Source organism: Lytechinus variegatus, chromosome 12, assembly GCF_018143015.1.
Source record: "Lytechinus variegatus isolate NC3 chromosome 12, Lvar_3.0, whole genome shotgun sequence".
NCBI classification, from domain to species: Eukaryota; Metazoa; Echinodermata; class Echinoidea; order Temnopleuroida; family Toxopneustidae; genus Lytechinus; species Lytechinus variegatus.
Genome location: NC_054751.1, coordinates 32,543,328 through 32,608,593, shown reverse-complemented (window position 1 = coordinate 32,608,593; position 65,266 = coordinate 32,543,328). Strand labels below are relative to the sequence as shown.

At 33.8% G+C, this 65,266-nt stretch overlaps 4 protein-coding genes across 7 annotated transcripts in view; all 4 read left to right on the top strand.

The window, feature by feature from the left end:
- LOC121425691 (probable serine/threonine-protein kinase DDB_G0278665) overlaps positions 1 to 5,786 on the top strand; it is an 18,646-nt gene extending 12,860 nt beyond the window's left edge. The window contains exons 7-10 of the mRNA XM_041621853.1: positions 131 to 254; positions 1,385 to 1,468; positions 4,275 to 4,412; positions 4,899 to 5,786. Coding sequence (XP_041477787.1) covers positions 131 to 254; positions 1,385 to 1,468; positions 4,275 to 4,412; positions 4,899 to 5,276 — 724 coding nt within the window. The 3' untranslated portion in view covers positions 5,277 to 5,786. The remainder of the gene's footprint in view (positions 1 to 130; positions 255 to 1,384; positions 1,469 to 4,274; positions 4,413 to 4,898) is intronic.
- Positions 5,787 to 11,596: 5,810 nt separating this feature from the next.
- On the top strand, positions 11,597 to 24,911 carry LOC121425261. Of its 2 annotated transcripts, none has more exons than XM_041621281.1 (10): positions 11,597 to 11,782; positions 14,121 to 14,229; positions 15,293 to 15,477; positions 19,017 to 19,188; positions 20,029 to 20,255; positions 20,501 to 20,599; positions 20,893 to 21,022; positions 21,200 to 21,283; positions 22,491 to 22,643; positions 23,704 to 24,911. In XM_041621281.1, the coding sequence occupies exons 1-10, from the start codon at positions 11,628 to 11,630 to the stop codon at positions 23,782 to 23,784; spliced, it is 1,395 nt and encodes a 464-aa protein (XP_041477215.1). In that variant the 5' UTR covers positions 11,597 to 11,627; the 3' UTR covers positions 23,785 to 24,911. The 2 variants fall into 2 exon arrangements, with proteins under 2 accessions (XP_041477215.1, XP_041477216.1); XM_041621282.1 differs by lacking the exon at positions 11,597 to 11,782 and adding an exon at positions 11,848 to 12,168.
- Positions 24,912 to 29,677: 4,766 nt separating this feature from the next.
- Positions 29,678 to 39,949, top strand: LOC121425619. Its single transcript, XM_041621742.1, has 10 exons — positions 29,678 to 29,903; positions 31,054 to 31,180; positions 31,930 to 32,147; positions 33,448 to 33,595; positions 35,046 to 35,254; positions 36,844 to 36,930; positions 37,266 to 37,401; positions 38,206 to 38,289; positions 38,642 to 38,770; positions 39,638 to 39,949. The coding sequence occupies exons 2-10, from the start codon at positions 31,067 to 31,069 to the stop codon at positions 39,839 to 39,841; spliced, it is 1,329 nt and encodes a 442-aa protein (XP_041477676.1). The 5' UTR covers positions 29,678 to 29,903; positions 31,054 to 31,066; the 3' UTR covers positions 39,842 to 39,949.
- A 5,625-nt stretch (positions 39,950 to 45,574) lies between these two features.
- LOC121425602 lies at positions 45,575 to 60,646 on the top strand. 3 transcript variants are annotated; one of them, XM_041621718.1, is made up of 10 exons: positions 45,575 to 46,043; positions 46,945 to 47,063; positions 47,618 to 47,817; positions 48,745 to 48,907; positions 49,679 to 49,908; positions 51,495 to 51,593; positions 57,252 to 57,387; positions 57,855 to 57,956; positions 59,357 to 59,488; positions 60,451 to 60,646. In XM_041621718.1, exons 2-10 carry the CDS (start codon positions 46,959 to 46,961, stop codon positions 60,559 to 60,561), a joined length of 1,278 nt encoding a protein of 425 aa, XP_041477652.1. In that variant the 5' UTR covers positions 45,575 to 46,043; positions 46,945 to 46,958; the 3' UTR covers positions 60,562 to 60,646. The 3 variants fall into 3 exon arrangements, with proteins under 3 accessions (XP_041477652.1, XP_041477651.1, XP_041477654.1); XM_041621717.1 differs by having other exon boundaries at positions 45,576 to 46,044; positions 46,951 to 47,063; XM_041621720.1 differs by lacking the exon at positions 45,575 to 46,043 and having other exon boundaries at positions 47,016 to 47,063; positions 47,679 to 47,817.
- Positions 60,647 to 65,266: the final 4,620 nt, after the last annotated feature.

Here is a 65,266-nt window from a genome sequence, read left to right as displayed (position 1 = left end):
TAGTACAGAACATAGTACGAAGCATTGTTTAACAGTACATTCGTTTACAATAATTTTCATGAAAACTGTCATTTTTTCTAAGTATTTTACAATTATTTTATTATTATATATATTATTTTCTTCCAAATAGTGTGAAATCAACGAAAGCTGGATCAAGATTACACAATGGGGATAAAATTCTTGCAATAGATGCCAAACAACGTATGACTGCCCGAGAAATGTCCAAATATATTCAAAGAAGCGACTCTGAAAAGGTTAGTTATAAAATATAGCTCATACAAGTCTAGACAGGGAAATGCGAAAGCAAAGTGATACCGAAACTAACAATCAAATTAATTATTCGAATAGAATTCTGACTGCTTGACACGCATAGGAAGTCATACAAATGAATGAGACAAATCTCATATAATAATCATTATAGCAATTGATAATTGACGTGGGAATACGGTTGTAATATGAAAACCATAAAATATATAGATTTGTAAAGTAAACTGATTAGTGGTTCAAAACAATTCTCACCCTCTTGACGCAATATCCTGTGTCTATTGAATAATGTCATGAATAATTCATTAATGATTTTTAATAGGTCATTCCTTTTAAACGATCCCCTTCAGCCCTTCTATAATGATCATGATAAACAACAATAAGTAAGGCCTAATTTGACATTTTTCAGTTCCAGGAAATAAATAAAATTAAGTAAATTCTAGTAGTAAATCTGGAGGCGTGATGGTCAAGTGGTTCTGACATTCAATTGGATTCGAATCCCTGCCATTTTCTTCTGCAAGAAATGTATACATTATTGTGCTACACTTGACCCTGGTGAAGTAATGGATACCTGCAGTGGCGTACCTAGGATTTTCCACAGGGGGGCAAAACCGTCCTCCAAAAAAATTGACAAGCAAAAAAAAGAAAGAAAAGATCTTCGATCACAAATAAAGGATTTCGTACCAGCAAAAAAAATTGACAAGCAAAAAAAAGGTCTTCAAGCTCGTCGGGGGGGGGGGGCAGGGATGCGTCCTTTACATGCGTTGTGGCTCGTCGGGGGGGGGGGGGGGGCGTAGGTACGCTAGTGGATACCTGATATGAATATTCATTTCTTGAAACGGTTGTGCGTCGTATAAGTGGCTAAATCAAAGGGTTATTATGGTCATAATGTTAATGGGCTAAAAACTTACAGAACCAAGCGAAATGCAGAGTAAATATGAGCGCCTTATATGTTTCAATACTACCTTTCATTTTTCATGTATGCTGTTGTACCTCACATGTCTTTTTTTTGCAAAGATTAAAACAAATCATTTTTTGGGTAGTTCTATTTCACATGTCATTCCATTATTTCTTATATTTTTGTATGAAATATCTGTTTTTTATTCTTGTATTCCTTTAGATTTCTCTTCGTATAAATCATGGAGTTCGATGTGCTATCTCAAAGCATGAACAGGGCTTTCATATTAATGTCAAGAGCAATGAGGTAAGAATTATTTCTATAAGTAATTTCGAACTTATTGACCCTGAAAGAGTAAGAGGGGCTTTGGGGGAGAGAGGTTGCCCTCCAGTGTGAATTTTGTCTATCTAAATGGATACTTATATCTAAATAATAAAGTAAAATTCACAAAGCAAAATGCTGAAAATCCATCAAAATAGGATAACAAATAACGAAGTTATTGAATTTTAAATTTTATTAAGATTTGTGAAAACAATTATATGCACATCGTCATGAATATTCATTAGGTGGGCTGATGATGTCACATCCCCACTTTCCTTTTCCTTATATGTTATTACATGAAATCATAAATGTTTTATTTTTTTCATACATGAAATTGTGTAAATGATGTGTCTGCAATGAATAACTAATGCACTTGATCAGATGTCAATTCAATTGTCTTAGTTCTTGGTAGAAATTTTTTGAATAAACCTGATTTCTTATGATAAAATACAAAAGAATAGGTGGGGATATGACATATTCATCATCAGCCCACCTAATGAATATTCATGAAGACATGCCTAGAACTGTATCACCGGAATAATGCAAATCTTTAAGATTCAATAACTTTGTTATCCGATTTTGAGCAAATTTTCAACATTTTGCTTTGGTGAATTTACTCTATTTATTGAGATATGAATATTTCCAGCCTGGACCATCCCTTTAATTTCTATGTTTTAACCAACACAGAAGATATTCATGATCATATTATTTTCTGGTTGTTAGAAAAAAATTGCTCCCTGCGTGTTTTACCAGGTATGAGTCTGCCTTGAAATTTGTTTACAGGCCCCAAAATACAACTTTCTTTTTGCGGATAATGCGATGGTTGGATGTGGGCTGATCATGAAAGCATCTAAACATATATTTGCTATCTCCATCACTTCCTCGCTATGGTACTTTCTTTTTTTCAAATCACAGATATCAACACAAGATGATAGTGTGTCAGAATAAAATCATACTTAGAAATACAACGTTTTTTTTCGCAGTGAACGAACTTTTGATATAGTGAACCCGTGACTGGGAAAATCCAACATGACTCATCAAATTTATCAATCAGTAATTTCAAAGTCCGGGGATTTCAAAAAAATCTACCAGGATGGTAAATCATCAGTTACAAAGAAGAGACGAAGTGCCCACTCAAGTAGAAAGTAATTTGCGGTATTTTGCTGCCAAGATGATTAACACGATATTCGCCCCTGGATGAAATTCCCTAACATATTCCATTTATTCTAAATAACTGGGAATTTTTATTTGAAGGATTTTCGATTTTTGTGAGGTACTTGGTATGAGCGAATGCTAAACTTAAGTGGGCACTGTCCATATTTGTAAAACTTGCAGAAATCTGTTTGCGCAGAATGCTCGTTTTCACGCTGTGTTGAGGGGAAAGGGCGAAATAAAACATACCCTGCGAAATATTTCTCATACATTTCCCTTGCACTTATAGTCAATTGAAATAAAATGGATACATTAAAGCATTTTGTAACAATTTTACCACTCAAATTGAAATTTCAACACTTAGTAAGCACAACCTCTACCCTTTTTGTGCCAGCTGGATCTGAGGACATAACTAAATCTAAACAAAAGTTTATATCAGACATCTCTAGCATTTTTCACTAAGTTTCTATCATTTCATTTAATACTTGTTTTTCCTCACTTTTTCCAAGCTTGACAATGATTAACAAAATAAAAATCGAGCCTAAGCCATTTCATGTAAATCACAGCTCAGTGTAAAACAAATATCGTCACGATGGCCTCGGTGTGTGGGGGAGTGGATGGGGCACAATGCACTTTTCGAGGTGTTTTGAGCAAGGAAACAAGTTTAAAAGGATAAAAAATATCTTAAAATCAATTTTAGTAGCTAAATTCCACGTTTTCCTCATGATTAAAGTCCACTTTTATTTGCATAACTATTTCAAAGTTCTGCGCAAATCATTTTTCACAAACTTTTCAAAAGTAAGTGGTGCTCACTCAAGCGGAAATATTTTTCGACAGTTTTATCGTCATTTGCTTAAATGGATCTGTACCAATGTTAAAATGTGGAAAATCATCAGGATATTACAAATGTATAATTTTACAGGATTTTTTCTAAGTGTAACTTTTTTTTGGATACGCACTGTACACCCGGAGAAGTGCGTTTTATTTGCAAAATAGCCCATTTCCCGACGTGGCACGCTGACTTCATCGCATATTAAGAAGTTGGTGATAGTGATCAAATTTTATTATAAAAAAGAGAGAAATAGTATTTATTTTATTTATTTTTCAAATGAAATTTTTATAATCATTGTGTAATAGCACTGGAGTCTGATTCTTTCCGTTCAAAATCATTATGACTATTCAATGCTTCCCACTCCATATTCACACATTTTTATGTATTGTAAAGTAAAAGTTAAAAAACATAGAAATACATAAACAATTTAGAAAACAATAAAATACATAAAAAGATAAATGTGATGTTGTAATTTTTAAAGTACATTTAATCAGATCCCTGTAAAGAGTCTGTATACCAAAAATTAGCATTTTAGGGGCATTGTTTAGTAAACTAGAGCAAACTTTTGATTTTATGCATAAATAATAAGCAATGAGATTTTACACAGAATTCGATCTTATAGTTTTGTAGATTATGCCATGGGTAATGTGCTTGCCCATTTTCGTCGCGATCGCACGATCGACGGCCGAGATCATAAGGGGGGCTAAATCAGCCCCCCCCCCCTTCTCAGTCTTCTTTGGTGTCAAAATAGCCCAGTCTATTTAGGGTTAAGAGTGGTAATAAGTCTAAACCTTTTAACCTATATAGATGATCAAAATCGATGTAGAAGATGTGATGAGAGTAATACGTCACCTACCATGCACTATATCCGGAAATCAAAGTTCAACTCTGGCTGTAACAGACGACGTGAAATTCACAGAAGAGACGGAATTTCGGCAAAATACGGTAATAATCTGTCTCATTTAGGCCTATCTGCATACTTTGGAAAAATAAAAATAATAAGATTAAAAAAAAGAAAAAGGAAAAAAAGTGAAGAAACCGGAAGTCTCGACAATCTATTGTGTTTTGTAGGGGGTGGGGTACATAATGGAACTCTTTCCCTAATTTGCACCTATAAGATAAGTGCAAACATGCAGGTTTACAAATAAAGTGTAAAGTTGCAAACTAAAGATACGCCCAGTGTAACATCTGGTCTGCCCCTTTAATGGTACAAAGTAGAACCTATTTTTCTTAGTGTGTAGGGCACTTAAGCATTCTCTAAAATGAAATTGAAGGATTTTTTTTTGCACAAAAAATGTAAATTTTCAAAATTTCGTTGGGGGGTGGCAACTGCCCTCTGCTCTTGTTTAATTATGTTGTGCACGGCAATGTTAATCACGATTATCATCTGTATGCCGACATATGCTCTTTTCTCCATTGTCTTTCTGGTAGGTTGACGATAAAGAAATGCCACTGGAAACTTGTACAATCATCCATCTCCAACCAGCTTGTCTCCTTCAATCATTATCTCAACTTGATGGGTCGGTCATCTGTGAAGAGCAAGGTCAAGAATCACTTAACGAAGTGATGTCAGACACTGACCGCTCTAGTTCGGGCAACAAGCCCGTGGCAACCCCAGCCATGCCACCGGACAGTCGAAGGAATCATAGGGACGAAGCTTCAAATCAACCTGAAAAGAGTCCCGCCGATGTTCCTGCAGATGGACAGTCTCCGAGTAGCGATCAAGTAACATTACGAAACCATGGTAACACATCGCCATCGAAAAACAGACACAGGCGAGAAGGAATGGTATTTAACGATGAAGATTGATGATACAACCGTTACGCCCCTACAAAGACAATCGAATGATTTTTGGAATATCTCACATGTAAACGCCAATGAACCTATACTTAAAATTGAGGGCAGGGGAGCGATAGAGAAATAGAAATGAACATAACAAGATAGAACCAGGGATAAGTACATTTTCATAAGAAACCTTGGGGTGGTGTTCGGAAAGTTCTTATTTCCATTCTTATCTTTTATCTTATCTCATAAAAATAGGAAGACGCTAAAATCCTCCTTTCTCCTCCCCTTCTTCCTCCTCCTCCTCTTCTTCTTCCTCCTCCTCCTGCGCCTTCCTCCCTTTCTTCTTCTTCTTTATTTTTAGTATACCATCTCTAATATCTTATTTATTTCTAATAGTAACTCCTGATTTTCAGATTTTACCTTTTAATCATTATAATTCTATACATGGATCCCCAGAAATAAGCTTTTGAGCTCTTGTGTGTTATTCTGTTCAAGCCTACTGACAAGGGCGCCGGAAGCGGGGGGGGGGGCAGGGGGGCACTTGCCCCCCCCCCCCCAGATAAAATTTTTGGGGGGCAAAACGAGATTTTGCCCCCCAATGTGCCCCCCTGAAAGATGAAAAATTATAAATTATTTAAGGACAAAAGTAAATGAAAGCACTTTTCTGCCTGAAAATTGTCATTTCCATTGTCAAAAATGAAAAAAATTTGCCCCTGACATGCCTGACGGGGCAAATACATTATCATAGTAAGCCTCGCGTCTTTTGACGAACAGTTCCTCTGTGAAACATAGCTTTGATAAGCCCCTTTTCCATCTTATTACAGTGTGATAACGTTTAACCTTTTAATGAATACATTTCAGACTAAAAGCGAATGGCAAATTGATAGTGGTCCACCAATGATTAGGTTTATAATTCTATGATGCTGGCTGTGTCGTCTAACAAACGCACGGTCGCCCAGAAACGCTCAGACCGGACCCGTACTAACGCGCGTGAACACTAGTTACTCGAGCAAGATATAATCTATGTCATAGCTATCAAGCCCAGAAATCATAACATCTCGAGAAACTTGTTTCAATTATTTCATTTTCAACTAAATTTAAATTTAGTTAATACAGTGATAACAAGAAAGCGGTGTTAGAACGCATCTGCCCGTCGAAATCGAACCAAAGATCGTAGGTTCGAGTCCACCCTGGGCGGATGACTGAAGTCAGTGCGTTGTGTGTAAACGTCTCTCCCATGTTTCATAGATGCAGGCTATGTTACAATGGAAAACACTCCGTCCCTTGGATAGGACGTTAAATGGAGGCCCCGTGTAGAGGAGAGTCACCACCTTTGCACGTTAAGATCCCACTGCACTATTCGTATAAGAGTAGGGGGAAACCCCGGTGTCGAGGTCCACCTGCACCCCCCCTCCCTCCAATCAGTTATATCGGGAGAGACCTGTGGATCATAGTGATTCAGTTCGCTTTTCGCCTCCCAGGCACAGGTGACGCCAAACAAATAATAATAACAATTCAGTGCCCTAAAGAAAATACCATGGTCATTTCAACTCAATATAGACATGTTATCAGAAAATTACACTCAGAATAATCATGTGTAGAGGATTATTTATAATTTGTAAAAATGGTGAATCCCACTCGAAAGCAACTTAGCGATAATGTTTGGACATGAACAAAATAAAATCATCTGTGAAAGTGTCTTCTTGACCAAAAGATATTATCCGAGATATGAATAAAAATGTAAATAATATAAAAGAAAAAATAAGCGTTACAGTAGTGCTCTACTATAAAAAAAAAATCTTAAGATATTTTCACAGCCCCGTATTTCCTCTATTCCTTTTCATTGGCATGATTGGAAGGCGTTTTGTCTGATACTATTTCAGCTCATATATAGCACTTATGTATTTTAGATTCCAAAACTTCTTCCCATTACCTGTTACTAGTCAGGTCGAGATGGCAGCTATGTTCTCTGGTTCATCCCAGCTTTTGTTATTCATGGACGTTTGCAAAATAAAAAAAAAACAACCCGGGAGTGGGTGGGGCTGCAAGACCTAAATTTTCTAAGAAACGTATGAGCGATGGGATTTGTGATGGGGGAGCTTTTGCATTTTCTAGAATGAAATTGAAGGATTTCGTGCACACTTTTGGTGAATTTTGTGAATTTTGCCCTCTCGATCGGCGGCCCCCGGCTGCGTACGGTCATGTTTATCATCTTAAAGTCTTTAAAAGGCCTATATTACACTGGTTTAAAACAATTTCGTTTGCAATAAGGCTCGTAATTTGCTGGAACTGCGACCCTGGTCACGAAGAAACACCAGGCTGGGTAAGAAGGGCCGGCCGGCCGGAGGAAACAGAAGGAGCAAAAAGAACTCCAAGACTGTTTAATTCTCAAGAAATTTATTTTTGAATGCACTTAGAAACGCAACTTTTATACTCCATTTTACACAAAATTCTTACCGTGGGGGGGGGGGGGTCCCATAGCCTCTCCCCCTCGATCGCTTCGGTATCTCACGTTGTCAAAAATATTGTGCCCCCTTCGGGATTTTGCCCCCCCCCCAAAACTGAAAGTGTTCCGGCGCGCCTGCCTATTGATCTAAATGTTTTTACTTTTTTTTTTACTAAAATCACAAAATCATTCAGTCAAATTCCCTTCTGTTTCATCCCTTCATCATTCTGTGTCACTGAAACTCGCCATCTTGCCAAGACAAAATCGTAGAAACAAAAAGATGATGAGACCCCTGGTCATACATGCCCCCCTTATCTCAGTGGCGTAATAAGCCAAAAGTTTTGAGGGGGCTAGATATGGCGCATTGCGAAAAAAAATATTAAAAAAGTTGCGAGCGTGCGAAGCCAGCGAGCAAAAATGTTAAGACATTTTTATAACAAGAATCAAATGTTGTGAAAGATTTTGACATAATATTAAAAAGATAATATATTTCACCCTTCTCTCTTGTTCTTCTTTTCTCTTGTTTTTCTAGGTCGAGAAGCCCCCAAGCCCCCCCCCCATCTGTACGCCATTGCCTTATTTTTCCACTTGCTTGATAGTGATTTATTACTGGATTACGAAGTGTACTCTAACAGTATTGGTCTGGTTTATTCATTTTAAAAGGTTGTCTCTTATTAAAGGTTTAATGTATAGTCACTTTCATAAATGATTATGTATTAGTCTAGATTGAGATTGCACATCCCTACTCATGTAGTTGTACATAACGAATTCATGTATTTATACACCTGTGCAATTACTTATATCTAGTGTATATAGACTGTTTATATTTTGCTGGGAGAGTTGAGTGAGAAACAGTCTTTGTAATTAGTATGGATTTGTCTATCTTGCCATAATTATCATTTATTTATTTAATTCAGTTTCAATTAAAAAGTATATATATTTGTTCTTATTTCCAACGCCTTTTTGTGGATCATACATAAGCCATAAATTTAGCCTATATATCTTGTAAATATGCATGCACTACAATATATGAATATATCAGAAATATATTTAAACTAAAATTTATCAAGTAATACTGCAATTTGAAAATGAGATGTAAATTGTAAGTGTTTAGCTGGAAACTACATAAATTCAAATTACATTAATTGTTCCCGTTGTTATTGCCTACTTGTGTTTCACTTGTCCTATTTCATTCGCATGTCATTTCTTTAATACTTTCTTAGCATTTTTATTTATATAAAGTTGTTCTTGTATATTTAACATTTCTGTACGCAATATTTTAACAGATACTGTACTGGTTTTATGGTACACCACGTATTCTTTCGTGGGCATAAACAAGGACCACACAAACTCGACAAATGTGTCCAAGTTCAGGAGAATGAGCAAAAGTTTTAATTAAGGCTAGATATGTCAGGGTGCCTGCTTTATGTTGATTTATTTCAATAAAACATAATTTTTTTTCATTATTCTCCTAAACCAAAACATATTTGTCGAAACGTCGAGTTTGTGTGGTCCTGAAACTACGAAAGAAAACATGACGAATCGTGATACTACTACACTCTTCTTATTCGACATGGAAACTTTCAGAAGTTACATTATTTTTACATAATTGTGATTATTGATATTTGTATGTCCTAAGAGTTATGCATTATAATCAAGTCATATAGGTTTCTTTATATAAACCCTATCAGTTATCACCCTTATATATTACGAAAATAACTATACATGTATTCATCTCACTTAGACTCCAAGTACCCATAAATTATAGTTTAGATCGTCTGCCTATTACACTCTATAAAATGTTGGGCAACATGTCCACTCAACAACTGGTTAAAAATTTATCAATGCTGTGTAGTTTTAAGCCAATAACGTGTCCTTCGGGTGAAAACTAAAAGTTGGATATTTTTTAACCAATTGTTGTGTGGACAGTATGTTGCCCAGCATTTTAAGAGAATACTCCCCTGCCCAATACGCATTCGTGTTCGTGATGATATGCAAACAGTAAAATGCTTTATATTAACAGGACATGTTGCATAAAAGAACAATTCTGGTATTTTTAATTTGCCAGAGGTTTTCAATGTGTTGAGTTTCAGTGGCATATTTTGTTTGTTAGAGATTTTTTTATTGCAAAAGATTTATGCAACAGGCCCCATGAGGGTGTTTCATTATGCACAACTTTACGAACAACTGAAATATGTACTTTGTTTATATTATCGAACAAGTACATGCATCAACTAAGACTGTATACATGTATACAAACCTATTCGGGTACGAAATATTCTTAATTTGTGGTTGAAAACCCTTTTTTTAATAATTTTTTTTCGGGTACAAAATATCCTCCGGAAAAATTGCATCCCCCCCTTTGGAAAATCCTGGATCCGCCCCTGAGTTGCAAGGATCAATAAGCAAAACGAAAGGTCAAACGTGCGTCACCCATTAGTAGGAGCAGCTTCATGAAACACAATAGTCAATAGTCATTTTGTAATCTATGCCATATCAATTCATTAATGACCAGGTTCTATGGAATTTATATTCTGTAATTTCAGGGATAATAAAAAAATTTTAACTGAACTATTTCGTTATCTGTGGTCCTTAATGATTGTTGTTGTTTAATTATACTCCTTTTCTTAAAAAGGCAAGTGCACCAGAGGCACAGCTTGAAATTGATTTGAATGGATTTTTTATGAGCAAATAAGTTGAAATTGAAATATTATTGAGAAAGTTTATATCTAACTATACCGTATAGTAATATTTTCTTTTTTGACATAAATCAGAATTTCTGTTGTAAATTTGATTTTGCACACCACGTGAATCAATCGATTTACCGATGGTAGTCAACATTCGACGTCATAATTAAAAATACTTGTCTCGGTGGACCCATACAGGAACCAAAATAAATTTCATAAACTTCCTTTTTTTCTTATAATGCGCACCCAACCGGTAAAAGTTATTCATAAACAATTCCAACTATTAACCGATGCAATCAGTTTGATATCTTCCTGCCCCCACCCCCCCACTCCGGGGTCGGAGGGACCGCATGCGTGTTCCCAAAATGTCTGGTAAAGGGCCCATTTTCGCGGGACAAGTCCGGCCCGCGAATTGTTAAAAAAGGGGGTGTATTTGACTTTTCACCCCGAGATTTCTTTAAAAAGTTTTTTTTTCTCTCTCTCTTAATTTTTGGACTCCTGAGAAATTTAAAAAGGGGTCTACAATATATTTTGAATATCATAGGAAAAATTGATCAAATCAGGGATCAAATTCCTGCTAGTTTTGAATGCTTGTCCTCCATCATGACATCAGGGAACCTCTATTGTAATGACAGCTTACCTGAGATGAAAGCGGGGGGGGGGGGGGGGAGGTTGTCTGTCCTAAGTGAGATAGGGGGTTGGAATGAGAGCTCACCTGAGATAGGGGGTACAGTGAGCAGTGTTCCGGATGTAGGGGGGTTACCAAGGCAGGAAAATCCCGAGAAAAGCCCGCGAAAGGGGGGTTCAGAAATTTTGGCAGACATGAGATACACTGTTAAAAAAACCCTGATTTTACAGAAAAATAAAAGAAGATTTTGCAGAAAGCAATACCAGAATCATTCTTTAAATTCATGAAACAGGAATTTTTCTGCAATTTAACAGAACAGGTCTGTTAGAAAAAGGGGAAAAGAGTGTTTTATTTAAGGAAATTTGTAAGATTACACACACCAAATACCAATTTCCTGTAAGATTACGCAATCTGGTAAGATTACAGGTGTTCTCGAGACTCTGCTGCAGGAACTTCTTTTAGTTTAAGGATAAATTTTCTAACAGTGTAGGGGGTGCTTTCTAAGGGAGGGAACGAGCATAGGGGTACCGTAAATAACAATGAGTGGGGGGCGGGGCGGGGACAGACTGTCGCCAAAAAAGAAACAGCAAATTGATTTTTATAAAAAGAAATAAATGCATTCATCGGGCTACCGTTTTCCCGCTTGGACTTCCTCATTGCATGCACGTAAACCTATGATTGTAAGCGAAATACAACCATTCCCACTGCAGCATTCGTATCAACAGATTGGTGTTAATTATCACGGAACTAACACGAACTGTACTATCAGGTGAATATTTTGTTTGTGATTTTCTCGTTAATATTTCAACATTTGTACATATTTATTACCTTTTCTCAGTTGGCCTAGTAATTCCCTTGGAAGTGAATTATGATTCGTAGACATAACTCCATTTATCTACTGTAGTTCATAACTTACTGGTCGTCTCATCCGAGATTCGAATGCATTCATTAGTAAATTAGTCTGTCTACCGGTATTTTGTTGGGCCTAACTAAACCATGAAGGCTTATATATCTTCCCGGCTAGGATCATGACTGCGGTCTCCTCCCAGCGAAACTCGCATTCACTCCCCGCATGCCGTGGGTGATGTTTGGAAAGGTCTTTATATCTATTTCGCAAATTTGAGTTTTATCACCACGGAATTGTATAAGTCACAGGTGAATATGTTTGTCTGTTATGGTAGTGTTATTTGATTTTGCTCGTTATGAATTTAACTATCATTGTGATATCGTGACGACTTTGACTGGGTATATCTGAATCTACGTGTTTTTATTAATTATTTGTATTTTACTTTTCATTTTGATTATATCTACATGCAATATTTCTTTTTTTACCTGAGAGAAAATACAAACAACCAAACAAACTGTATATCCATATATGAAGAGCTCACTTGCAAAAGGGGTTACGTACATTGTCGGTTTGATTTTTTTTGTCTCAATGTATAGATTTTTAGTAGCTCTATAAGAATGATATTACCAAAGAAAAGTTGAAATTCCCATTAAAAATTATTGAACTAAATGGCAAAGAAAAATCACCTATTTTTCAAAAGGGGTTAGGTACAGACAAATTTTTTTTAAAGAATGTATGAAAAATATGAAGACATGTAGATTTGTTTTATTTCCAATTTTATGTTCCCATGGTAGGGTATCATGAAAATCTAGTTTCGCATAATAATATTGCAATATGGGAGAATTCAAAAGTGATTTTCTTGTAGTAGACCCAACCCCTTTTGCAACCAAATTCTTCAAAGGGAATAGGTCAATTTTTCATAAATTTCATTGTTTTCTGTCTCAAAACCTCTAAATTCTTGGCCGCTGTGATGATATCAAAGAAAATTTGAAATTCAAATGCAACGTGAATAAAAGTTGCAAAGAAAAATCATTTTTTTTTTAATCAAAAGAGACTGGATTCATTTCAGTTTGCGTGAAAATGTGGTTAGGTCCACAAGGATATTTTTTAATATATAAAAAAAAATGAAGACAGGTGGATTTTTTTTATACCCAATTTTATGTTCACATGATAGGGTATTACATCATGACAATTTAGTTCTCATAAGAATATTGCAAAAAGTGAGAATAAAAACCATGGTTTTTCTCGGAATGGTCCAAAGTGGACCTAACCCCTTTTGCAACCTAACTCTTCATATATCATATTCAGAAAAAATATATATTTGTCCATATAATGGTGCAATGTCAAGTATTGTCCAGTGTAATAAAACTAATTTGGCAGGATGTAGGGTATATAGCTTGCTGATGACATGTAATAATTTCTCTCTGACGTAAAATATGTGAGCAATTCAAGATAAATCAAGATAAAGAAAGTGTGTTATCTAATAGGGTGCAAACTTACACCAAAAAGAAGCTCGCGAAGTATGGGTGCACTGCCACGAGCCTAATTACATTAGAAGGGCTATAAAGATATTCGTTCGACCCAACCCATTCGCTGATTGACAAAAGTGTATGAATATGATTCAAAATCTAACACTGATTCCAGAAATGGTAACTACTAAACTTACTTTGCCTAAACTGGCGGGAAGATAAATCAATGATTTGACTGGCTGAAGAATTAGGGCTATTTTACTGTTGAATTTGATCCCATCATAGTTATCTTCATAGATGGCGATTTATTTTTAAAATGAACTGGCTACGATACCCTTCTCTGGTCAAATATGGAATTTCAGAATTCAGATATATATCCTATCCAAAGGTAGTAAACATTCGACTCTCTAATTTCACATTTATTTTTTATGAATTTTTCTTTAGCGCCATTTTAACACACAAGTCTATGGGGAATGTTTTACGCGCGTGACACCTAAATAAGGAAGGGTGCAAAATTTCACCTTTTACGAAATGTGCACAATTATTAGTAGAACGGTCTTGACCAAAATTAGAGCAAGATTTACACAGCTATTGTGGGGAAAACTCAAACAAAAATTATTCAAAAGAATTCACCTATAGTAATGTTATAATAAGAAAAATAATAAGAATAAACCATACTGTGAGAAGTTGGTCACGCAGTAAAGTCTAATTCTTTCAACTTTAACATGCATATTTGTGTTTAATGAAATAAAATAACATTTTCGTTGTCAATTTTCATCTCAAATATATAGGATGTCGTCGGATGTTGGATTAAACCAAGCTGAGTTGAAGAAAGCCACTTTAAAGAGTTGCCATTCACATGAAAATGACAGCCTGGCTTACTCAAAAGATCATTTTGAAGTAAGATGTTATTTTATTTTTGAAAAATATTTATTACACAGTTCATATTTATCCGTTTTGTTAACTTACCTGAATTACTTAATTAGTTTCTGGTAAATCAAATTCAACGGCTTATGAATTTGGAACCACTGTTATTCAATTTCCGGATGAGAGTTTGAAGAAAACTTTGTAAATTTGTTTTTTTTTATGCATTTCTGATTCTTTGTAATTTGTCACCTGTCATGATTTATTACCATTATACAGTGCGTGTCATTATTATTGCTTATTTAAATTAATCTGATCATGTACCATGTATGGGAAGAAAATAATCCATTATATTTAAAATGGTCGAAGGTGTTGACTAAGGGTATAAAGTGTAATTTAAAAAAATGTACCGAACTAAAAATGTAAAGCATTTTTTTTGCCCCGAAATATGTTGATCAATTCTCTGGTTGATTGACATACATTAAATGAATTATGTAATACAGTGATGTGGATGGTATGACTTTTTGAGCTAGATTTAATTTATTGTGCGAATTTACATGAAAATTAATTTTTGCCAGGATCTAAAATAACTGCGTATTAATTCTCTTTATCATAAAACCTCTTTTTGCTAGAATGGGCTGAAAAGTAATGTCCGAAGGAATCCTGTTTAAGAGAATGAAAATACAAGTATCCAATATATTAAAATTTGTGCTTTTTATACAAAATGATTATTAGAAGATACCCCAGTATGATTTGAATTATTGAACTTTCCATAACGATATTTTAAGAAGCGATTGTAATTTTACTTCTTTCACAACATACAAAAAAGAGGTGACCGTTGCTAATTTCAGGGATAAATAAAACAAACTATGTTTTTTTTATTTTTGCCGTGACGATATTGGTTTTATTATATGTTTTATGTAAGAGAAGTTATATTCACATTAATATTTTGTAGTTATTATAATTGCATTATGACTACATTGTTTATGAATGTTAACACATTTAATATTATGCATTGTACTCTTTTCAGCGCAAAAATAAAAGCAAAATGTGCAAACAAATAATGACGGCATTTTTTTAATGCTATCAATATTTCTAGAAATTCAAAGAAGAATATTGCTGGGAGTTTCAAAAGGGTAAACTGAAGTATTTCAACAAGGACAATCCTGATAATTCTACAACAACCACTGTTGTTAAAATTGAGAGAAGGAGGGGAACCAAGATGCTTATTCTCAGGTGTGGACCAAAAGGACGTTTGGTTTTCTTCTTGGAATTCGATTCAAAGTAAGAATTTAAATCATTCTTGTTGTTGTTGTAGTTTGTTATATTTTTTAAATTAATTTGAATTTTCATTCTTATTGCGATTATCAAATTTTATATTTAGAAGGAGGAATATGGCAGATGAGAGAAAGATGGGGATAGATAATGAAACAGAGAGAGAGAGAGAGAGAGGGGGGGGGGAGATAAGACAACAGCAACACAAATTATGCATCGTTGGTTATTGGTACACCCATTCATGTTTCAAAATTTGGGGGCTATTAAGACGGGTGTTGGTGATTCGGTTATAACATGTAGAGTCTTAAAGGGTACTCCAGGTTGAAAATAACTAATATAGAGTAAAATTCATTTGGTGGGCGCCGGGCAGATGATATCACATCCCCACTTTCATTTTCTTATTTCATTACATGAAATAATTTTTATTTCATTATTTCATACATGTGTCAATGATATGTCTCCCTTATAGCAAAATAAGCTACAGCAATGAAGAATCTAATGCACTAAATCAGTTGTCGATCCATTCTTTTTAAGTTCCCGGAAGAAAAAAAACAGAATAAGCGTTATTTCATGTAATAAAATTTAAAAGAATAAGTGGGGATATGACATCATCAGTCTGCTTACCAAATATCCAAAAAGGCATACACAATATAGAACTGTCTTTTTCACTGAAATAATGCAAATCTTTAATATGTCATGACTTTTTTATTCATTGTTGATTTTGATCAAATTTTCAGTGTTTTGTTTGTCTGATTTTCTTTATCTGTTTGGAGTATCCCTTCAATATGTGGCATGTTACCCCATTATTGAGAGAATTACATTGTCCGGCAAAGAATCATTTTAAAGATCTAAATGATTGTCTTAAAAGGACTGAACGATCATGCTCCAAATTATATCTCAGTTCTCTTGAAACTAAAATCCCGATCTCATTGACCATCACCTTTGTAGCGCACAAGATAAGCTCACACTGCAAGTCCCCCCCCCCCCTCTGACTCAAGGAGGTCATTTATAATAATGGCCTCACAATAATGGAACAAACTTCCCTATTTACACTGGGAATTGAACAACTTTAGACAATATCCAAATAAAATTTAAAAACCTATTTATTCCAGTAGTATGTATAGCACCAAGGGCATGTAGTATTCAATTCAATTCTTTTATTTAATTTCCGTTCAAAACATAATACAAAGTAATATAAAGCAATACAAATCAAGTACAATTTTATAGGGCATTCTTACTTCGTAAAACAGAAAAAACAGCATAATATATAGCATAAATGAAAATGAGGGGGATCCACTAAAAAAGCAAAGCTTGTAAAGTGTGATGGATCCCCCTTGGAAATGAAGAAATTATAGTTGACTTATTCTTATATGCGTACATATACAGGAAAGAAAAAGAGAACAAAAGAAATCATATTGATGCAAACATAATTACAGAAATGATGCAAAGCTTTTCACACAAAGAGGTCTTCGTTGTAAAGGATATGTTGCACAAGACAGAAAAAAAACAGAGAGAGGGGATGACAAGACATAGAAGACAAGACAAAACAAGAGACAGGACAGTACAAGACAAGATAACTATTTTTCAAAAAGGAGAAAAAATAAGAATGGGAAAGGGCTGACCATGAACCAACTCGATCTGGGGAAATAACAAAAGATGATATAACTGGACAATATCAGATGAAAAAAAAGATAAAACACTAAAAGTTAAAAATGTAAGGATTATAATCAAGATAATGAAGTGTTAGTTCCGTTGCGAAGAATTATAGGAATTAAGCAGGATAAGTTTGAGTTTACGTTTGAACGAATTTAAGGAGACACTGTCTTTAATATTACTAGCTAGTGAGGACCGTTGAATAGGAATGTATTTTTGGCCAGTAAAGTTCTGTAAACATGGTAAAGTGGAATGTGAAGTTCGTCACAGTGTCTCGTGGGGTAGTTATGATAAAATTGATTTTTAGGGAACATGGCATCAAAAATATGGGGAAGTGCATTATTATTATAACTATACATGAATTGCCCTAAATGTAGTAAATACAGGCTGTATTTTCGTGCGTATGTCTACGTCTTCGTTGTTGGGGTGTATCGGTCTAATTGGTCGTCTTAATGAAAAATGAGTAAGAATCGGGAAATGGTCCGTTATGTCAGAAAGTATTATAGAAGAATCGGGAGGAGTATCTTTTTCAGCGCAATAAAATATACAGAAATAATTATTCGCTATATGAATATTATTATTATTATATTTTGTATAGCAGCGCTTTGTATCTCCAGACAAAAAGCGCTTTATGAAGCCAGTTATATTATTATTATCATTATTATTATCATTAATAATATTTTTTATTGATGTTGGTGTTGTTGTTATTGTTATATTCACTTAAGCGGATTAACAATCTATAATTTTGCTTAGTTTAATTTCACACATTTGTATATCGTGGATAAATAAGGGGATTCCCCTGCCATTTTGTAATCGACTTTTTTTTAATTCTTAGGCTAGGTATTGATTAAAGTCAGCACTCTTTACTATAGCGAGTTAACAATAGTTTCTTTATATGTTTTATACTCTCATACACAGAATTTTATAGCTAAACAGGTGATTTCCCCTGCTACTTTTTTTTAATTTCCTCGTACAGGGACAACAACAGAACCATAATACATAAGGGACTGATATATCTTAGGCCTATTTATTGAAACTTTATTTGAAATATATAAAATATATATACTATTTTACTTCATTTTTCTTACTTTTGGGCATGTTATAATATTTTCATTTATTGTACCCTTTAAATTTCTATTTCTATGTTTTATATTACTTCACTTTGTAGTTATCATGCACAGATTTGAAATGAAAATATAGGAATATAATGTAGGCCTACAAGTAACCTTGCATTGGGGAGAATGTCTTTGTGTGTATGTGGGGGTGTTTTTTCCATTCAAAATATGTTCTCGTTGACAAAATCAGTCCACGATTAAAATCGTAGCATGTCATAATAGAAACGAGCTCGACATTAATTTTGAATGAAAAAAAAGTCTACTAGTTTCACTGTCATAGCAAATGTGAAAGATAGAACAAAATGGGTAAGAATTCCTTTGTGTGTTGTTATATGAGTTTAGAGTGCAATATTAGTGTTACTCAGAGTTATGCTCGGTTATGACGCCCCGTGGTATGAAGCTATCATCTATGATTAGAGTAATGTTACCATGGTTACATTATTTCTTCTTGACGATGTATCCCTGATACGCCACCGTCAAGGGCGGATCCAGGATTTTCAAAAAGAGGTGGGGGCTTTTCTTCAGGAAAAAAAAATGAGAAAGAAATTATTGGCCTTGCGTATATCCACGACATTTCCACGTATTTTATTATTTTTTATTTATTTCTTTTTTATATTTTTTTTGTCTCTAAAGGGTCGGATTTGTCCCCATCTGGATCCACCACTGGCCAATGTAAACATGTTTGTGTTAGCTATGATGTGGTTTAATTACGTTAAAAAAAATCATAACCGCGATGTGTTTAGGTTATATTTTAAGTCTCTGTTTTAATTTGTGTTGTAGGAAATTGACAGATGAATGGCAGGAGGCAATATGCCAATTCACTGGTCAGGAGTACGACCCAACCCTCGTCTTAAGGAGGGTCCAATCTGATTTAGAACAAGCACTGAGTCTGAGAGCAAAATACAGAGCAAAGAGATCCAAATCAGCCTTTCCGGACATCGATGATGAACAGGTCAGGAAAGAGTTGGATCTTTAAACAGAATGTTTTTAAAAGAATTTCGATGGCCTAAAACTAAAAAGCAGCGGTAGTGCCAAAGCGGGGGGGGGGGGGGATGGGGGAGGGGTAGAGGCGACTGCTTAACTTGGAAAAAGGGGAAAGGTGGTGGGAGCTGATATGAAGAGAGAGAGAAAAAATTAGAAGTCTTGGTCACAATTTCTTGGGTTTTTTTGTTGTTGCCCAATACAGCATGTCAACCCGGGGGGGGGGGGGGGCACTCAGTATATAATGCATAGTGGGTATGTGCCGCAGAGGGGACCCCCATTTTCACACTCAAATTTCCGTTCCAAGGCATAGCATTTTTGCCTTGTTGAGAAAATGAACAAAGAAAGCCGCTCCAAGGCATAGCATTTTCTTCTTATCGAGAAAAAAGAAGAGGGAAATCCGCTCCAAAGCTTCGCATATTTTTCGTTACGCCGCTCCGATCGCATTGAATGAGTCGAATTTTGGTGAAAAGCGGCCGCAGAGCTCCCCCGGCGGAGGCCGCGCTAGCTGCATCATGCACGCATGACCGTTCCATAGGGATGCATACGCACTCACACGCTGGCGATCCGTTCCAAGGACCCCCGTTTTCACAAACATTTGTCGTTCCGAAGCCCGTTCCGAGGACCCTCCTTTTTACAATAAGCCCGCTCCAAGGCCCCCGTTTTTTGTCTCGCCCGCGGCACACCCCCACCACATTTTTGGTTGAGTGCCCCCCTCAACTTGAATTTTTGGGCTCATTATAATACGTTACCATCACGTTTTTCTTTTTACCAATGCTAACTGTCTTCTCCCCCCTTTCTCTCTCCGAAGATGCCGGATGACACTCATGCTGAACAAGAAGAACCTTCATCGGACCCCTCAGCAGATTCCCCTGATGATTCCTCATCTCCCCCAGAAACCATGCTAGCGCCTCCTTCTCCCAGCGACGCGTTGCTGGGAGAACCAAGCTACAGTGGTAATGGTTCCGTTGAGACAGACGACAGCGATGACGGAACACAAAATGCTTCCAGCTTGCGGTCACGTGATGGAGATATCAGGTTTGGGTTATTTTTTTTCCTGAAGAATGATAGTCATCCTATATTAAATAAATGCTGCATAGAACTTCCCAATTCTTTCTGATGAAAACATAGAGTACTCGTATTAACATTATGAAAAAATAATTTTGACTGATACTATTAGCATATTCCACGTATCTGATATGATATTGTTCTAAAATAGATAGACCTATTAAAGATTATTTCAAACATCTTGACTTTACTCTCTTTTTCCTCTATATTTGCAGTCCATCTCTGTCAGATTTATCAGAGAAATCAGTTAAAAGAGAATTCGAGGTATCGGATTTGCAACAACTCGTACTCAAAGACTGCAACGGATATGCCGTGTAAGTATAATATAGCACCAAACTTATATTACCCACAGCAGATAAAAATTTCTGAATAATTTTATTGTTGTTGAGAGGATAATGGCACAACAACAATACTCGTAATTATTGATGACTGAAACTCCTCTCCCTTTTCAAGCTTTGATCACAAGATCGCAAGAGCATTGCCTACTGCATTATTTAAATACTTTACTTAAATGACGTATAATTAATGTTTTAGTCCTTTACAAAGTTCCAGTATTTTATATAATGATTGCAATACAAATACATGTTTTTCACATTACGCTTTATAGGGTACGAAGGCCAGCCCCAGCTTGTAAGCTATCTACCGGAGATATCGTCGTAATGAAAAATGAGCAAGGTCTACCGATGAACGCCCGAGAATTGACCGAGTACATTCGAACATTGCCCGATCCGTCGAAGGTTCGTATTAGCAAAAACCTCTTTATTACTACCGTCATAATCAAGATTTTCATTATTATTGTAATTATCAATATCATTTAATCATTATCATTCCTGACATTATTATCATTAGTATCGTAATAATTGATATTACCGTTATTTATCATTATTCTACTGGATATCTCTTTAAATGTGCAGATAGTACTTACTATTGGACGAGGTTCTGTATGCGTGGCAAGCGTTGAAGAAAGTGAATTGGTGATCAACATCAAAGATTCTCAGGTGGATATTTCTTTGAATCTCACTTCGTTATAAACCATACCATTGCATGATTGAGCATAATTAATGAAAGGATATCACGTTATTCCCAATAGAGAATCAACTTTGTTCTCAATTTCTTATTCTTTTCCCGACTTGCTTTGACATAATTATGTTTCAAGTTATTCATTGTATTTTTTCTTTTTATCTCTTAATATTGTATTCATGATTCATGATTGTCTCCTTTCCTGTAGAGAAATATTGTCAATAATTATAGTATTTGATGATTTGAGGATAATTGAATGATTGAATGATTGAATGAGTGAATGAATGAAAGTACATTTATTTCCAACGAAAAAGGCATCAATACATTTAAGAACTTGAACAAAACAATGGATGTAGCAACTCAGAAAGCACAGCTTGTGATGAGTGCACTGTGACATAAACAATGAATACATATTACATTAAAAAATATATCTAAACAGAGTACAATACAAAACAAGGGGGCAGGGCAACTTTATATAAAATACTAGTATATCATTTGAAACAGAAAATTAATCGTCAACCAAATCACCCCACAACTAAAACTATAAAGCAAATCCCAAAATTTAGGGACCAGACGTAAGTTTTTTTTCTTGAGTTTTGTCTTACAGTTATTCAAAGTTGGTGCATCTCTGATGTCTGTAGATAAATTGTTCCACTTTTTCGGACCTATAAAACGAATATTATGTTGATAAGAACTGGTCCTGTGTCTAAAGTAACTTTTACAAAAGTTTTGTATTTACATTTTAAAAAGTTTAATTGACATTCAACCAACAGCCAATTTTTTTTCACTCAACGTTTTGAGACGATTAGTTAAAAGTGATTAATCATATATATTGTTTATGACAATCTACATAACGATCTTATCTTCAAGAAGGTAGATTTTCACAAGTATTTTTTTTGTTAAAATGATAAACAAAAACATATATTGTTAAAAGTATCATTATCGTGTTGTAAAATGATATGTTAAGGGTGAACCAATTCATCCAACAAAAATTGATTGATTGATTAATCTATTAATAATTACTAACAGGTGTCCTCATAATTTGATTGCATGTCCCCTTCAGCCCAGAGGCCCTGCAACAGATTCAAACTAAACTTGAAACAGAGAAATTAATAAGTATCATAATCAGTATGCATTAGTCAATTGCTTAAATGCCATTTTTAAACCTTTTTGATTCCCTCGTAGATGGTAAGAGTAAACCCAGTCGATGCAATCATCCAGGCATGCACATCGGCGTGTTCTGTCCTTCATGATGGTAGTGGGAACCGTGAAGAATCTAGAACCTTGATTACAGAGATAAACGGAATTCATTTGGATACCTCTACTCAACGTGATCAGGTATTGAATCTCACATGATGTTTCCAACACAGTTACATTTGATATTTGAAATGGAATGGAGTGATTTAACCAAATTGGACTCGGTTTACCTTTGTAAATATATTGTATTATAATTTTCCTAATAAAAGATAATATATAGATGGACATCTTTCATGAAACGTTGGAGCCATCATGATCCCCTATTGTTTTAGTGGTGGCACGCTTGACCTCGATCGTATTCAGATATTGTTGTTTGAAAAGTGAGGTTTATATTGCATCATCAATAATTCCCCCAAAAATCTGTGAAAAACACCTTTTGCTACAATTATTTTAAAATAAGGAGCCCTATGGTGTAAGATTATCGGACAAACAAAATGAAACGAAATGAAATGAAATAAAACGAAAAGGGAACTGGGCAAGTTAAATTCACCCTTCATTGATAACGAATAATCAAAGTTGTATAACAATGGACTATATGGACGAGGAACTTTGCGAGTGAAATTCAACCTTTTTGGCAATAAGTCAATCTGCAAACAATATCGTACCACAAAGAACATGTTTGTCATTCCTGGTTGAACAAAAGAAAGATAGATATATTTAGGATTTTGTCAATTTCAAGATCGATAAAAGGGAAAATTACATGTGTTTGTCAGTGTGTGTGTGTGTGTGTGGGGGGGGGGTGGATGTTTCTCTTAAAAAATCAAACTGCCGATGCATGTCCAAACAAAGAGTTCACTGGTCGGGGGGGGGGGGGTGCTGGGGGATATTCAGTGAGATAATTTCACAAATTGGTTGAATTAATTAAATTATTTAGCACTTCAGAAATAGTATCCAAAAGTAATACGTGGCAATGAAAGAATGATTTTTTTGGTTATCTTTATACAACTCATGTGAGGCATGTCATGCGCCTTAAAATGAATGATCCATCAACCCTTCGATTTAAGTCTGAAAAATCATTTCCCGATACAAATAGAGGTTGAGAGTCCTTGCAAGTTTGGTAATTATTGTCTATTGTATGTATGATTGCTTGTCTTCCTGTTTCAAACTTCTCGTGTCATATTTTCACATGTTTTAATTGCAGGTGGCAGAGAGGGTTAAAGAAGCCCTGGATACATCAAAGTTTGTAACGATTCGTCTTGTTCCGCAGTCACTGTTTAAATAAGATGTTTCATCAACATTCAGTACCTTGATGATATGGCAGACTGTTTCTGGGGATTACCCTAGCTGAAGATATCAGGAACTTGAGGATCTTCTCCCATCTACATACTGACATAGGTCGACTGATCTTTCTTTTAACCATGTTAACAGCTGTATGTGCGCCGGCGTGCGATACAATCAACTCGCTACCAAGTGAATGCCGAATGCGCCGGCATCAGAATATGGCAAGCAGTTCCTTCGAGGGTAATGCTTGCCATCCATAGGATACAAATAGGTGTCTTTGCCCGGGCAAATTCGGGATAAGTCCCGGGGGATAAGTATGTCACGTAGCCTGCATGGTACAGCGCTAAGTTTATTGCAGGTTATTACATGTATTGACAATCTGGCTGACTTGACACTGACTCTTTTCTAAATGGTTATCAACGCGACATAACTCTTACATCTTTTACGAAAGTCGCACAAAATTACAAAAATATCAATAGAGATAAAGAAATGGCACTGAATATGACTTTGTTGAAGTAATTAACGATTTGGATAGTTTTATAAAAGGCTTGGTGTATATGGTTTTGAAAATGTTGAATGACAATATATAGCGCACAAAATGGAAATAGACATGTGTTAATGGTTCACATTATAATCAAATTTTCTAAACGGAAACTTTGCCGGGCGGATTGATAGGAATGTGTGTTTAACTTCAGGATTTTTTTGTGTACTCTACAAAAACAAAAATCGCTGCCAGAAATATTCAAGAAGCTGGGTAAATATCTCCTTTCTTGAGAATTTCATTTTGAAATGTTGTTTTAATATTCATAAAGATGGTTTCCTCGCGATGTTGTCCCCACATTTCAATTCTGATCTAACGAGCAGGAAACGCTCCCCTGGACTAAGAAACTGTGAAATAGATAGGGGAGAGTGTGATAAAAAAATCCTTTTATGTGTTTCGAAGTTGTATTCTGTGTAATGATTGAAATATTTTATACACTGTACATAACATGACTTGTATTCAGCATTGCCTGCCTTTTGCTGTATTAGAGGCCGTCCGCTAAGATGATTGGCAAATTATATGTTTTGTTTTTATTTTGTAAATCTAAACACATTATGAAAATACAAACTTATCATTCATATTATCTATTATATTATATCTTTTATTATCATTATTATGTTAAGATATATGCAAATGTGGTTTTCGGTGGCTTTCTGTTAGCTGTTGTAATGTAAGATTAATGATTTCCTAAAGCAACAGCCAGGGGCGTCGATCCATTTTTCAGATTGGGGGGGCAAAATCATGAATCAATTTTCCAAAAGCGCTCGATCACACAAAACAAACTCACACACACACATATGCCTATATATATGTGTACATATATATATATATATGTATACACACACACATATATGTATATATACACATCTCACCAGCAGATTAATGCGAGCGCGGAGCGCGAGCTGAAAATTTTGATATTTCGATCTGAAAAAAAATTGAGTTTAATAAAGAACAAGATATATATATCCAACAAAAGATTATTGCAAGTCGAAGTGGGAGTTCTTTTGAGGTTTAGAACTGAAAACGGGACCATATTCACCTATTTAATCATGGAGAGTATAGGTTTTTGTTACAGAAATGATGCGAGCGCGAAGCGCGAGCTGAAATTTTTTGGTATTCCAATCTGAAAAGTGGACATTTTGAGCACGATTTTAGACGAAGAACGAGTTGTGTATCTCAATCTCGCTTGCTGATTTCTGTGTAACATTACAATCTTATTTCATTTTTAGCACATGCGGAATTATTGGGGGGGCAAAACGAAATGTTTGCCCCCCCAATATTTTCATTGGTGGGGCGATCGCCCCCCCTGCCCCCCCCATAATCGACGCCTCTGGCAACAGCAGCTGAGCGTTGCAGCTGCATGTGTCAGCATTAAAGTATTATCGCAGAGAATTAACGCTTAGATCAATATTAAGCGGTAAAGTGTAATATATATAGAAAAACAGTAAGGATGCAATTAAAATCAACTTCCAATATTTTCTTAATAAACTTGTTACAATGTTTATAGTGTATTTCATTGGATAGAATCAATCCTATTGGATGCTTGACTTCAATTTCACTATTCAATAGTTACATGAAGTAAATTCAATCATATTTACATCGACTAAAGAGAAATTGATCTCTCAATCGTATTGTCCTTTATCTTAAGTTGAGTTTGTAACCTTTTTCGATCCATGCTGATATTAACTTTACATTCATTTATCTACCTCAGCTCAAGTCTGCACTACTCACATAGCTCCTAGATTCATACCCACAATGCAACAGTATGATCATGTATTCATGTAACAATTACCCCTATGTATTGCAAAGATAAACAATAATCATCCACTTGTCTTTACATCACTCATAATGAAAATGTTGTCAAGTGAAGCACTGAATATTAAAAAAAAATAAAGTCATGAGCGAGCGAAGAGAGCGAGGAATATTTTCGGCCTGTATAATTCAAAAAACTAAATTTGTGATATACTTTGACATTATTTTGGAAAATTATATTTCATTATTGTCCCTTTCATTTACTTGGTCTTGGAACATTATTTTGGAGCCTATGGGCCAAGGACCCCCCCCCCCTAGACGTATTGAATTCATATAAGACACTAAGCCGTATTAAAATGATATCAAATCACGTACTTTTCAAGATTTCATCCACATAGAACAGTACTATGAATTGCATTATCATATTAATCCACTTATTAACCTAAGTCAAATACAAGTCCAAGATTTATTTATATTTACTTTGTGAAATAAATGATTTTATTTGACTCATTTCTATTTCCTTTTGTACTGTAAATTTCAATTCTATTTTTCCACAGAGTATGTATGTTTGTATTAACATGAACACTTGTACATACAAAGAAATATAATAAAGATATTTATTTCTATAAAAATTTGTTCATGGAGAAATAATTCATGATCCTGATTTGAAAAGTATTTTGTACTCGTATTAAGAAATGGGTGTTGTATGAGTGATACATGAAAATATGAGAGGGGGATTAACGACAAAGAATGGAAGAGAGAAACGAAAAAGAAAAATTAGATGAAGGGAAGAAAGATGTAAGAGAGGGGGGGGGGGTTCAGAGAGTATATGAAAACAAAGAACATTAAAAAAAGTCAACAAACGATGAGATTAGGGCTCCGTGTTATACAAAGAGCTACAATCGATCCAATCAATCGTAGCTCTATGGAAGTCCATCGGAGACAAAGTTTTTTTTTACTAGTAATTTGTAAAATTTTCTTTGTAAACAAAGGCGAACGCACCATATTGCCAAGAAAACTATGAATGTATGAATATACATCATATCTAGAAAATATTTTGGAAAACATGCATTTTAGATGTTGGCGTTGCAGGCTTTCCATACTGTTGAGGTTGATCGGATCAATCGTAACCATGGTAACTATTTGTAAGACGGAGCCCAGAAGTAACCTTGAAAGTTGATGGGCAAATAACGAGCTCGAAATTCGAAAGAACCAAATGAAAAAAGGGAAATTATTGAATGAAAAGAAAATTCAACAAGTCTCACTATCATTGATCATAGGAATCGAGACAACGCATGCAAATTTCCAATCGATTGAACTAGTCTTTCAGTTGAAAATTGGCAATTCTCGGTCTCCTTGAAGCATGGACTGGTATCTGATATACTGCATGGTTGCTAAAAGTAATAAATAAATCAATATATGAATAAATAATTAATGAATAAATAGATAAAGATATAAATAAATGAAAAAAATAAAACGTGAATCAATGAGTAAATAAATACATAAATAGAGAAATAAATACATAAAAAAATAAATGAATAAAAATCTAATCGTTACGTAGATCAATTAATTATTTCATTAGTTAACAAAATAAAACTACAGATTAAAATTACAAACAAAATTAGAGAATATAGACAAATTTGAAAATCTGTGGTAAATTAATATTTTTTGTAGCAATTGTTGTGAAGCTGTGGGATGGTTATCGGCTTTAATTTTGTAACGTTGGTCTCAAAGTTTTGTAGGATTTTTGTTGAATGTGTTTTTCTCGAGGTCTTATCCGTCAGCCAATAATATACAGTTTTCTTACATGACCGTCTGATGTGCACCCCCGGTCAACTCATATTCGCAGAGGCAGATACACATTCACAGTTATGCTCTTAAAAACACAAACTCACACACAGATACCCCCCTCCCTCCTCCAAAAAAGGTATAAAAATGGGGGGGGGGAGAAAAAAACCCCACTTTGTATGAGCTAGTACAAGGGGGAAAATAAATTCATCAAATAAAAAGGAACAGACATCAGAAAAATAAAAGTAATACAAATGAAAAATATTTTTTGGCCTTTCCCTATTTTCTCATTGTAACCCTTTTTCTATTGAATATCTCTGTCACAGTTATGTATTCAAACATTACAATGACTCATTGTTCAAGTCACTTGTGAGAACCCCTTTCCGATCCAAAGAGAACTTCATAGTTTAGTTGATTAATACCCTGGACGGAGTGATAAATACGAAAATAAAGGGTCGCAGTAAAATAGATTTCTGATAAATAGCCCCTTTGGTTAACATGCTAAAGGATATATTCCAAACAGAAGCCTGGATGACGTTTTAAAATCCCCTGATTTCATTCGATTTCGCAATTTGCATTTACGGTCACAGAAACCCACAATACAGACAAAAGGAAACAAACTAACGCTCGGACACTTTGCTGCAAATATTTGCGCTGTAGTAAGATTTTAAAAAATATTCATACAAATGCATGGTGGAATAAACATTGTCTTCTGCTATGAAGCTCCGCCGTATAAACTGGTACTAATTTTACTGTAAATCTAGTCCTATAATAGTGCACCCCCACGATCATTTCAGAAGAATCAGATGTAATATCAATCAAAGTATTGTGGTGTTGTAAGAAAATATTTGCCATCAACTGAAAATTTACAAGTGATAGAACAATTTTAACTGTAAAGCAAATCAATTTATACTCAAGGATTTGGAACTGTCAAGCAAACACCTATTGAAATCGCGTCAATATGGAATGAATGATATCCTACAATTAATCTTATTCCAGCAATACCGTGCCCCATCTGTTTAATATCCGTACTGATGATTTTGTTTTATCCATTATATGTAAATTTATAGTGTGTGTGTATGTGTCTGGATGCGGGGTGAGTGTGAGCGCATGCCTGGGTATGACTGTTTAATGAGTGTGTCCTTGTGAATATTTTTTTTTCTTTTAAATAATTCTTTTTGATAATCGATATTCCTTTAAGTAATATGCAATGTACAATTTTATTGTAAATTCATGGCGCAATTTAGTTTTAAAAACTACCATGCCTGTATGTATTTTATATGTGATTTTGTATTAATAAAACCATTTATCTATCTATCTAGACTCGTTAATACAATAAACAGACCAGCAATCAATCTCAAGACTTATGACTGATTCGGAGACCTAAAATTGACTTGCAATTAATTCTAAGTTTCTTGCAACATTCCATCAGTCATGGATATTTTCATATATATATACATGGTATATGTGCGTACTCCTGCTACAAAAATAAGATCTCACAAGGAGATATGATGGGCAATGCTCCTGGTTTAATGTTAGGGTAAATTACAAGGATATCATGTTATTTTAAATAAAAAAATTGTTATTTTATATAGCTGTGCGGTTGTATGATATTATTCATTCCATATTGACGCGGTTTGAATAGGTGTTTGCTTGACAGTTCCAAATCCTTAAAATTGCGGCTCAGTGCACCCATCAAAATTTCAAAAGGATTTTTTTTTGTGGTTCATGAAAATAACAAACTGGTCCGCTCAACGGGCCAAGCGGGTGGGAATGTAGTATTTGCGCACATTATCGCGTGGGACGAAGAGGGGCTCGTGATAAAAAATGATCATATATTATCATGATAATCACTTCCTCTATTTATTTTACAGAAGTTCGGTCGCCCTGCAGCAAATGATCCAAATTGTTACTCTGATTTCCGGCGCTGAGTTCTTAACATGATTTCTTCTTCAGCTGAATATACATCTTGTTTGCGGATAATAGTATTTCGCATTTGCTCTTGATAGCATTCGGATTTTATCATTTGGAATTAGCAGGTATCTTTGCTTGATTTATTTGTATCTTTTATCATTGATGCATTCTATTCATCGTAACCTTATGTGGTTGCAGGCAGTTTAAATCACTATATTGGTAATCGTAATTTAAATCCGGTGTTTAGATGTAAAGATTTGATTTTCTTACAAAATATTTTGTGTGAACCTTGGAGACGCCATTATTTTTATTAATGTGGGTACTACTTGATTTCATTGAATATATTTCTACGATGTTGATTATGGATTATATACAGATGGACATTTGAATTCATTGTATTCAAATAATTTTCTATCTTTAAAATGATATACATTATATATTTCTTGCTATTTGATTGATTTCTTTACACCTTTTTTTGGCCGTCCGTGTAAATTGTAATTCAATTTCTTTGATCATGATAAAAAGAATCTCTATATGGATATGATTTAGACTTTCATTTCAGTATGCTTACTTTGTATTATGTTGCTGTGTTTTTTTTATAATAAGCCATCAAAACAAACTTTATCATAAACCGCAAAATAAAAATGTTAACATGTCTTTAGATGTCAACACTTAGTCATTTTACTCCAGTGTTAAATTTGTGGTGTTAGTAAAATTAAATGTTATTTCTACGGGCTTTGAGTGTTACTTTTAACACTCTTGAGTGTTATGTTCAATCTCTTGGGTATAGTTTTAACACGCAAGGGTGAGGCCCCTTTATTATTATTTATTTATTCGTTTCTGCATGTCATGACAATGTACATAGTGTGAATATCACAAAATTACATACATTAAATTTTACATAATAATAATGTATAATTATGATCATTTACATAACTGATTATACCAAGGTTTCAGACATGCAGTGGTATGACAATATAAGCAAATGCTTGAGCTGTTGTCACAACTTTGGATATATGAAATACATACATAAATATGGAAAACACTAAAAATTTAAAACTGGCGATTACACACGAGAAAAAATCATTATGTGCCACAACTATTTACAAATATTTACAAGGAGTGTGTGCTGGTCCTTTCCCGGGTCCAACCTACTGGTTTAAATGTTAACACCCCATTTTTACAATGTGCAATATAATGAATTCAATTTTATGCAGACATGCATTATTTTGCACTATCGCACGCACTTTCTGAGTATATGTTTTTTATATTCAGACTATATCAAGTCATGATGACTTCTACAGAAGAACCAGGCCCTTCTACGTTGAAGCAGGAAACTAAAGAAGCTGTGCTGCCATGGGTGTCATTTGATAAGAGTGCAAACAATGATTTATATAAGCAGGTATATGTTTAATCTTAATTTTATGTCAATATTAATATTCTTTGCTGTTACTATTGTTGTTATTGTTCTTGTCACGAAAATAAAGGTGGGTGTCATATTGCCGATTATCATTACAATTTCTTTGCTAATTAAAAAGTCATATAATGGGGATTACATCTGATTAACAAAACGATCAAAATTGTTTTGTTGATTTTTATAAAACGTCAGCTATCTATTTTTTTATATATAACAATTTTCCCTTTAGATGTGATTTTATAGTCATACACTGTGAAAAATAAGGTGCTAATTGTAAGCACTTAAAGTGCTTGTATTGTGACTGCACTACGAGTGCTGTTTTTCTAGTCTAAATTTGAACTAAAAATCAGCACTCGTAAGTGCAGTCACTATGCAAGCACCGTGAGTGCTAAATTAGCACTTCATTTTTTTGTAGTGTGCTAAATGATTGATAAGTAGATCCAGAATGAAATATCATTGATCCCATCAAGGTGCTTATACACCAGGTTTGAACTTTATTAATTTTAGCACATTAAATGATTAATTGCAAAGAAACTTGCAGTCTTTTCAAGCATCACCCTGCAAAAGAATTACATTTCAAAGAGAATTAAGTCATGTTTTCTCAGTGATCTTAGTGCAACTTGACTCAACCAATCACAAACGTATACGATTAACGATTCTTTCTGAAACGGTACACCTTTAATCGACTTATTCTGATAAAATTTCTAAAATACTTGACATTGTTCTGTTTCTAGGAGAGAACTAATAGCCTGGTCCGGTGCTCATCTTGTGGAAAGATCTACTTTCATGATCATGATGAAAATGGTGGTTATGACAAAAATGATGATTTTATGTCCCTGAAACCACATGAAATTACTAAACTAAAGGAGCCTGAGAGGAAATGGCTCATCATAGGATGTGGACCAAGAAAGAAACCCCAGACGTTGCTTCTAGACTTTACGGAGGAGACAAGGTAAATCATTTGCATCGAGATTGTATTATATTGCATGTGTGAATAGACGTGTGACAAATTGGGGAACCTTCGCCTTGATTCTTTTACAGATAAATGGCGCTATACAAACGCTCATCATCATTATCACCGTCATCAAGTTCACCTTGAATATGAAATATAATTCCATAAATTCTATTTTATGGAACATGATTGAATAAAAACATATTTCGTATGGAATGGGGTATGAAAGCAAATGTCTTATGCACTGGCGGATCCAAGGGGGGGGGGGCACAGCCGGCCCGAACCCCCCCCCCCCTTTGAGAGGCACAATTAAAATTTGTAATATAAAAATGCCGTTAAAAATGTAAGTGTGCCCCCTTTTGAAAGCAAAGACCTTTTTTGTCTTTTTCTTTTGATTATCAAATTTTTCATGTGCTCCCCCTTGCAAAATCCTGGATCCGCCCCTGGTCTTATGATATACCTCCCGCACAAATTAAATCACCTTCACAAAAAAAAATATATATTTTACGATATTTTGGAGATGCTTGTCCGTGACATCACAAAATAATTATAACTGAGTTATTCTTTAATGGATTTTCATCAAAGCTCTAACAATTATGTTCTCTCTTTTTTCTCATTTCATTAAATCCAGTTTATATAGGATAGATTTGTGAACACAAACACAAACTAATCAAATTACGTATCTATAGTATTGTAAGAATTCAACATTTCCTTTTCAAAATTTAGTGTATATCTTAAGATCTATACATATCCACACCAACACTGAACCAACACCGACCCACACACAAAAAGCATTAAAAATTTCAAACGATGAGAACCACTTTGAATGGAGTGGGCACGTTCATCAAAGAAAACGGAACAGAATTCGGGGAAATGGGAGAGAGGTAAAAAAAAAAGAAAATACGAAAATTCTGTTGGTGTTTCCTCATTTTGTTGTGATTCTTCTTCTACTGGATTGACATCGCACAAGTGATGATTTATTTTCTTCAATTCCAATTCAAATTCAACTTTTGAAATCTATACATTAATCATTTTTAATTGTTGAAATAAAGTTGAAGTTTAATTTCACTTACAATTTCCTTTGAAAGTTTATATAATGTCATAACAAAATGGTTATTGAATACACTTATTATTTCAATCTGTCTGGTATATACAGTATATAGAACTGATAAATTTGTTTAAACACACCGTTCCACTTAGTGCCAGAAGTATAGAAGTAGAAGTATAGGCCTAGATAGAAGTTTAGGCCTAAACTTTTATCAGACAGTTGCAATTAATTCATTTACATTTTTTTCCTCAGTGAAGTTTATGAAGAGTGGTACGCGTTTTTCTGTGAGAAAATGGGTGTGGAAGTTCCTCAACGACGAAATACTGAGAATCTCCAAACAATGAAGAAACCAAAACCAAAGAAACGGTATAATTCGGCATTCCTACCAAGTCACAAAACGGCAAGTATTATATCGACTTATGATTGAAAAAATCCTGTAATAAATAATTTCATCATTATCATCATAAGCAGGGACGGTGATAGGGAGAGGACGACGCATTTTCCTCGCTCAATAACTCCCATTTTGGTGCCCTCCTGCCTGTCTTCTTTTATTTTTACTTTCCCTTCTTAGTTTTCTCCTATCATTTTCACCATTTGAAAAATCAGAGAGAGGGCAGAGGGGGTGGGGCGGGCAGTTGTCCCCATGCCTTTTGTAGCCATCAGGATTTTTCACAGTCCCTTTTTGTTTCCCTTCGAAATTGGGAAAACTAATTTGACGGAAAATAGTAATACTGATAATACAACTAAAGGGGAAGTTCACTCTGAAGAAAATTTTGTTTTAAAACTAGCAAAAAAATATATTGGGCCTATGTAAGAAGTTAAAGCGATTGGTTAACATTGGTTTGACTTTTAAAAAATCTGAGCTAGAAGGTCACACTTGTCACCTGTGTCTGTGATATGTTACAAAAATGAAGCCCAGAAAAAAATGCGTTCGAAAATAATTATTTAGTGCTTCAAAAATTGAAATATAAAGTGACCGGAAACACCATCTTAATTTCATCCCATACACTTATGTGTACTATTTATGCGTCTATAAGACGCCTATTTACAAAATCGGGGTTTGCCTTGTAGTTTTAGCTTTTCATTCTCAATAATGGTTGTTTTCAGGGTTTATTAGTTCTAACACATGCACTTGTACACATGTTTCATCTTGGTTTGAGAATTTTTTAAATCGGCTGCTCACGAAGTTAAACAATACCTTTAATTAGAATGTTAAATTTTGGATTTGTGCCGTCAAAAACGAGCAGCTGCCCTAATGTAATGTAATGAATATAAAATGCAGAAATTTCTATATTTTAATGGTTCTTGATGACTTACTTTTTTTTTCTTTTTAGGAACAGGTGTAAAAAAATTGAGTGATAATTGATTGTCTATTGATATACTGAATGTACAGTAAAAAAAAAGAAATCAATTTTTCTGAGAAAATGGCATTGACTGAGTATTAACCATACAATATGTAGGAAATATACGCGCATATGACGTCACAAATCAAAATAAATCGAATGAATTAAATAATTAAAAATCTAATAGTTTTTTTTATTTTGATGGATTTTTCTCTACTCTTCGCCGATATTTTTTTATCATTTTTTCTGCTATTTTTGCAATCTTTTTTTGAGGATGAAATAGCACCATCTCGAGTTCTCAACTACTCATGCCTGGCCAGTTTCCTGACCCAGAATGCTAGTGCATGCATGTAGTCTATATATAGACCCACTTGAATGATAACATGCTAATTAACTACATGTACAAGTATTCAAAACATTTATACCGCAATAATTATGTTACCAAGTAGCAAAATAATTACTTTTCCTCTCGTTTAAACAAAATATCATACTGTCTTCTCTAAACAGGTCGTTGAACTCGACGACCAACATGACCAAGACAATGTGTTCGGAGAACAAAATATAGCTTCCAACCATCAACAACAGGAAACATGCCACCCATCTCTTCGAATTGACCAGGCGGGATTCCATAATAGAGCTCCCGGAAAAGATTCCCCGAGCAGCGAATGCTCGGATAGTAGTGATCTCTCATCCTTCAGCAGCTTGAAGTCCAGATGGTAGGCCCGCTACTGAAATATCTTCCTTTTCATTCTTTAAGACTAAATTCACCAAGAATAACATGGAAATATTTAGTTAAATTGACATTAAATTTAATCAATACATGAAATAAAAATCAAAGAGATATTCCCTCCTGCTGTTATTGGGGCTCCGGCCCTCTATTTCATTCTTTCATAAAAGTTGTATGATGATAACATGTCTCTTGCCTCTAAGTTCTTTCAAAAATCAGGGGGGGGGCGCCGGGGCGGAGCGAAGTTGAAAGTGTGTGTGTGTGTGTATGTGTGGGGGGGTGGTCACAGGGAAAAAGGACACTTTTTCATTTGAAAATGGCTCTATCTAAAAACAAAGGGGGAAAGACTTATCTACCCCACTTTTAGTGGACCTCCCTCATTTCCATTTATGCTCAATATTATACTGGTTTTTGTTTTGTTTTACGAAGTAAGATTACTCGTCTGTGAAATTGTATTTGATTTGTAATACTTTATATTACTTTGTATTATGTTTTGAATGGAAATGGAATAAAAAATGAATTGAATTGAATAACTCATGAAACTGAGGCACGTAGGATTATTCTTGCAATTTTTTTTCCTCATAAGTAGTAACATATAAAAATGAGAATATATTGATTTCTTGTTTCTTAATAATGATGCTGTTATTGAACACGTATACATTCTTCCTCTGCGCAGCGTTTTGTTTCGAATATCAACAACCTTGTATTCCTCGAGAATAATTGTATGTGAAATTCATCAATTTAAAATGTTTTTTTTTTTAAATCATGTAATAGGAACAGTTTTTCCAAAGGAAAAGGGACGCCATCAGAACAATAACATACTGAACATTCTACTAGAAGCAGCTACTACTTGTACTAAAAGAAGTAGCTAAAGGGGCAAATCATATTTTTAAAGGGATTATGCGATTAAAGGATACACTTAATTGTAGAAGAAAACAGACCGCTAAAGAAACCGGGCCATTAATCGGTATGAAAATAGTGGTTTTTATGGACAACCTAAAAAAAACCAGGCACCTATGGGAAAGCACTGTGCCCCCCAGGATCGCCGCCTGCATAGGCGGCGGAAGCGGGGGGGACAGGGGGGACGTGTCCCCCCTAAATTTGAGGAGGGGGGGGACGGTCCCCCCCCCTAAATTTTTTGTTGATGACTTTTCTTTTTTTTTTTTTTTTTTTTTTTTTTTTTTTTTTTTTTGGCTTCTCAATTTATGTTCCTACGTCCCCCTTAAAATTTTTGGGTTGAAAACCTTTTTTTTTTTTTTTTTGCTTGTCAAAATTTTTTTGTCCCCTCCTAAAATTTGTGGCTTCCGCCGCCAATGGCCGCCTATGATAAAAATCTATTTTATTTTCAGCAATTATTGTGATTATTAACCATGTAGATTTTGTGTTTACTTACTTCGATCCCGTTTTTTTTAAGTTTAAGACAAAGTATCTTAAAGAACACATCTTTTAGTTTGATCTCATTACGCCTTTGGACATTTCTCTGTGTAACCTTTAAGTGAGTGTATTTGATTAATAATATCACAAATTTGGAAACGAAATATAAGTTCATTCGCTCATTTTCTGTCAATACCATGTTAGTTCCTATAACCCAAAGCCTGAGGACTTAGAATGCACCAAAGATCACCTTCTTCGGCATCAGTTCACGGATTACAACGATCAGATCATGTAAGTAATATCATTTCAATAAAAATGGATTTGTTTCTCATTGTCATGTAACAAAGTATATAGGTAAAAGCACAAACCAAATTAGCACCATGATGCAAAGGTATAAACAAAAGTTGAGTTAAAAACGATGCTAAGATTAAAAAAAAAGATTTTTGGAATAATCTCTATAAGAATAGGGGAGATCATTATTATTTTTTTTCTTACAGATTATTGTATTTTTACGATAACTCTCAACATCATTATGTGTCTCATTGGTTCATGCAATATTTCGAGATTTCATGTTATCAAAAGAAGGGTTATTTTTTTAACCATTTTTTTCTTTACGATTTTTCCAGTGTAACCCGTAATGTGGATGGAAGCAAACTGCATATTGGAGATCGCGTAGCTCCAAGGGGCGCTGAGGGGCCAACCGGCATGAATGCTCAAGGATTGAGAGAATACATACGAACATCTGATGAAGAAAATGGAATGGTTTGTACAGTTTTTTCACTTAAAATTTGTAATATTAGGAATTGTTGATAGGGGAATATGAAATTGTCACCGCCTCGTGGTACCTGTATATTAATGTAAAATGTGTTTTATAAGTCCATTTTATTTGTATTTTGGTTGTGAGAAATGAGAACTAAAAACCAAACTGAAATTGAAATGAGTGAGCTGCATGGTGCTATCATAAGCCCGGACTTTTTGTTAGATATTTGTTATTTGAAATCTTGAATTTTCATTTTTGTTCATACTACCGTATGTAAAAGCCAAAAAAAAATGTAGTGATCTACAAAACTAATTTTGTTTTCCTATAATATGAGGACCTAAACCATTTTTAGGAGCAGAAACTGATTATAATCTTGTTAAAACAGTGAGCCTGTGTCACAATCACTGTATTCATTTGTTAACAACTCTGTTAACATATTATGGGAATGATGAAAAGTTAACAAGGACGAATCTCTGTTTCTTTTTCTTAAAAATTCGATTTGACGACATTTCAAAATTTTGCTATTTAAAAATTGTATTCTTTTGATTCAAATAAACTCAACCATAAGGCAGATTATCTCAGTCTGAATTGTCCTATCAGTATCACATATGAATCAGATATCATAACTCTGTAAGTTCAGATTAGGGTGGCGTTGTGTAGATATCACTTCATTCAATAGTTAAGGTTTGTATTAAATTTTATCACAGAAGAAATATGTCATCTTTTAGATTTTTACCTTTCGAATTTTGTTGTATAATAGTTTAACATTTCTTTTGAATAATTTCACGTCATCTTTCTTTTATCAGATCTCATTGTCCATCACAAGAGGTGAAGAAGTAACGATAAGAGAAGGAGAATTGGAAACGAATATTACCTTTAAAGGTTCCAAGGTATTCTAAGCATTCTATTGTTTATTTTATCATCCTATTAAAGACATTTCATCATGTTTATATAGTGATGATTATGGTTATGATTATTATAATATTTTTGATAATTTTCCAAATTAGCAAGAAAAAATGGGAAAGGAAAACAATATGTATGGGACGAAATACTAACAAATTTGACAGACGGACTTTTTTGTTGCTTGTCAAATCTTTTTTTTTTTTGGACCAAAGACCCAAGAGTACACTTTTTTGGCTTTTCAATGTTTTCATCTAAGGAAGAAACGGTATCGAAACTCCTTATTGAAAACCCTCCTTCTTCTACGAGTAGTTATTATATAATTTTCATTCACTCTTACAGAGACCCGATACAGCGGAGGCTGTGATGCGAGCATGTTCCACCGATAATCAATTTGATACATATCAGACAGATCTTACTATCGCAGAGATCGATAACAAGCCGGTACCAGTCGGAACACAGTGTGACCAGGTTTGATATTAACTTTTTTGGTGGGGTTTAAATATGTAAAAGATGTTGAAGTATATGTATTTTACCTTAGTTCATGTCACATTCTTAGATCAAATGGAATATGATGCATTTATGATTGACATATTACTAGTACTAACGAAATAATAAAATCATAAAGAGATGAATAACAACAAGCATCTCGTACCGGAAAGGCCAGTGAATTAAAAAACCAAAAAGATAACCTCCAAAAAGGGGATCTAAGGTATTGCCAGTGTTATACTTGACATTGTTGTATTACAAATCATTTCAATGGGAATGAAATTTTACATTTTCGAGACAATGTTGCTCGAATGGAAAAGTAAATATAATAAATTATGTGTAGTTAAGTTTCATAAGGGTGGTTGAATGGCAGTATGATTATTCAACCTTAACCATGTTTTATACCTAGAATTTAGTTCCGATAACTTATACATACCTAAACGGGCAAGTACCTAACGATATTTTCGGATCTATTTCATCATCCTGTATATGATAAATATAGATCATAATGTCATTTCTTTTGATTGAGATTGGACGAAAAATTGACAAGAGAGATTAGCGGTCCATTAATCTTTATTTATACAAGCTACTAAACGGAACTTGAGAGGGAAAAAAAAATCAGTGTACCATTATGATTGGTGTAATATATCAGTGAAAATCGCATTGAGATGTCATTTTTAAAGCATGGATGAGTAAGTAAACAAGGCAGTGTCCCCCCAAAAATATATGATCATAATTTAAAAAAAAATCCCCATTTTTTTAATTGAATATTTATAGTTCCTATCATTTTGTTTTATGTAGCACTAGCAGCTTTTATGTTTTTCCCCAATTAATTTGGAATATTTTTAGGTTACGCAGATGATAATTGAAGCCTTGCGAAAGACAGGTGAAGTTCACCTTCATTTCATTCCGAGGTCATTGATGACGGTCGAAAGCGATGTCGATGGTGACAACAGACCTGAATATGCCAACGCCAGGCCTATCAACGTCGAGAATAATGCTCAAAGCTCTGATGAAGCCACACACTCTCACGCAGAAGAAACAGATTGCTAACAACCATTTTCATTTTATTTGGCTGTTTGGCATTTTGACTTGCTTTGTGATTTTGTCCAGAAAAATTGTAGTGAAGCAAATTTTACCATTCGATCGATAAATCGATAAATGAATACATAAAATAATTGTATAAATAAATAAATGAATGAATACATTAATTGATTAATAAATGAATAGATAAATGAATAGATAAATGAATAAATATACAAAAAAAGGAATAAATGAAATAAATGAACCAACCAACCAACCAATTTTCCAGAGACGTCGATCCTGGGGGGGGGGGGCGATCGCTCCACCAATGAAAATATGGGGGGGGCATACATATCGTTTTGCCCGCGCACCCCCCCCCCATAACTCCGGATGTGCAAAAATAAAATAAGATTGTAATGTTCAGCAAGCGAGATTGAGATACACACCTCTTTATTTCAATTCGTGCTCAAAATTTCCGCTTTTCAGATTAGAATATAAAGCTCGCTCTCGCATTATGTTTAGTGAGATATGTATCCTCTTATTACTACAAACAATCCTAAACAGGTACACTTTTCCTGTTTTATAAGGTCAGTATACTAAAAAAAATTACGATCGAGCGCCTTTGGAACGTTGATTCAGGATTTTGCCCCCCCCCCTTATCTGAAAAATGGATCGACGCCCCTGATTTTGGCTAACTTATTTTTGCATCTAATACATGTAATATTTGGTCTTTAAAATTCCAGTCAAAATAACAGGACTTGTCTTTTTGACTAAAAGTTTGTAAATTCTGGCTAGAATCCTGCTCATTAGAGCTTAAATCCAAGTCAGCCAGTCATCTCCAACTTTTTTTTTCTTCCTTATATAATGAAGAATAAAATAAGCTTTAAAAGGTGTTGCTCATAAATAATTTGCTATGTGTAAATGTGTACAATGTACAGTAGTAATGTTCACACACGAATTCGAAATAAACCGAAGCCCCTCTGTGAAATGATCTTGTAAACAATATTAGGCAAGGGGATTTCCCGTTCTTCCAAATGAGGAAATGGACCGGCATAAAAATTATCTGGCAATGTGATATAATTTACAAAATGACCTAGCTACAATTACAATATTGTCCTATCTTTTGATTTATGTATCTTCGTTCAAGTTCAGTGCTTTCCATCAAGTCTGCAGACACAGACCCTGATTAACTAATTAACAAACCCTGTGTCCATGTTCAAACAAGCTTCAGTTTAAAAGTCCATGCCTTTAATCAGTAAACATATTGTAAAATCAAAGATTATCATATTTCATAGACATTAAATGATTAGCCTTATGTGTATATATTGCGAAAGGAAATCTGGAAATAGAAAATGTCAGCTGGTCTGACACTATTATTTTGACTTATATTACGATATTGTTTAATCTACAGCTGTGCTTCTTTAGTCATGCAAATATTTGTCTTACTTTAAATATATGGAAATTCAATACGGCTTGAAAAAAAGATAACTGATGAAGTAGAATATAATTAATTAGAAGTTATACAGTATAGGTTTTCCCTTTGATTTCATCTTGTCATGAAATCCGAGGAGCAGAAAATTTTGATTCAAAAGGATCAGCAGATTATCAAAGTAACTACTCCGCTACTCATACATTATTTTTTTATTTATTTATAGATGACTGAATATTTTTCGCTGGTAGGAAAGTCAAAGTTACATTTGCAAGATGGCATTCACAGAAGACAGTATAGAAGTCACGGGTTTCCGATGTTGATATTTCCGTCCTTAATGTATTCATTTTAATCGTCTGGTTTCGACGGGGATATTTTGTAGTGTTTTCACCATATTAACGGTGTTGTTACTGGTTTATTATCGTAATAACTATCATGATGAAACGATGCTTACTGTTATTATTATTCATGTTATAAGTAGCACTTCTGTTGTTACTCATTATCGATATTATAAGAATGATTATTATCCCAACCATAAACACATATAATTTCTTTTGTTTCCATTCATTGATTTGTGTTTATTCGGGTTTAATTTGTAGATAAGATTTTTCTGTTTAAACTGGAAATTAACGGATAACAATGAATATTATACTCTTGTTGTTACGTTCTGACAATGTTCGTTCATTTTGTAATATTAAATATCTCACTAACTTAAATTTGTGTAGAACTTTTATTGGATAATATCAGTGTTCTTGAAAAAAAAAATCAATTCTGATCAGTCAGCTGAACAATTTTTAGTTTTGTGCGAGGAAAGGGGATAGATTCTTGTTTGTATTTAGCATGTTTACTGGTAGAATTGGGTTGTGTAAATGAAGGAAATAAAAAAGATATAGAAAAATAAATAAATAACATGAATAAAGTAAGTGTGTAGTAATAATAATAATAGAGGTATATTTACCCAGGGTAGCCACTTCAGTTCCGAAAACTGTTCTCCCAGCAGGCCCTGCTGTTATTATTACCCGGCTAAGCTAGGCTACCTATTCAGGTGCACACAGCTTTTTGAGGAATAACTTCCTGCCGGTACCCATTTACCTCACCTGGGTCGAGTGCAGCACACTGTGGATGCATTCCTTGCTGAAAGAAATTACGCCATGGCTGGGATTTGAACCCACGACCCTCTGTTTCAAAGTCCGAAGACTAATCCACTGGGCCACGACGCTGTTGTAGAAGAGGGAGGGAGGGAGAGAGAGAGGGAGAGGGAGAGAGGGGGTGGAGGATGTGGGAAAGGGACACAATAGCGAGTTAGATTCCATGGATTAAAGGAGTGAAGCCATTTCAAGTCCACTCAAACAACAAGCTGATTTTAACAAATTAAGATAATTCTTAACCAAGTTCTACATTCATAAAGGAGGAAAATACAAATATTTCAACATCAAGATTAAAGAAAATTTCATTTGCAAAAGATCTAAATGAATAACTAGGTGTGATGTCATTTTTATTAATGTCATAAATCCTTATTTTACATTCGTTAACGTGTCAGTATTATGCTCTCTTATGTTGTTGATTTATTTTGTTGAGAGAGGGTTGACCTGTTCAAGTGAAATAAGATTTACATTGATTCAGTGGCGGATCCGGGGGTGGGGGCATTTCCAGCCCGTGCCCCCCTCCTTTGAGAGTCACAGCTAACATTTTTAAGTGGAATATATTATTCATATACAATACCGATGTCCTTTTTTTTGGGGGGGGGGGGCTTTTCAAGTGTGGATCAAACGATCTTCATTTTTTTTTAGTGAATTCTTTTTTTGCTTGTCAAATTTTCCTTGGGAAACTGTGCCCCCCCCCTTTGGAAAATCCTGGATCCGCCCCTACATTGATAACACATATTGCGAATAAAAGATACATGTTCTACTCTACAGTCTGTCAACTGAGAAGGTATAAAGGTCATAATTGCTGAAAATATTAAGCGCCTAAAGGATACTGTTTTTACTGGCTCCCATAAGTATTATAATACTTGATTCCATCTTTAAAGGTGAAAAGGAATGTTCAAACAATTACTGTAACATTAAACAGAAAAAAACGGTTTCAACGTCTAGAGTAGTAAATCATGCACTGTTCAAACGAGTCTGACATGAGTTAACTTTTACATGCACCACCCATCGATTTCTCTAAAACTACAAAATTACCATACCCTAAAAGACGTCGGATCAAATATTGCCAAGAAATTTAAGAAACAAGCAAATAGATTTTTATGGTCGGAATAATGTGGCAAATAAACTTCTGCGAAAAAAATAATTAAAGAAACGTGAATACTGAAGAAATTGATTTCGAAACCGCATTTTTTTTCAAGAACAGGCCTTAATTTTGTTGGTGCTACAAAAAATATTTGGATAACATTTTGTTAATACCATGGACTTGATGAAAGTCCATGATATTTAACAAAATGTTTGGACACAAAAAACCCCCCAAAATTTGAAAAAAAAATAATCATGTTAATTAGGATTGGCTATTAGTGATATCGAACTAACTGATCACCTCAGATCACCTCACTTCATTGATGACATTTTTAGAATTGAAATAAACTTGAACTTGACAATAATTAACGTGAATTCAGTCATGACCGATTGTGATACACGTATGCATTTTTCTAGATCATGCAAATAATTCGAGACACGCGTTTCTACACACTGATGTCAATCTGATAAAACAACTACATGTACAGATCCGTGGTTGCAGAAATGAAGGGGGACAAAAAGTTGGTGGATTTCATCTGAATATTTCTAATACACTAAACGGTACAGTTTCAAAGACACAATTGGCTTTTAGAAAAAAATAAACTGATCATTGGAACAAATTAAAAATATACACGTGAATTTAAAATTGAAAACATTATATTTACATATACATGTAAATTTAGAATTGAAAACATAAAAAAAACAACTAGCGAATTAAAAAAAGGAGGCTTACATGGTGGGGATTTCATATGAACATGTATATAGATGTCATTTTATTATCAGAGTCATCATTCCGATGTATTGAGAGCAATAATATCATTATTATTTAGTACGTATTTCAATGTATGTCTTCCTCATTGTAGGTTTCTAACATGCATGACTTTGCAGTTTATGAGGAATATAATCACCGATAAAATACTGAGCCTGCAGCCCAAAATAAAAGATTCCCAACTTTGATTTCACAATATCTCTTCTTTTTTCTCTCTCTACCCTCCCGCCCCCCACCCCTCTCTTTCTTATGCACCCTTTTCTCTGGTCTGTGGTTCATCCATTCCTCTTTCTACACTGAACATTAATTGCGCAATGGTACAAGATCGAGGGAATCCCCCTTTTGGCGTTCTTCTTGTCAGCCTAGTATGTTTTCTCCCTGATTTATACCACGTTGCACTCGGCCACCAACTCAAGCATAGTTGATAATAAGTGCTATATGTGGAATATTTTGGGGAATATTTATACTTTCAAAAACCATACCAGACAAGCGCAACCCTGGTCTTCCTGGAATGTTTTCTATTTGCCTTACCATGTTTATCGTATTTAAACATTAGAAATATCATGAACCGGATCTTGCATTGGTTATAGGCCTACCATCCACTTCCCTGGTTAGGTCTAGTGTCTAGTTGTCATGAGGACTCCAAGCCTAATAATAGCAAATGTATTATGATACAAATAGTTCTTTGTATTCTTGTCATATTAATGAGTATTATAAGCAAACGTTATTCATGATAAATGCACCATACATAAAGGAATTGAACGGGGGGGGGGGGAAGGAGGTGCACTCATGCACATGTATAGGACAGCGGGTTTTCAAAACCACTCCTTATCGCCTTAATATATTTATTGGTCAAAATAAATATCAACGTACGCCTGTTCCAATTTTCTTGTGAAACAGACCCTATAACTATATAAGAAAGATTCCTCATTATAATATAGATATAAAGGAATCTACATAGACGCCCTAAAAAAGTGATATTACAAAATTAAGAAATATAGATTTGTCATCATTATACCTTCAAATTCCAGAACTCTTGTTGTTGCGACTCAACTAGAAAATTCTACCCTCCCCTTTTTGTACAACAATATGCATTTATGCATATTAATTTGAGTGCGCAGGAGCCATATTGGATATGTTTATTTGTCCCTTTTCTGTTCTTAATGTGAAGACAGAAAGACATGAAATGGGACAAGACTTTAGACTTTTTTCTCATTACATTCCCTACTTATTTTCAGTTACGATTTATTTACTTTGAAAAAGAACATTCAGAATCTCCAGCCAATTCCTCTTTTGGATCAGCGTCAGCCACTGACGTCACTATCCAACGTGCATTTTGCTCTCGTATATACCATGTATACCAACAGCCATCAAGCTTCTGTATCAAGCGGATGTATGCGTTTCGGCGCTCCGGGTATATGTCGGTGGGCAAATGAACGGAACAGGAGGCCACACCAGCTTTCAATACTTTATTTTGCTTCTTTGTTAGTGATATTAGATAAGCTATGCTCTTTATCGATGCATTGTAACGGCTTGGACAGAACGGTGACAACCATCAAGGAAAAAAAAAAGATCAACAGGTTTCAAATGCATTAATTCGGAATAATTCAATTAATTCTGATAACGGTAAAACACTGTTTGCTCATGGAGGCGCGTCTTTTGTGATTTCCGTTACATACATGCACTGTCAGACTGTAGACATCAATATTTCTTGCGGTTAGATATTGCATATCCCTGGTTTATACACTAGTTCGGACAAAAAAAAATTGATTCGAGTGAAACCCGTCAGTCGTTGAAATCAAAGTGAGTTATCATTTTCTTTCTTATTATATATGACATTAATTTCCTTTTAAAGGTTATAAGATGTGTTTTTATTCATTTGGCTATTGTTGAACATAATGAAAAGCAGTTACAGTGAGAATAATATTCACACGGTTCCTCATAATTTTCTTCTCTCTCAACAATTATACCTACGTGTATTTGTCACTTATTAAAATGTTTGTTTCATTGATGGAAGTATTATTGTGAATTGTATATTATTCATTGAAATATAAGTAATGCGAATTGAATTTTTGATTTTTTAAAATTTAATCATCATTCTAAATTCCAATATGTATTGTAAAATGTAATTGAATTTTTTTGTGGTGTCATTCATTTGCAACTGTTTTTTTTAATTGTACAAATTCAATGGTTATTAATAACTTATTAATCCTCAATGACTGCAAACTTGCATATGTATATCTTGAATCTTGAACCCAATGATAACAAAGATACTCATTCTACACTACTTGTATACTTCGTCTACTACTACTACTACTACTACTACTACTACTACTACTACTACTACTACTACTACTACTATACTGCTACTATTACTACTACTACAATTCTATACTACAACAACAACAACTACTACTACTACTACTACTACTACTACTACTACTACTATTCCTGATCTTTTATTCAGAAGAACATTTAGGAATTTAGAACTGTAGGAAATATAAGGCCTACGCCCTGCAATTTGATAACGAATTTAGAATGCTGGTATGAAATACTTAAACCAGCAAACATTTGGTTATTTTTGTATCGTATAAGAGATATCTTCAAGATTTTAAAGCATTTTTTTTCACTGAGAACCCCCGATTGTTTGCACTCGTGCATTATGTTTTCTTCATTTCATATGAAATACAATATTTATCAACAGGACTGTACATCAAGATGATGGCTACAAATGACGTCATTACAATGCTGTCTTCCGAGCCAACGAAAGAAGCTGAGTTTAATTACTTTACATCGGACATCAAAGATGTACAAAACAACAAGGTACGTCTCCCTTCACTGTAAAAACGCTGTTTACACAATTTTAAGCATGTTGTTTAAGCCTGTCACAACAACTATTGTTTAAACTTTTTAATCAGCTGCTTAAACTTCTGCTTAAACTTTTTAAACAAGTTGTTTAAAAAGTTTAAACAATTACAAAAAAAGTTTAAACAACCTGTTGTTAGAGTGACAGGCTTAAACAACGTGCTATTTTTTTAATGCCATGAAAGAACACTCTAAGAAATGAAAAGTTAAATTAAGATTATTTTGAAGGGTTGGAGGAGTGACAATCCTTTGAAAATGTTATATCCAATCTTTCATAAAGTTGAATCCAATATTTTAAGTATTGTTTCGGTCCATCACTTGGCCTCCAGCCTTTTAAATGTTGATTTAAGATTTCATTTTGAAGGGTGATTATTTGGCATGATAAGTTTGGAAAACAGTGATGTTTATCATGGCTATTCATCAATTACTTACATGGGAATTTCCTTGTTAAGAAAATAATCCATATATTGTAATGAACAATTCTTTTCCAACATTTGTTTCTCCTTATTTAGGTGAAAAGAAGGTGTTATTTTAGAGCACTATCAAGAGAGAAATCTCTTGTTCTTCATTCAGCCAAAGCAGGTGATGAATGTATGAGATATAGACCCCGTCAAATCACCAGGATTGTCGAGCCTGAGAAGAAATTTCTTTGCGTGGAATATGGTCCTGATGATGGTCCGATGTATATGCTACTTGATTTTAATGATTCAAGGTAAATATCAAGTTATTTTTATAAAACAGAAATTATGATAATCATTTTTATAAATTGTACTTTTTTTTCATTTCAAACTCAGTTTTGACCAACAGAGTCATTTGTCGATTTTCTTTAATCCATTGAGTAAGCGAATCGGATGTGATTGTTTATATATGCCTTGTAATTAAACTAAAATGACTGTATGACTCTAAGAACCCCCCCCCCCCCAATAATTTCGCCAGGACCATTGGTTGACAAGATTTGACAAGAGGTTGGATTATTTGAATAGATCATCAGATCGCATGCTATAACTTATTTCATTGGCCTATACATGCAGGTGTTTTGTTTTCCAGGGGTGGGGTTGTCCTTCGTAATATCAATATTTTGTGTGTCAAATTACAGAATTGTTTATTGAACGTTTTCATGAATATTGTGTTGGTTCTTACTAGTTTGAAAGTTTTTACTTGCTCAATATCTTTTTTTGGCTGGAAATGACAATAATTCTTAAAACACACAAACACACTTTCACATTTTGGCTCATGAGTTTTTCAAAGTACATGTACCCAGTCTCCAAAACTCAGTCCAGCAATTTCTTTGCTTGATTTAGCCAACGATTTGATTCTATATACATGTCTGGACTACCAATTAAATTCGTGTCGGTTACAACCTGGTCATATTGAAAAGAACAATACGAGCCTTGATTCTTTGAGGGTCTTTTTTTTAAACAGATTTATGATATGACAAGAATAATCTTGACTACCTTTTGCTGGTGGAACTCGGAAATTTCAATCTATATGGTGATATCGAACGCACATGCTACATACCGTTCTATATTGATTTTTTTTTCCTGAAGAAACTAGTATACGAAATGCTAATAAGTAAATATTAACTTGGAGACGGAAACCTGATAAATTGCTTCGATAATTTTGACTTAATCATTCACAGTGAAAGCATGGATGAATGGGAAATTGCTTTATATCAGTTGATGGGATTAGAAAATAAGATTCGTGAAAGAACCAAATCAGAGAGTTTGAGACGGAGACCATCAGCCAACAAAACCAAGAGAGCCGTCTCGACATTTCAGCCCACCAATCCAACCATAACTACGGTAAATACATGCATTACGACTGAAAACAGACTACGATATTATACCCAAACTCATGCCACTTTATTGCACTGAGTTTGTCAGGTGGCCGGTGCCCAAATTCTAGGCGAATTCGCAAATGATTGAAATGTATGATAATGTTGCTCTATAGATCATAAGATTCACACTCATTTACGTATATTCGGTTTGAATTTACTGCCTTTTGCCTTTTGATAAGTGTTTTATTAGCTGTTATTGATAATTGATAATATCATTAATATGACAAGTGCTACTCTTAGAGGAACCTATCTGATGTCTGAAGAAACGATAGGCCTATTTCCTTTTAGCTGATGGTTTAATTCAAATAATAATCATCGCCATTCACCATTCTATTTTTTTAAACCATTCTAAGAATGACATAATTTCGTTTAGTTTAATGTACACTCATTAAATTATTACATCAAAATCATCTGCTAGCAAATAGCAATTAACACTGGTATTCGTTGTTTTGTTATATAGATTTTATGATTTTTTTCGAAAACCTGCATCAAAAAATTCAAAATCAAGGAGGGCTGAGCAGCTAAAAAAGCTGTGTTTTTTAAATAATTGTCAGAAAAGCTAGAGTTAGCGTTTTTGGTTATAAAATGCTTTTATTAAAAGTCATATCATTTTAGGGGGATGGCTCTTATCCTTATGTTTATATAGTTGCGATGTTTATGTCAAAGTTAAATAGAACGAACTATTCTGACCTATGCCGTATATAAAACGAAGGAAACCGTCCTTTTATTTTTCCAGATTCCAGAAAAACTAGGCGAACAAAATAATCAAGACGATACGGACATCGAGCCACAATTCAACGCCACGACCACGGATGGTGAATCATCATCGCAGGAACACGAAACGCGTGACAGAGTCGACTCTGATGTCGACAATGTATCATTGACCGGTTCAGATGTGATGTCACCATACAGTAGTTTGAAATCAGAGGGGGACGATGAACATTACAGAAAAGAATACCAACTTAGGTTAGTCTTTATATTAATGTGGGACTAATGTTTTTTACATCTGTAGCATCCTTCCTTTTATTTTGACTTTTCATGAGTTACTCAATTTTTTTGAAAACTCGACTTTTCTAAAGATTAATTGATTTTATTTTTCTTTAAATCTATTTGGTAATTGGTTTTCGTCTTCATTTTGCTGTAAATTATATTTGTTATGAATGTGCACTCGTTTTGTTTTTATTTTTTTCTTCATTCATCGATTTACTATATGCAACGTATATATTCCATTTGATAATCTATCCTTTTGATTTCGCACAGCAAAAACTATGGTGTTAACCGTTGTACATAGAGGACCACACCAGTTCTTTTACACCGGTGTTAAATTGGTGGTGTTAGTTTTACACCTATAGGTGTTATTACAACACCTTTGGTTGTTACATTTACACTCTGTGGTGTTATGTTCAATCTCTAGAGTGTAATTTTAACACCTCAGGGTGTGGTCCTCTATTAACACCAATTGGTTCATAATTTCATAAGTTCATTTATTACAGTCCATTTGTATGAAAATTTGCTTTCCACCAGCATTACAAACACATGAAACACAATATACATAGTATACAAGCTGCGAGTACATATACATAAGGACAGACAGCAAATGCAAAATAGACAACAAAAATATGATTCCACATTAGAGGTCGTGACATGTTGAGAGCGGATTCTCATTTTAACTGTGATCATTATTTGTTCTGATATACAAGAATGCTTTATGTAATTTTCCTTTTACTATTCATTGTTATCATTGGTGTCATTTTTAACACCACGGTTTTTACAGTGTGGAGGTTTCATTTTGTTGTTACTCTAAGTATAGAAAACAAATAATAGTCCTTCTCATACACATGCTTGACTGATGCCTAATACCAATTTTTCGTTTTTTATTTTTAATTTCATTTTTAAAAATTCATTGGTTTATTAGTGTTATTATAATTATTGATATTTTTATGATTATTATTTTTTTTATTATTATTATTATATTATTATTTTTTGGGGCGGGATGGTTTACACAGGGTGGAGGGTTTGCTGGAATAAGGACTGGGGTAGCTACATTTATAATAATTATATTATAATATAAGAACAATCAAGAACAATTCCAACCCAGATTACTGTTTCATTTATAATGTTTATACATGTTTTCCTCCTTCAATTTGACCCTAATTAATAGTTTTCTTTTGGTTGTTTTCTAAAAAAGCAAGTATTATTTCATACAATCCACTCTTTAATCTACACGTATTGTTATTCATTCAAAATTGGTTACATCTATATATTTATGTTAAAATGTTCATTATATGTTAAAGGTATATACATTTAGTCTACTCCTAACCTTTCTCCATTCCTGCTTTTGACATTTTTTTTTACTGTTTTGCTTGTTTGTTTACTGAAATTTTACTCTGTACAAATTCATGTTAATCAGCCTTCGACTGAATTATCACAATAAATACCATTTATTTATCTATCTATCTATCTATCTATCTATCTATCTATAAATAAATATTCATGAAATCATGGATTGGTATGTATTTCTTCATCCTCCATTATTCTTATTTTTACTGTAGACTGTTGGAAGAGGAAAGAGACAAGGAATTCGTGGATGTTGACGTTTGTGTTGATGAATTACAAAGACTGACCTTATCTGACTATGGCGAACAAGTCTAGTAAGTATAGGAATATTTTGATTTGGAAAAAAATGCATTATTAATGTTATCTAATGGGTAATTATTCGCTTTATGAATGATATTTTCACACTACATTAGACCTACATGTATATTGTTCTTGAGATTGAAGTGTTCCTGTTAGCAGCTCATTGCTTGATTAAGTGATCTCCGAAGTCACCCACCTTTTAAAACAAAGATTACATTAGGTGATCGTGCCTTTGTTAATGCTGCACCCAAACCCTGGAATAGTCTCCCTTCCTCAATAAGAAATGCATTATCTTCAAAACTAAACTAAAAGTACATTGTTAAAGAGAGCATCAATAAATAAGTCGCTTTTTATATACTTTGTAGAGATCGTAGGCTTCCCTTTCCAGTAATTATAACTTAATCATACTTTCGTGTATTTATCTTGTTGACTATTTTACCTTATAAATTATTGTAATGCTTAGTTGATTGCAAAATATAAATGTACAAATATTTTTATTATCATCACTATTATTACTATCTAATTTGACACCAAATACTTTCAGGAGTAACGAACATAGTCCATGACCTTTTAATGAATCAGAATTCCCCTTGACATGTTTTTCAGTTGTATTATTTTCACAATTTGATAAGGATGTCACTTATTATAATCACTGACAGTTTATACAGATATCCCTCTTCGGTTTGTCATTGACTTATAAAATAATCTCTAAAATGGAATAGAGGGCACTTTTTTTAAACGAACATAGGCATATATACTGGAAACAAGTGTATTTTTTTCCCTCCACCAAATTAATTTCTACGACTAAAAAAAAAAATGAGAAGACGAGAAAAAAGCTCACAAAATTTGATTTTTTTTATTAAAAAGGATCAGTTTATGACCACTCGATTCTTTCATTTACGAGTACCCATGCACCCCTTTCTGTTCAAAAGTTAAAGGACAAGTCCATCCCAACAAAAAGTTGTTTTGAACAAAAAGAGAAAAATTCAACAAGCATAACACTGAAAAATTCATCAAAATCGGATGTAAAACAAGAAAGTTATATGGCATTTTAAAGTCTCGCTTCATTTCACAAAACAGTTATATGCACATCTCGGTCGATATGCAAATGAGGATGACATCACACGCTAACTATTTCTTTTATATTTTATTACATGAAATATGAAATAGTTTTATTTTCTCGTCATTGTTATGTGAAATGAAGTTTCATTCCTTCCTGAACACGAGGAATTCCATTATTTTAACATTTTGTGCTTCAGGCAAGGAGGTTCTAATCGTCAAATTCAAAATATTGTATTATTCAAATAATTAAAAAAAAACAGAAATTGTGAGTGAGTGACATCACCGACTCTCTAATTTGGATGTAACTGGCTCGTCCATATAACTATTTTGTTAAAAATAAGCGAAACTTTGAAATGTCATAACTTTCTTATTTTACATCCGATTTTGATGAAATTTTCAGCATTGTGCTTATCTGATTTTTCTCTATTGATTCAAATCTACATTTTTCTGAGGTGGACGTGACCTTTAATACGATTGAATCAGGAGTGTTTACAGAATTATTTACATTTTATATGGTTCATAATTTGTTATAATCAATATAATTGAATCAGTAACATTTACATACTATTAACAGTGTATTTATCATAAAAAATGTTCAGTTTATTTATGTTGTAAGTGCTATATTGATCTGTATATATACGTCTATATTGTGACACAAACTCAGATGAACTAGGCATATACAGTATATGGTAAGATGATAATGCATGGTGTTTCTTTGATATTTAATTTACCTATATATTACAAAAAAATATATGTCTATATAATCATGTAATAGGTCCATGATATAATAAGCAAAATATTCATTCAGTGCCTCTATTATTACATTGCTTTGAAAACCATTTACTACTAATGACATTAATTAAAAGAAACCCAACTTGTTATCAGAGTAATTTCACTACCCCCGTTGCATGTGTTATGAATGCTTATTTCTTATTCGTCTCATGTTTTCTCTACTCACTCAATTTAACTTTACCAATGATCATGTATCATGTCTGGTTTACAACATAAGTGCATGGAATATAGCAAAAAGCAATGCACACATCCCAGAGCAATTGACTTGCCAAGTATTTTTTGTATGCATGTTGGAGGCTCGATGGTTATTTTTACAAGTCACAGATAATAACATCACTTATTTGGGCGAGATCAAAATATAATGTTTGCTATGTGACGTGCATTATTTTTTTCTTTTCTCTGTCACTGTTTGGTAGATGGGATAAATTGTGTGTGTGTGTTTCTTTGATCAATGTATTAAAGTTTGTTTTTGTGGTCGCCGACCCATGACATCCAGCGCTCCTCGGGGAAATCCCCATTCAATCAATGATGTCATCCCTATGCATTGCAACATAAATTGCAATATATTGAAAACGTATAACGCGTTATGGTGCGTTGTATACCCCCAAATACTTTTATACAGTGATCATGGTGATAAATATTTTTTTTCTTTCAATCTTTATTGATCAAAAAATAAATCACAGTACAAATCAACAAGCTATTTATATTATTAAACAGAGCAGCACTTAAGTACATGTAAGTATATACTTGTCAAGACAGATACATAAAACAAATTAGATATCAAATCTCCACTTTTAAAAATGTACAGGCAATTTACCATTTTTCTTCGTCAAAACATATTCAATATCCTTAATACCTTTGATACGAGCTTTGAATTCCACAATATTGGGGGTTGTGTTATTAAATTTACAAAAGTGAACATAGTATTTGAAAGCAAGGAAAATGAAAGTTAGAAAATTATCACCTTGAATACCAAAAATCTTTACAAAAGGGGAAAGGACAAATAATATACGACTGTTGTTTTTGGTTTATTGTAGATAAAAGATCGTCCCATAAAATATTAACCACCGGACAATCACAAAATATATGTACAATTGTTTCAGGGTCTCTTTTGCAGAATGAACAGTTTGGGTAATCTTTTCTCTTGATTTTAAATAAAAATGCATTAAGGGCAATTGTCTTATGAAACACCTTGAAATAAAATGATCTGAGGCGGCTATCAATAGTACTCTTAAAATTCAGCATATGTATTTTCTCCCAGTCTACTTTGTCGTTAGGAGGGCACGACTCTTCCCAAAAGGAAATACAATTATCTGGGAGACATCGATCGAAAAATATCGAGTATGCATAACTGCTAACACTCCTTTTTTCTAATATTTTATCTACAATTTCGGAATGGATATCTAAATCTGGATTATTATGCCAATCTAACCATGGACCAGGAATATTTTGTAATAAAAAATTATATTTTCTTCTATCTTTTGCTGAAATTTCAAAGTCGAGAATTAACTCTTCAAATAACTTGTAACCTGGATGGGGTGGATTAAAGAGATCACTTATAAAAACTATGCCCTTATTAAACCAATTTTCATAAAAGAAAAATTGTTTATATTTGGATCTGACATTTCTATTAAACCAAATATAATGTGAATAACCCAAATACAAATAATCATAACCAAACTCTTTTCTGGAAGCTTTATCTCTAAACAAGCACCAGGTCCAGATTGTGTCTGCAAGTAGGGAACAATTTAAATTATTCAAAATTTGTTCAGTTGCATGGGCCTTCCACAAAATGTCCCTCATTGCATTAAATTTGTCTCATGGTGATAAAATTTATTTATATATTTTTTTTTTAGCATTGTTTACTGTTAGGCATATTTAATATGCCTAACAGTAAACAATGCTAAAAAAAAGATAAATCAACATTTAGTAAGGTTGGAGGAGTGACAATTCTCAATGTTGCATTTACCGCTAAGGTTCGACCCAATACTTAATTTGTTGGATTCAGCTTGATGCAACCTTAGAAATGTCCATTTAACATTTCCTTTTTAGAGTGAATGGTCTTGTAGATAATATTCATTTCAGTGCATGTAAAGGTATTTATTTACAATAGAATTATTAGAACATAAAATTTTTTCATTCTTTTACCAAAATTTATATTTAGAACCCATCTTGGCTTTGAAAATTAATAATTTCATTTTTTCTTCGTAGAGGATTATTAGCAGTTATAATTTATTGTACACATGCATGCTGTGTAGACTGAATATAGTCTATGCGCAGTGAAACTGAACAGCATGATATATTGCAAGAGTCCCCCCCCCCCCTCTAAGGCACACTCTAAAATAAATCAGTCAAATTGACTAGACCAGTAGTCAGCTGGTATTCAACTGATATGGCGATTACGGATTATCACATTTCTGACATATATTCTAGTAAAATACGACTAGATAATACGGTCATATACTAATAGAATAATGCAGTTGCACCCACAGCTGAGCCTAAATATTAATAGAATAATGCAGTTGCACCCAGCTGAGCCTATTAACTAGTCATTTTTGACTGATTTGTCTTTAGAGTGCAGTGGTGTTTGGTGATGTAGTGTCCTTATGATTCAAATGGTAATAACATGAGTAAGTTTTTTTTCCACTGTGATATAACAATAAAATATTCAAAATATAATGTTCAGGTATTCCATTAAAATACCTTAAAAACCTAGGTATCCTCTACAGACTATAAAGCATAATATCTGGGGAATCGTGTACTTTTGTAGTTGATTACTATAGTAGCAAATGATTACTAGTCTGATTTATTTTAAATTATTCAGTAGAGCAGTTTTGTTTGTCCTGTGGTTTATTTTATTGATGTGAATTCGGTTGCCAGGGTTATCTGTTGTTCATTTGAATGTTTTAGTGACTTATCATTATTTGCATATAAAATTTCATAGGTGGTGAATATAAGCACTTTCTTTGTTAATATTTTGGTGTTATTTTATCAATGATATTCCGACTTTCATTGATAATTGATGAGAATATGACGTACCTACAGTGTATTCACTTTGTTTAACTGAATTACTTTAAAAGAATATTATGCATAAGCTTTTTTCCGATATGACTTATTAATAATTTATAGAGTTTCAGATGCTTTATCAATTAGTGATCTGCATCTTTTTTTATCATGTGACTTTCGAGCTCGTCATGATTACGAGGATTGGTTTGTTCCCCCATCTTCCTATTTTGTCATCATGTTTGTTGATGGTTATGTTGGAATTTGAATGTGATTAAATAATATCGGATGAGGTAAAATACATTTTTTATTGATGATAATGATACAAAAATTAAGCTACTTTTCCCACCCCTCCCCGATATATAGTGTTGCTTATTGTTTTTGTTCTAAAAGTAAATTGACAATGAAATTTCAGTAGGGCTATATATACCTTTTACTGTGGTGGAATAAAATAAAGTAGAAGAGCTAAATTATACTTAAAATGTGCTAATAGCATTATTTTATTAACAATATATACGGTTGATAACAAATCGCTGCAGCATCACCAACGGAGCGCTTCTTTCATGCACGATAAAACCGGGAAACCGATTGATCCCCCAATGAAAAATATAATTGGAAAGATTAAACAAATAAATATACGATAAATCAATATACTTCAGAAAGTATTAACCAGAATTTTCAATTTGCTTCTTTTTAATAAGTGCCTCTCGCTTATCATCAATCAGTCCGCCTATAATGAGAGCAAATAAAAAAAAAGAAAAGTATCACAGAGTACTCATTATCACTGATCTGTTAACATTTAATTTTATTGATAGTGTGGGCCATGTTGAAGACGATGCCCCTTCCAACATCCACATCGGTGACAGGTTATTGAAGATGGATAATAAGAACATCAACACTGCACAGGATGCTATGAATGGGATTAGAGGTATAAAGGGAGAGAAAACTCGGGTAAGCCTTTATACAGTCAATATTATTCATCCTTAACCCCCCCCCCCCCTTCAAACTGAAAAAAATATGAGGAATTATGACGATGGTGATCATGACGATATCATCACCAAATACGAATTGTAAATGGTGATTATGATGAAAGTTATGAATGTAATAACAGTGATGGTGATAACGATGATGATGATGATATATGAGGGAGTAACTGCGATATGACCGAGAAGGAAGAGAATTACGATCGTGGAGGCTGTAACCATTGGGCACACTAAGGAACGGGTACGTGGGAGCGGGGGGGTAATGCTTTTTTGTTTTAATGGATGATAATGGTCTTAGTTGTGACTAAATTTAATAAGGAGGTAAATGGTTCCTAGTTTGATGCTAATTTTTATCTTGATTCGAGTAAATATTAATTACATAATTTCCGATTTGAATGATATGTTTTTTATTGTTTCATATATCTTAAATCTAAGGTCCCTGTGCTGCTAGAACGTTTTCCCAAAGGCAATGTCTGTGTGGTTGGATCAGATGTAAAGAGCTTGAATGAACTTGGGATAGTAGTTAAAGGAAGTGAGGTAAGTCTAACCATGGACTTACTAGGTCCATGGTCTAACCATGTTATCTCAGGACTAGGGGCAACAGGGGACACCACCCCTTTAAGTTTGCAATCATTGAAAAGAGAGGGAGAGAGAGAGGGGGGGGGGGGAGAAGGAAATAAGTAACACTGTAAATATAGAAGTATACGGCATGCAACTTTTGAAAAATAAAAATCATATTAATATTATATATTATTTGAGTAAGACAAAATTATGTTTTCATTAGGTCCCCCAAACATGACAGGGCTTGAAATATTGTAGTCAAATGATGGTAATTATGAAATGTTCTTGTTCAGGTTTGCTTTACTTGGTGATTAATGATTTGTACTTAAAGAGATGGTCCGGGCTGAAAATATTTATATCTTAATACATAGAGTAGCGTTCACTGTGCAAAATGCCAAAAATTTCATCAAAATCGGATAACAAATAATAAAGTTATTGAAGTTTAAGGTTTAGCAATATTTTGTGAAAACATTCTTCATGAATATTCATTACGTGGGCTGATGATGTCCCTTCTCCACTTTCCGTTTTCTTATGTTTTTACATAAAATCATAATTTTCTCATTATTTCATAATTCTGTGAATAATATGTCTCCCTTATAACGAAATAAGTTGCAGCAATAAATATCTAATGCACTAAATCAGTTGTCAATCCAAGTTTTCTAGTTCTTAGAGGAAAAAAATTGAATAAACCTTATTTCATATAATAAAATACAAAATAACAAGTGGAGATGTGACATCATCAGCCCACCTAATGAATATTCATGACGACTGTTTTCACAAAATATTGCTAAACTTTAAAATTCAATAACTGTGTTATTTGTTTTCCGATTTAGATGAAATTTTTGGCATTTTGCTCATTGAATTCTACTCAATTTATTAAGCTAGAAATATTTTCAGCCCGGACCATCCCTTTAATGTTTATCTTTTTTTTTAATTTGAGTTCCTCTTTCAGCTTCTCCATTATCACCATCTTAACCACATAAGTTGTGAATCAAATGTGAAAAAATTTATTCATTCTAATTCTCTTCAATCGTAATGATCTTATCATTACTATCGCGTTAGCATTATTACCATTACTGATATCATAATTACCATTATAATAATACTAATACCATTATCACTGTCATCAATATCATTATCATTATGTTAAAAACCATCATTTTTATTCAAAAATAACTTTATAATATTGTCATTCCCTGTGATATGGGAAAAGTACATGTACCCAATAAATAAGTCGACTTGGGGAAAATGTGGGGGAGCATTAGGGGAATTTCCCACCACTGTGAAGGCCCCCCAAAAATAGTTCTGCCAATCCATTGTGAGACAGTTGTTTGCAATATCAAAGTACAATTCTATGTTTATTGTGTTGTCAATAGATTACATCTACGCAAGGCAAATTCAGACGATCATGTGACCCAGCTTGGGTATCATTTAAAGGTGAACGATCAACTCGATCAATAACAGCTATCAACGATCACCCAGTCTCGCTTCAAGCAAACACACAGCAAGTAAGAATTTGTTTTCATGAAAAAATTATAACCATTTTGAGAGTCTTCAACAAATAATAATAATGATACTGAATATTTGAATGATAAACTTTACAGGCGTATAAGAGCTTCAAGGGGCAGGGGTAATATCCCCGGATTTTTAGAGTGCCCCCCCCCCCTCTTCCCCATGAAACAGGAAAAGAATGGTTAGCAGATAAAAAGGATAAACAAACCATAAAGTATGGGTAAAGAAAAAATTTGGTCATACAAAAAAAACTCATAAAGATATTATGACAGTATAGTCTCTTCATATAAATAAGCAGAGGCAAATAAGTATGACAAGTGGGTAAACCCCTAGCGCTGTCAAAATTCCCTCGCATTGTACATATGCGCATTGAATAGATTGATCATATTTAACTTAAATGTATGCATTGGAATGTGTTCTTTGTGCACTGCAAATACTACACTCGAATACTTGTCATTATATTCACATCTTCTAGCTGATAAAAGAATTCAGTGGTATGCAACCAAGGTAGAAAGGGACTTTAAATAATCCATTATGTTCTCTCATCCTTAAACTGATCATGATGTGAATTCAGGGGAATTCAGGATCGTATCAGCGGATAAGTGAATAAGTATTAGGGAAATGATTGATTGGTGAATGAATGAACGAACGAATGAATAAATAATTGGTTACGGGGATAGATAGAAAGATGTACATACAATTATCACAAAAATATTTGAAGAAATTAATATATAGAGAAATGAATGTTCAACATACACAAATGAATAAACAAGTAAGTGAGCAGACAGCTAGGCCTATAATAACCATAATTCAGATTTTCTTATTTTTACGATATCTAGGTATTTGGTTGACTGAGTGATAAATAGTCGATATTTCCAACACCTTCTTATTGTTCTTTGAATTGCTACTAAGGATAAACATGGTTATCATATTCAACCTATCTACATTCTCTTTTCAGGTGACCGATATGATCCAAGAAGCATTATATGATGACTTCAATGTTGTCTTCCATGTTCATCCAACTGATTTCCTCAAGGAACTAGCTTCATCCAGCAGTACCAATCTCTGAACACTTCACCAGAATGTGAATCAAAGAAAGACACTAGTGAGAGAGAGGTTGCCAAGCCAGCATGAAAGGACCCCTTTCAAGAAACAAAAAGGGGAAACATTTTCTGCAATTGGCATAAGAAGCATTGATCACACCCATCAATTGCAAAATGAGTATTCTTTTCCTTGAAAGCTCTGAGAGTTTGACAGAATCGAATAGTTTTCTGTATAATTTTCTATACACTTAGTGTATGTTCTTTATTGTCCTCAGAAAGTTGGGGAGTGTTTCATGAAGAGATTTGTCATTCTTGTTTATACATGTTTTCTTTTAGCCAATCAAATGCCCAGGTTTCGATGCCCTTATCACTGAGAAGTCAATGACTTTCCTCAGGTCTAAGTAAATCAACTTTCACTCATCAAATTGGCAGCAATTTTCTGCAATCTGGTAGTATGATTTTCTACACAACTCAAGTAAAATTGAAATTCCAAAGTGTACTTAAGAAGTTGCCTATTTACATATTTAAATAGTGATTCATAAAACTTCCACTGTGTTGCCATTTTAGAGAGTGTAATGATTTGTAGTATTTTATTCAGGAATAGGACAACACACCACATAAAAATGAATGAAATATTCTTAGTACACTCTACTCTTTCTGATCTCTTACTTCATGTATAATCAGTATTTATGACAAAAACAAGACTGCAGGAGTGTCTCTCAGGAGATGCTCGAATTGAGATCCAAGGAACATCCTATAGCAGATTTACCAATGCAGCTGAAAGAAGCAATCATCAATTCTTTAATATTTTTCATATTGTATTATATTGTAGCTTGTATGTTTATTTATACTTCCTTTGATAATTCCAGTTGTTGTAATCCTCCCTCCACATCACTTTGATCAAATGTTCATACATGTAAATACAGTATTACACTTCGCCCCCAGAAGAGGAGATCATTAAATGAAACAATATACTGTAGAAATGAATGATATCTATAAAATGATAATGAAATGTATCAAATCCACTTTGCAGTGTACTCGAGGTGATGTTGTCCCTCTAACATTGGCTTCACAATCATTTCAAGAAATTATGTTACACTTTTATTTCATATCCATCTGTTTGGAGGTTAACCCTTTGCGCGCTGATGTTGCAATTTTGCACATTCGTAAAAGTAATTTTCTCCCCTACCTTCAAATTAGATAAGCTAATAAAAGGCAATAGTTCTTGGATGACATCTATATAATAATAATAAGTATCAATGGTGCAATATGGATATCTTGAATTAAAGAAAAAGATATGGAAACAATTGTCATTATTATTCCCCTAATATTAATTCAGTGTGCAAAGAGTTAAATCAATGTTTCTGTCTCTTCCTGCTGATAGAGGTAACCAGACATGTTGTCTGGGCATTGCACCACTGAGATCTAGAGAGAGACTGAAACCCTAAAGCCCATATTCTGATAGCAGGTTTAACTTAAACTCAGGTTTAAAGTTGTGGTTTAAGTATGGATAGACATTACATAAATCACTAAGAGTAGAGATATCATATTTCAGCTCATTTGGCTCTCAAATCATTCATAATTGTCTAGGAAGTATAAATAGATGATTGTCTTCACAATCAATGAATCAGGAAAGAGCACAGTAAATATAAGAGACATGCAACTTAATAAATATTTTGACACTTTGGCTTCCAATACTTAAACCACAACTTTAAACCCGAGTTTAAGTTGAACCTGACTTCAGAATACGGGCCTCTGGGTTTTGCTATACATATCATTCTCTGTGTACATAGTCTTTCCATTGTGTACATAGTCTTTCCATTGTATACTTTCATAAATATTTTATTCATGTGCTAGCAGGTCTATAATGAGCAACAAACTTGCAATATAACTTCCATTATAATTGTCAAATTTGAAATTTTGGAGTAAGTACCATATTCATACCAGAGTAGATAGTAGAAAAAAATGTATAAAGTATCATTACAAGCATTAATATTGAACAAGCAATTCAATGAGCATATGGGTGGCTGTAAAGGTTTGCATATCTATATTTCAAATATCTATGGCATTATTCTTGTATTGCGAATATTTTATATGCTTTAATTACATAAGTTTATATTTTTACCCCCCAAAAGAAAGACCTAAATTATAAAAAAATACCAATATTGTGTCCATCTGTTTTACAGTATACATTTATATATAAAAATGAATTTCCGTAACATATTATTGTATCGCATGTTTTATTTTAAGTTATTGTTTTATATTAAGTAAAAGATATATGCACTGGCAGATCATTTGGAAAAAAAGATGGATTAATAAATTGACTGAAAATTGACTGAAAGTGAACATTTTCTGCTACTTTTATCCAGTTTGGTTTCTTATAACAAAGTAAACATATACCTCCCTCATCATCTCCTCTTCCTCATCTCTTTTCTTCTTTGTTACCTCCCCCCCATTCTTCTCATCTGTCAACCAATCACCAATACATAAGATGAACACGTGAAAAAATGGTAATCTGCCATACATCAAATAAACAATATACGAGAATGAAAGATTTAAAGACCCAGACCACACCCAAAAGTGAAATTGACAAATCATATACCAATCTGAGGCTTATGCAAGCTTTAGGTGTTTTCGCCACTTACCAGCCGAGTATTTTGATAAGGAACAGCTTCAATTATCGATCTTCAAAAATAGGCTTTCTTGTGCTTTTCACCCAGCCTCAAGATTATAACCTTATGTCCAGTTAGAAGCGCTGTGATAACATAGGTTTGTACAAAGAAAAATAGCGATTTTCTTGTCTTCAGATGATGCATTTTTATTTTCTTCACTTCTATCACATAGATATAGCACATCATTCTGTAGTTTTTCTTAAGTAAAATACCTGGCTGTCAAGCGGTGAATATGCATAAAACTGAAGTATTGTACTATGAAGCTTATACACTTTCCCAATTGTCAATTTCAATTTTAGGCACGTCTGGATCTTTAACTTTAAATATAAAAAGTCAATCCACCAAATCAATACTCGTACAAAATACACATACCATAACATTTAGTTTTTACCAGAATTTCAGATCAAAATTTACTTTATTCCACATTTGTGTTCTGTTGTCACGTCTCGTTAAAGATGATATCAGATAAAAATAGATTACCACTAAAACATCTTCATTAACAGAACACTTCCGAACATTTTTTGAATACAAGTTAGAAACTCTTTATGAACATAGAAAAAAATAGAATTGTTTTGGAGCAGAATCACATCCAAAATAAAAAAAAAATCAAAACATACAATTTCATCACAAGCACAAAAATTTGAAAATGTTGCTTATGCACTTATACCTAGATAATGCTTCATAATAATCCTCAAACTTCCATGTAATAATGGATGTATCTTCCATGCAGTTTTAATTATGTTATGCTACATAAATTCATGTTACTGTGGCTCAGAGTTTGAGTGCCTGCTTCTAGAACAAGTTGCGAGTTCAATCCCCAAATCAAAGCTTTCAGCAATGGGTCCTTTAGTCACTTACTTGAATGAAGGGTAATAATACCATGCAGGGATTGCTGGAACATCAGTTAAAATCATCCTTGGTACATAATAGATATCATCGGTGGCATTCCATAGTCATTTAAGTAACCAAGACTAAAACAAACTTGTCCATTTAATATACATTGCCATTCCATAGTCAGATAAGTTTACCAAGACTCATACAAACTGCATTTATACCTTTTTTCTTTCAGACAAATGCTTTTGTCCTGAACAATAGAATATTTTATTACATTCCTATTAAGACAGTAACACCTCTGAATAGAATTGAAATATCAAGTATATTGCCTCCTTTCTCTTCTATAATTTCTTTTGTTTTCTTTAACAATAAATGTTGTCATAAACACACGAAATTTTCATACATGTACAGCACACAAAGACAGTTTACAATGACATAAAGGTACTTTTATCAGTTGAAAACCAAAAGCAATTTCTGTAGATTTTGATAGATTACGAATCGAAAAGACAATTTAAATAAAACTTTTCTGAGGGATGTCCAAGTTATGATTCTTTTTGTGGTTAAGATTAGAAAGACAATAAAACATACTATAACATCTTATTTCAATGTTTATATAATCCTCCTGGCATATATTAAGAAAAAAATATTTTAAGTTTGAAAAACTATGAACATCATGTATTACTTTAAGTAGACTCGAAGTATCAAAACAATATTATCCAGTTCAATAGAAAATCTTCCAAGTAAACATTAAATATTAAAAAAAAAAAATCATAGTAGAGAAAAAGCGAACACATGATATTACAAACATTGCAACATATTACGAATGCACAGTTCCATCAAATTATTTTTTTTTCATTTCAGATCTGTTTCATATCATGCGGTAAATACTGACCCAAAAGAGAGAAAACAAAATCGATACCATGCTATAATAAACATAACCACAACGCCATTCATGTGACACATTCACCACCCTGTTATCAAAAGCAAAACATGTACAATACATACTCCACCTGAGTTAAGAAAACATCATTGTTTTACATTCTAAATACACACACACACACTCTCTCTCTACAAATCATTTAAAATTTTTGTTCATTTCAGTAGCGACTACAAAACCTGTCCAGGCACTTCAATGATTAAAAAAAAATTGTATACAACTCACCATTTTCATGATGATGGCCATCTTTGTGGCAAGAACACACCAAAAATACTTGCAGTTTTTAAT

Excerpts from the sequence above, each read along its gene's own strand:
- LOC121425261 (XM_041621281.1), top strand. The coding sequence starts at position 11,628 with ATGCATTCATCGGGCTACCGTTTTCCCGCTTGGACTTCCTCATTGCAT. Across the intron at positions 14,230-15,292 it reads ACTCAAAAGATCATTTTGAA|AAATTCAAAGAAGAATATTG; the intron begins GTAAGATGTTAT and ends CAATATTTCTAG. Across the intron at positions 21,023-21,199 it reads CATTGCCCGATCCGTCGAAG|ATAGTACTTACTATTGGACG; the intron begins GTTCGTATTAGC and ends TTAAATGTGCAG.
- LOC121425619 (XM_041621742.1), top strand. The coding sequence starts at position 31,067 with ATGATGACTTCTACAGAAGAACCAGGCCCTTCTACGTTGAAGCAGGAA. Across the intron at positions 35,255-36,843 it reads AGCAGCTTGAAGTCCAGATG|TTCCTATAACCCAAAGCCTG; the intron begins GTAGGCCCGCTA and ends ATACCATGTTAG. Across the intron at positions 37,402-38,205 it reads CTGATGAAGAAAATGGAATG|ATCTCATTGTCCATCACAAG; the intron begins GTTTGTACAGTT and ends TTCTTTTATCAG.
- LOC121425602 (XM_041621718.1), top strand. The coding sequence starts at position 46,959 with ATGATGGCTACAAATGACGTCATTACAATGCTGTCTTCCGAGCCAACG. Across the intron at positions 48,908-49,678 it reads CCAATCCAACCATAACTACG|ATTCCAGAAAAACTAGGCGA; the intron begins GTAAATACATGC and ends TTATTTTTCCAG. Across the intron at positions 57,957-59,356 it reads TAGTAGTTAAAGGAAGTGAG|ATTACATCTACGCAAGGCAA; the intron begins GTAAGTCTAACC and ends TGTTGTCAATAG.